At 33.6% G+C, this 72,089-nt stretch overlaps 1 pseudogene; it reads right to left on the bottom strand.

The window, feature by feature from the left end:
• Positions 1 to 18,511: 18,511 nt before the first annotated feature.
• On the bottom strand, positions 18,512 to 18,675 carry LOC145292610 (U2 spliceosomal RNA; annotated as a pseudogene).
• Positions 18,676 to 72,089: the final 53,414 nt, after the last annotated feature.

Here is a 72,089-nt window from a genome sequence, read left to right as displayed (position 1 = left end):
ACTTATATTCAAGCCATTATCACCGCACAACTAGTAATGCCAAATATATAAAACTAACAGTAGTTTTTTTGGTATGACAAAGATGCGTTCGAAATGAATGTTTCTGTTTAGAGCACAATTGAGGCATACTATTTTCTGTTGCATTTTAAACTTTAATGCAAGCCATTATATAAAAAATAATTTATAAAATCAGTAGTAGGTTCTCTACAGTGCAATGTAGACTACAATATATTGTGAACTTAGTCACTGCGAGAGGCATGTGAAGCATCCTACAGGTGCATCGCGATGGGTCCCCAATTACAGCAGGTAATCAATCGATTTGATTTTAAAAAATTGTAGATTTCATCTATTTTGATCACAACAAAAATAGGTCCTGGATATGACCTTAAACTATATCCGATGGCGAGGCTTTGAGGCGGGGGAGCCACCCTTTAATTTGCATTGCTCCAAGGTCAACTCTGACCCGGAGTGGTAATACCTGTTAGGGTCCCAATTATGGGTTGACTAGAAACCGACTTGAAAAAAAAAAAACAAATATATGCTATTAAAAACATTTTCTTCAAAATCACTGGATCGGCATTAAATAACCTGAAAAGGGTTGATATGCCGTAAAACAAAAACAACCAACAATAAAAATATGACTGTTTATCATCATGCAATCCCAGGCAACATCGGATCACTTTCCTAGTTCTAATAATAAAATTAATGAATTCATGAATAATTCTAATAAAACTTATTCCATTTTTTTAGGTTTGTCTTATGAAATATTTCTGAGTATTCGATCCATATATCTCTATATACATAAAGTTGCACGTGAATTAAAAATCCTAAAGGGAAGATCTCATAACATAACGTTTCGTTAGTTGTTTCGGTGACGTTTTTTTAAGGAGGAAAAAAGAAACAATTAAAAAATGTTGCAGGACCTTCTCAGCTTTTACCAGTTTTATCTGCTTACTTCGCTCTTGAATAAACCCATGAAATAATGAGCGAAACGTTGAGTTATTAGGTCTTCCTTTTCCATTTTTAATTTATACTGTCCGATTTATTTCATCCTTTTATTACCATAAAGGTACATATGCGTGCGTGTGTGTGTGTGTGTGCGTGTGTGTGTATATATATATATATATATATATATATATATATATATATATTTGTGTGGGTGTGTGTGTGCGTGTGCGCGTGTGCAATATAATCTTTTAATCTAATGAACAGATTATTATGAATCTTGGAATATATATTCTAGGTAACAGGGTTTACACATTATTTTTGGTAAATACTAATATTTACACATGTATATGTATATATTTATATAAGTGACTGTGTGTGTGCGGAGCGGTCTCTAGCAAACTACTCAGTCAATATTTGATCTACTGACTTGAAACTTGATATATAAGAATTCCGACTTTTAGAACAAATTCGATTTCTTTTTTAGCCGGTAGAAATAGCTGTAAAAAATCAAAATTGGAATATGACAAGCGTGAGTGAACTTAAACTACATTATCTACGCATGTGCAAATATACATTTATATGTTTGAGACGGTTAACTTGGAAAATGTTTATATGCATGTGGACTTCAGATGGTAGTGACTTACGCTGAATAAGTAATATTTTAGCCTCGACTGTAGTTGATAGCATTCAAATCACACTTTTGTTTTTAACCTTTGAAATCACTGCTATATATTTGGCACAATATAATAATCAATAGAAAATTGGCTCTATAATAATAAATATAAAATTTGCTTGAATTAAAATATCATATTTACGAGTATTTTAACATCGGGCAATGTCGAGCGACCTACTAGTATAGATATAACACACAGACACACACACAGACACACACACACACACATATATATACACACACACATCGTGATACAAGATAAACTCTAAATAAATTGAGAGTCATTATGAAATTTTAAATATATATTCTCAGGAACACAGAGAATAACAAGTCCACATTATTCTCTTTAAAAAACTTTATTATTTAGAGGTTGCGTCCACCTAAACTTGCACTCTTCTCTAAAAACATCTTAAAATAAATTAGATATAAAAAATGATAGTGAAAAAATTGCTCTACATCATATTTTGAGTTATATTTTTAAAAGATCGGTGCGCGTACATAAGCATTAATAGGTTTTCGTATGTGGTCATAAACTCTTGAAATAGCCATTACGATTATAGAATATGTATTCTAGTTAATAGGGTAAGTAACAGGGGTGTATCATTATTATTATTATTATTATCATTATTATTATTATTATTATTATTATTATTTTCAATTTTTCATTTGTGAATAAATTATCTTCTTCTTCTCTTCTTCTATATAAATAAAATGAACTCATTTTTTTCTTCTTCTTCTTCTTCTATATAAATAAAATGAACTCATTTTTTCGCGTCGGATTTTGACCTTAATAGGATTAAAAATCAAGATATTTCATGCAAATATAATATGCACAAACGGCAGAACAATATCTGAGGTGTGTTATAGGCTTATTATTTCTCAAATTCCTCGATAATCTTAGATTTCTATACTTTTTCTGCTGAGAAGTCACGGCCAAAATCGGTTAAGATCAATGGAAGTGGTAAAATATTTTCTCTCTAATAAATTCCTCCTTCCCCTGCCACCACTTAACACCGTTTGGGGATCGTTCACAAGGAACAGTTGAGAAGAGAACACCGGTTTGGCTTCGTAGTTCTTTCATGTGAAGTTATTTGCTCTGTGGCGTAGTGGTTAGCGTGCTGGACAATTCACATTATATTTTCACGTTCGCGCCGACCTACCGTAGTCGTTTTTTTTTGTTTTGTTTTTTCCTAAACAACAGGAATGGACTTTTCTTGGTGGCCGAACTGTTAACGTTGCAGATGTTTGTTTGTTTTTTTGTTTTTTTTTCACACTTTATTTTCCTACTTTTACTCATGACTCCGGGTTTGATCCTTACCTACCTACCATAACATTTTTTAAAACTCCCCCCCCGTCCCGGAAACAAACACTCGGGCAACGCCGGGTACCCCCGCTAGTTGGTTAAAATAAAATACAATTAAAAATGAAATAATTTTTTTCATAAATATTTTTTTTATTTAAGAAATTTATTAAATAGAAATTGCAATGTATTACAAATGAAAAACATGATATAAAATGGGAAATATTCAACGTCAATAACATTCCAGGAATCTAACAACAAATAATAGTTAACTAATAAAATGTCCGATTTCGAAATCAGTATGTAAATATCAGAAAGTTTTATCTGATGCCCTGCTGGCTTGGCCGACCGAGAGTAAACTCCAGACGTTTCCATAAAAATTAGCGATAAAGAGGCGCTTATGAAACCAAATAAATTCACGGTGATCTCCCATCATTAGCAGACCGAGACTGTTGAGGAAGTCTCGCGTAGCGGGACTTATCTCCACTCGTCTCCGCAGAGATCAACTGGAACTACATATGTCGAGAAAACTGGTATGTTTTGTGAAAAAAAGATTTAAATGCTTGAGATGTTTTTATCCATATGCAGTTTTCTCGGCTAACAATATTCTAAGAACAAGAAGGTTAGTGGGGCAGGGTATCTGAATATTCCATAAGAATCTTTCACTTAGTGATACAAGCACCAAATGAAAGATTGTTTCAGCAATCTGCCCCACTATGTTTCTACATTAATGAATCAGACGTTTAAGAAGTATGGCGTGGTTTGCTTGAAGCATTGTTAAAGAATAAAAGGTATTTTTGAAGGCATACAATGCACTAATCCTCCGTCTAGGCTGTAAATTGTTTACAATTTACAGCCTAGAGAGAGGAGTTGTTTCGCCACTGATGATGGGTTATTACCCGAAAGGACCTTTGGAATAAGTATCATCCACAGTTGAAAAAAAAAATCAGATAGATAAATAAATATGAATTTTAAAAAATAATGAAAAAAAATTATCATTCATTTATTTATTTGTTTATCTGCTCATAACGACTGTACATTCCTGCATTGTAAGCCGGAAAAACACCTTTTGAATCCAAAGTTTATAAAAACGAAAAAGGTTGACATGCATATACATATGTTACATAAAAAGAAAAATGTGAACAATAGAATAATCACAGTTTACATCTTTACGATATTTTTTAGATGCGGAAATTTTCTAATCTGTGTGGGGGTTTTGTTTGTTTTATTTTTGGAGGGGGGTGTTTTGTTTTTGTTTTGTTTTGTTTTTTTGTTTTTTCAAAGTTAGTTCAAAAGTTTTCATCGGCAGACAATAAAATTTCTTTACAAAAACCGTTCTTATTAAGTTTAAGTAAATACCAGGTTCATGCCTTTCTTCTATTTTTCCTCAAATACTAACTATCAAAATATTACTTATGACTCTAAAACCGAAATAATTATTATATCTTAACTTAATTACTAATAATATAAATATTTTAAATAATTTCTCCTTCTTTTCCTTCTGCAGACGTTCAAGTAAATTCTTTTTCTTATTCTTTGTCCATCTATCTATCGAATAACTGAATATAAAATTCAATAATATTTAATAAAAGTAATTAATCGTTTTGACTAAATAGAAAATATTAAGGACTAGCATGGGTGCCCGGCATTGCCCCGGTGTTTGGAGGTGTGTGTTGAGCAAAAAAAAAAAAAGTGGTAGTAGGAAGGCAGGCTCGAACTCGTACCGTGAAGGAGGAAAAGAACGGAAAAAACCCTGACGTCTTTGCTGTTACGACCACCGTCAAACCGGAGGTGACGTATGTTTAAATTAAAACTAGACCATCGAAAAGAGGGGATGACTTTCGAAAATATCGGCGTGAAAAGCGACCCCCCTGTAGAAAGGTGTCCAATTTTTCGGTATTTGTAGTCTGAAGGGTCGAACTTCCAAACGATACTGATCTTGTGAAAATCCGTCGCCTCTATCGAAAGTTTTAGGCAGACGTGCAAGCATAGATACATGCATACATACATTTATATATTGATAGCTCAAATTTTCGACCCAAACCGATTAAAAAGCTTGCCCTATCTCTGAATACCTTTACGTAAAATTTCAAATGTTTAGACCAGAAATAGTCTGAGTAATTTGGTAGAGACCGCAGAGGTCAATTTTTTTTAAAATTTGATCCCTATTATTACCCCTTAAAATGTATTGTTTTGGGCTAAAATTAAGTTATTAAGTTAGATCCATGTCCAAGGAACCTATATCTAAAATTTCAATTGTTTATACCCAAAATTGGTGGAGGAGTTTGGTAGAGTTCTCAAAGGACAAATCGTAGAACTTTGACCTCTTAACAGCCAAATTTCTGGTCGAAAATAGATTACAAAGATTTTCCCAAATCTCAGTACCCTGTATATATAAATTTCGAGTCTGTGGATTGAAAATTGACAGAGTTATTGCGTATGGAAATATACATACAGACACACAGACAGACAGACACGTTCACTTTTATAGCTATACTAGCATTTCAGCCCAGCGTTTCCCGGGTGTTTGGATGTGTGTGTTGAGCAAAAAAAAAAAATGGTAGTAGGAAGGCAGGCCCGAACCCGTACAGTGAAGGAGGAAAAGAACGGGGAAAACCTGACGTCTTTGCTATTACGACCACCGCCAAATCAGAATTTATGTTTTGATTAAGGCAAGACAATCGAAAGGAGAGGATGACTTTTAAAAATATCGTCGAAAAAGCGACCCCCTTGTAGAAAAGTGCCCAGTTGAAGGTGAGGATATTAATGTTTTTAGCCAATTTTTCGATATTTGTCGTCTGAAAGGTCGGACTTTAAAATGATACTAATCTTGTAAAAATCCGTCGCCTCTGCCGAAAGTTTTAGGCACACGTGCAAACATACATACATACATTTATATATTGGTAACTAAAAATTTTCGACCAAAACCGATTAAAAAAACTTGCCATATCTCTGAATACCCTTTATGTAAAATTTCAAATGTTTAAACCAGAAATTGTCTGAGTAATTTGTTAGAGACCGCAGAGATCAATTTTTTTTAAATTTGACCTCTATTATGACACCTTAACATTTATTGTTTTGGGCTCAAATCAAGTTATTAAGTTAGATCCATGTTCAACGAACCTATATCTAAAATTTCAAGTGTTTGGACCCAAAATTGGCAGAGGAGGTTGGTAGAGTTCTCAAATGTCAAATCATTGCACTTTGACCCCTTAACAGCAAAATTTCTGGCCGAAATCCGGTCCCAAATATTTTCCCAAATCTCAGTACCCTGTATGTCAAATTTCGAGTTTGTAGACTTAAAATTAAGAGAGTTATTGCGTAGGGAAATGTACACACACACACACACACACACACACACAGATACACAGAGACGTTCACTTTTATAGATATACTAGCATGGGTGCCCGGCGTTGCCCGGGTATTTGGAGGTGTATGTTGAGCAAAAAAAAAAAAGCGGTCAATTTTTTTAACTATGACCCCTATTATGACCCCTAAAGATTCATTGTTTTGGTCTCAAATCAAGTCATTAAGTTAGATTCATATCCAAGGAATCTATATCTAAAATTTTAAGTGTTTAGACCCAAAATTCTCGGAGGAGATTGGTAGAGTTCTCAAAGGTCAAATCGTTGAACTTTGACCCTTTAACAGCCAAATTTCTGGCCGACAACTGATCACATCGATTTTACCAAATCTTAGTACCCTGTATGTCAAATTTCGAGTCTGTAGACTAAAATTTGACAGAGTTATTGAGTAGGGAAATATACACAGACACGCGGACACACAGACATGTTCACTTTTATATATATATATAGATAGATAGATAGATAGATAGATAGATAGATAGATTGACAATGTGTATTATTTGGATTATTCGGACTATTGTTCTCATCCTGAGTGTTATTCTCATAACGTTTCGGCCTTGTTCAAGTGTATCTTGTCGAACTCGGGAATCTGTATAGAATTTCTAATGGAACCCTTTATTTTATTTATACGGATAACATGCTCGTATTCGGTTAGCCAGGCTCGGGTTGAAGTCTTACGTAATTTGCAACTGTATTTTTAGTATTGCCTGCACTGAGGATTGAACCTTTTACCTTCAAAAGCGTATCACTTAGAATTAAATTTCACCTAGTACTTTATCCATTATGCCACAGATCGATAAGAATGGAGAAGAGCGAACGTTATATCGACCGAAACATTTTGAGAATAACACTCAAGATGGCAACATTAGCCCAAAGAATTCAAATAATACATGACTAAACTATATAAAATTATACAGATTATCAGAATCATTTTAAAGAATTAAAAATTCTCTAACTTCAGTCTAATATCTATTTACAGACAATATTCCCTATAATATTATGTTTTAAATGAATTTTGTGTAAACTATTGAATAGCCTTGTTCCAGACTTGTTTGGTGTAAATGTCTAAATTTTGTTTGGAGGGAGTTAAATTAAACCTTGATGAGTTGAGGAACAAACAGCTGATTTTAACGTTAAGCAATATATCAGATGATATCATTAATCAGATATGGGAGCTCCTATTGACAATGTCTCCCCACGGGACAGAGTTACAGACACCAGGGTAGGTTTTAACGTAGAGAAAAGGAACAAAATGCGTGAAACGAACGGACGAATCTAGTGTGAATCATAATATAGTCAAAGCCTCTTAGCACTAATATCTTCTTCTCCGTCTTTATTCACGCGTTAATGACGACATCCAGTCGGTAAAAATGACGTGAAATATCATTTTATCATCGCTTTGTGGTGAAGTAAAGATATACTTGACACTCATAGGAAATGGGAGATCGACCATAGAGAAGTGGGAGGAGAAAAAGAACCAATGTTTTTTTTTATTTTTTAATGAATGAACCTATAGTATAGTAAAACGTCTTACTATAAACATAATTACAAGAAACCCTCTCTACCACCTATAGCAATGGCCAACGACTCTTTATCTGAAAGTACATCTTTCAAAGCCCTTGGCCTAACGTTCACAGGAAACATAAGTTGGAACAATTACAGTGAAGGCATTGCCAGGGCCGCTGCAAGAAAGGTGGGCTCTCTCTACCGTGCTAGACAACTACTAACACCGGAAAGTATCCTGTACCTCTATAAGGCCGCCATTCGCCCATGTATGGAGTATTGCTGTCACATTTGGGATGGTGCATCTGCTACTAGTCTCTCGCTCCTTGACTAGGTTCAAAAGAGAGTCGCAAACCTGATAGGCCCTGAACTGGTATCTAAGCTTCAGCCTCTGTCCCATCGACGAAATGTTGCATCCCTCAGCCTGTTCTACAAGTATTTTAGTGGTGAATGCTCTGACGAACTACAATCACTTGTGTCCCCACGACGTGAGCACCCTCGACAAACCCGATAGGCTGCTAAATCCCACCCCCACACTGTAGAGATCCCTAGATGTAAAAGATCTTTCTACTCCAATAGTTACTTGCCCAGAACCGCTAGACTTTGGAATTCCATTCCAGGTCCCTGCTTCCCCAACAGTACTTACGTATAGAAGCTCAAGTGTAACGTGAACCGACATCTTGCTGCCCAAATCCCTACATAGTACCCTAGTAGCTGTTGTCCCTGATAGTAGCCCCTTACACGAAAGTGGCAATTTGCCTTGTTTGGGGTGAAAATGTAATTAAAAAAAAGGTTCATTCATTAAAAAGTATGATACTTATGTTGTGTTTATTTCAAATATTTTACTCACAATCGTTCGTTTTCGTAAATCATTTTAAACTGAAGATTATTATAGGAGTTTTCTACTTTAAGTTTTAAAATTTGCAAAGAAATAACAATAAGAAGCTAGGGTGGCTACAGTGCATCCTGGACAACGCTGGGAGGCTTCGATAGTTAATAATAAAACAGAGACTTAGAACGAATCTCGATGACGTAGAATCCTCCTTTTTTTTACACACGTTCACCTCTAACAAGGCATATCGTCAGTTGGACGTAAGGAACTACTATTTGGGACCATGCCTAGGAAAGATTAAAAGATGTTAGTTTGCGTTACATTTGAACGCCTGCATATCAGTACAGCCAGGGAAGCAGGTAGCAGGAAGGAAATTCCAACATCTAGATGTTCGAGGAAAGAAGCTATTGGACTATAAAGCTTTCTTAGGGACCTCAACAGTGAAGGGGTAAGATTTTGTTGCTAAGCGGGTTTCTTAGGGATATGTACATCGAGGGGTAATAAATGCAACAAGTTCATCAGAGCATATTCCATTAAAATATTTGTAAAACAGGCACAGAAATGCAACATTGCGGTGATGGGACTGGGGTTGGACCCTATCCAAGAGGCAGAGGCTAGTGGTAGATTGCATCAGCCTAGATGTTGCAAGAATACTCCATGAATGTGCGAATGGTGGCTTTGTAAAGGTACAGGATACTTTCAGGGGTAAACAGTTTTCTAGCTCGATAGAGGGAACCCACCTTCTTTCCAGCAGATGTCGCAATGTCCTCAATGTATTTGTTCTAGTTCATATTGGCTGTGAATGTAAACTGAGGATTTTGAAGGAAGAATTCTCAGGTAGGGTGTTATTTGTCATAGATATCGGTGGTTAGAGAGGCGTGTTGTAATTATTAAAGGAGAGCATCTTAGTTTTACTAACATTTAATGTTACCATTCATTTGCGGTCCCATTCTACTACGGTTTAGAGGTCATTATCTAAGGATTCAGCCATTGTCTTGGATTTATGTACATCCGTTCTTCTCTCATGCATGTTATAGAGTGTTGTATCATCAGCAAATATATCCATCTCGGACACAATATTATCAGGGAAGTCATTTATGAGTATCACGAATAATAATGGTCCAAGGATCAGTCCCTAAGGCACTCCCGCATTAATGCTTGAATGTATGTTAATCAATGACAACCTTAATCGTCCTATTGTCTAAGAAGGGTTTTATTATGTTTAGTATACCTCCAGATATACCGTACGATTTCATATTTATTAGCAGTCCTTCGTGCTAGACTTTGTCAAAGGCCTTGGATATATCAAAGGCTATAACCCTGGCCCTGCCTGCCTAATCCAGTACATGGTATATGCGTTCAGAGATGACTGTTAAAATAATAGATACATTGAGAGCATTGCCAAGGCTGCTGCAAGGAAGGTTGTCTCCCTCTACCGTGCTAGAAAACTACTTACGCCTGACAGTATCCTGTACCTCTATAAGGCCACCATTCGCCCATGTATGGAGTACTATTGGCTGGTGCATCTGCTGCTTGTTTCTCGCTCCTGGACAGGGTTCAAAAGAGAGTCGCCAACCTGATAGGTCCTGAACTGTCATCTAGGCTTCAGCCTCCGTCCCATCGACGAGATGTTGCATCCCTCTGTCTGTTCTACAAATACTTTAATGGTGTATGCTCTGACGAACTGCAAACACTTGTACCTCCACTACGTAACTACCCCCCCCCCGACAAACCCGACAAGCTACTAAGTCTCATCCCTTTAGAGCAGAGATCCCTAGGTGCAAGAAAGCCTTTTACTCCAATAGTTTCTTCCCCAGAACTGCGGGTCTTTGGAACTCCCTTCCGGGATTCTGCTTTCCCAACTGTACTGATATGCAGAAGTTCAAGTGTAATGTTAACAAACATCTTTCTACTCATCTCCCTTCATAATGACCCTGCTAATTAAGTCCCTGATAGTAGCCTCCTGCTTCAAAGTGGCACTGTGCCTTGTTTGGGGTGAAAATTGAATAAAATAAAAATTTGCAGTAGAACGACATTGCCTAAATTAATATTGCTTGCCAGATAGAAGATTTGCTTTTGCGAGGTGGTGAACTATATTTTAGCGAAGATGGGGAGGAAACTGATAGGGCGATAATTGAGAGGGTCAGTCCTTTCACCAGAATTCTTGTACACTGGTACCACAGGGCGATTTTCCAGCTATTAAGGAAGCAATATTCAGCAATGAATTTATTCTAGAGTTTGGAAAGTATGGGAGCTAGCACAGCTGAGCATTTCTTAATTATTATAACAGGGATGAGATCAGGCCCATACGCCTTGGAAATATTTAAGTATTTTATGATATCGCGGACATGAGAAGATGTGATTTTTTACATAATCTAGTGTGGCTTCAGTCCACATAAGGAAATTTGGGAGGGAGTTGTTTCTTAACTCTAAAGAGGAGTTGGAGGCGAATCGCCGAGCAAACAGTTCCGCCATTTCGGTTGTATGCAACCTTCTGGTTGTTGGATAGTGGAGGAATTACTGATTTCCCTTTATTCACTACACTATTATAGATTTTCCAGAAATCATGTTCCTATCTTTTGCCATTCTATGCGTTCCTTTGTTATTTCAGCGTGTCTTTTTTTTTTTTTTTTACTTTGGCTATTTCTCTTTTACAATGATTTCTAGCATCTATAAATGTTTGCCTATTTGTATTTGAATTATGATGTAAAAATCGTCGGAATGTATGCTGTCTTTGTGCAATGGCAGCTGCACAATCTGTAGTGAACCATGAGGGTCAGTGAGGCTTGCTATTATACTTCCGTTTTGGGAACATGTGCTTCAATGCCCGCTTTGCCTCATTCAGTTGTCTCATTGGCACCCTCTTCAGCAGGAAGAGAGAAGATATCGATCTATGGGATTCTCTGGTGTGTTCTCTGATGGTTTCCCAGTCAGCCCTTTTGTAGTACCATGTTGCTTTGAGCAATTGCTCCTCACCTTAGGGTTGGGAATTAAGTGTGATGTCAACTAGGTGGTCTGCGTTTCCAAGTAGACTGTGGACATTAGTCACACAATCCTTGGGTACTGTGATGAGCAATAGGTCTAGAAGTGACGTCTGCTGGAGTTCACGGTCTGGTAGGCGGAGTGGGAACATTACTTTCTTAGGGAAGTATTTGTCTCCACGCGGAAATTCTATAGTAAACCCACTATCCACACTTCGACCTGTGTAATTGCTATTGTGCATATGCAGCATGTATTTCACCGATTCAACTGCTATAAGTCAGCTACAAATAGACAACAAATTGTAGCATCAAGAAACCATTGTATAACTGTGATAGCCATCTCCCTCTTTCTTTATTTCTTTCTTTCTGTGTGTGTATGTATGTATGTATGTGTATGTATGTATGTATGTATGTATGTATGTATGTATGTATGTATGTATGTATGTATGTATGTATGTATGTATGTGGTGTTCTGAGCCGGCAAAATCTATAATTTGAGATTTATTTTCTTTCTTGGTAATTGTTATGACGTCCAGTGTGGGTTTATCCATTTCCATGTCCAAAAGGATTGTGTGGTTTTCGTTTTTCCAGCATTGTATCCGGTTTGTGCCTGTACTATTTGGTTGCATGTTCGAAGTGCAGTCGTTCGCAGAGTTCCCCATGTATTGCTTTCTCCAAGCAGTTGTGTATGTTATTGTATTCTTTCCACGTACAGTCGTGACTGTCAACAGCTTATACATCCGGAGTCTTTTTTATTTTAATTTTTGTTTACGTTTTTCTATTTACTTTTCTAGCTATGCTGTTTTGTTATCAAATTAATTTCTTGATAGAATTTTAGCAGTTGAATTAAATTATTACGGCATCGTTTGCTCATTAAATTATTTCTTGAATCAAATTCTCATTAAACCATAGCATATGTTTGTTAGGATAACCTTGTTTTGATTATTATTTATAACATTACTGAACGTAATCAGCATCCAAAGCTTTAAATCTTTTAATGTGTGTGGATTTGCTAAGAATATTAAAGCCGAAGATGACGTTTTAACCGATAGTTTAAATTCTTTCAAATCCCTTTCCAATTCCAAATGCTGACGAAGTAATAGATTATTTTCTTTTCAATTATAAACAATAATAAGTGGTCTTGACTAGTCTACGAAGTCAAGTGTCACTTTGTGACTGGGTTCAAATCAGCAGTAATGGTCACGTCATACACAGATGATAGAATAAGCATTAAACACTAGCGTCTGTAGTTATTTTAAATATTTTTAAAGATTTTTTTGGATTATATTATAGTCATAAACACCCTTTAAGAAATTAAAGTTGACTGTTTATATGTCCGCTGGCATAGTATTTACAGACACTTAATTTCTCGCAATTGTTGTGTTAATTGTTGGTGGCTTAGAGGAAAAATACTAGGCTACGGATACAAGAGTGGCTAGGTCTGAATCTCCCAACCAGCAATACTTATCATTCCTACACTGTCTGTAAGAATCAAAATAATTAATATTTATATGAAAAATATCATACACACACACACACACAAATATATATATATATATATATATATATATATATATATATATATATATATATATATATATACTTGTACTTTTTTGTAGAAAAAGAAATCCCATACAGTGCTCTATTATTAGGGAAAAAACCTTTCTCGAAATAAGAGCAATATATTTTTTTTGTATAATATATATAGGAATTTACATTTATATCGGTAGTCGGTACCGACGGTTTCAAGCCCGGTAGTTGAGGACTGCTCTTAATGTCCGCCTCAGGCTCTCTTCATCCGACTCTCATCTGTCTTTAACCGGAACCGGAACTCTATATATGCACACCATAATTTTTATTTATTTATTTTATCCTTTTTTTTATTTATTAATTTTTTTTTGTATGCTACTTTAATAAGGTAATAAATTTGAAGCGTTAAATTAAAAAGTATGAGATGATGGCTTCTATATTATTATTTTTCTTTAAGCACCCCCCTATCATTCAGTTTAAGTCTCGTTTAAAAGCGTTTTAAAAATTCATTTTAAGTTATGTCTAATCTCGTTTAAAAATAGGGTAATAAAATTTAGAATGAAAAAGACCTAGGAAGTGCCCAGGGGATGGTATAAACTAATATTTAAGTATCGCTTTGCGTTTAAAAACGTTTAATATTTATTTTAAAAGAATCTCTAGTTTCGTTTTAATTACGGTAATAATATTTAGTTAAAATAGACTTAAAATGTGTAAACATTTGGCATATGTTTATATTTAAGTATCGTTTCACGTTTAAAATTATTTAAACGTTATTTTAAAATTATATGTACTTTCGTTTTAAAAACGGTAATAAATCTTAGATTGAAATAGGTCTAAACGGTGTCAAAAATTGGCGTTTTTCTATTTAAGTATATTAAGTATAACATGATCTCGCTCTATTCAAAAACACGTTTTAAAACATTTAAAATTTTAAACTTAAAAATTCTCTCTAGATTTCGTTTAAAATGGGTGATAAGATCTACAATAATATAAAATAAAATATTTTGACATGTGTCTATAACTAACCCCTTTTTTTATCTTCACGTTTTATCTTTTTTTCTATCCCAATTTATAAGAAGCGATCCTCTTCTATGTATACAGTCCTTCAAGCATTCATTTCTTACATTTAAGCATCCATCTTCTTGGGTTGCTTTTAAAATATAATATTTTTCGGCATTGCAGAGCGAGCATTGTTTTAACTCTGGGGAGTATGAAGGTTTTTGCTCGATTTTTTTTCCATTTCACTGTAAAAGGTGCACCTTCTTCTTTTAACTGCCAGATCTTGTTTGCTAAAGCCGTATTACTTCTCTCTTTTGCTCTAAAAGAGCTCATGTGCATATAATATCTCTGTTTAAACGGCCCCTTCGTCATTCCAATGTATTTATTAGTTACGTTTGTGGATGTATTCGTTACAGTTTCTTCATATACAAGTGACTCTGCTTTACAATTCCCTTCAAGCGGGCACTCATTTTGGGCTCTGCAAGAGCAGGTTGCATTTTCCCTCTCTATTGGTTGTCTAGAGATGATGGATTTTATTGACGGTATTGTTGAGTAGCTTATTTAAATTGTATTTCTATTGAATATTTTATGTAGCTTGTGCTTTTTAGGAAAATGTTTATCTAGTAGTTTCAAGAACAACCGTCCTACTTTAGTTTTTATATTTAATGAGAATGGAGGTAGAAACCAAATTACTTTCCGTCCTCTGTTTTTTTTTTTTTTTTTTGGTTTTTTGTTGGTTATGGGTTGGTTCGAATTTTATTTGTTCTTTAAATCCACTTTTATGGGGCGCGTCATTGTAATATGGAGCTGCATGTTCAAATACTTCTGCATTTGAAGATAATGTAGATATTCTTTTGCTCACATTTACTACCATATTTTTAAATATTGTCGGGGGTGGCATGAACCTTTGTTTATGTGTACTAATTTTTCATTTGGTTTATGAAAGGGTTTATATATTCTTTTTTGGAGATCTAAAGTTACGTCTAGGAAGTCCATTTTACGTAAATTTGTGGATATTATTATTTTAAATCCTAACTCCTTGAAATACTTTTCTATTTCTTTTCTAAACCTGTCTAATGCTTTTCCATTGTAATTTCGCGATAGACACAAACCATCATCTCTATATAGTCCGAATGAATGATCTGGGAATTTCTTTTCTAAGTTGGTCAGTATAAACAGTCCGACTAAATCGCATACGTCTGCACTGTCATAGGCCCCCATTGCGACGTCAAATTGGTCCTCATCGTTTGTTTTTTTAACACACGTTTTTCCTTCGAAAAACAAGAGAGTCTGTCTTGCTTGCATAATTGTTTCTATATCTAGGGTGCGTATCTTTCTATATTTTGATGCAAATTGTAATGTCTTTTCTAAGATTTCTTTATTAATGGAGGGATAAAAATCCACTATATCCATCTGGGTGAACCTGCAATTTTGCGGTTCTTCTATATTTTTAAACCAGTCCAGGACTGAGTTTGTATTTGCCCACAATTTAAGGTTCAAATTTCTTTTTACATCCTTAACTATCTCCTTGATAATGAATTTGCTAGCCAGGCCTATCTCACTTTTGGCGGGGTTAATTAGCCTACAGGTTGGTTTATTTTCGAAATTGTCTTTGTGGTCTTTTAAAGTAACAAATCCGTTTTTCTTTGCTAATCTATCGACTCTATACTCTATGCCTAATCTCGTGGCTATCTCTGTGGCTTCTTTATTTATTGATTCATAAGTTCCCTTTTCCGTTAGTTGGTATTTATCGGTTAAAGACAGATGAGAGTCGGCTGAAGAGAGCCTGAGGCAGATATTAAGAGCAGTCCTCAACTACCGGGCTTGAAACCGTCGGTACCGACTACCGATATAAATGTAAATTCCTATATATATTATACAAAAAAAATATATATATATATTTCTTTTTTTGTTGTTTTATTTTACTTCACTTTAAGTTCTCAGAAGTCAAGGGGCCCACAACCAGGGGCTAACACTTGAACTCTATATGAGATACATAGATATTCGAATGTTCCATTAAAGTTCTTTATCTCTCAAACATTGAGTTAATAAAGAAGTTGAGAACATAATTTTCCTCTCCCCAATTAACCATTTTTATACGTTGTATTATATCTTTTATTTTGGTCTCTTGGTCTTACTGAATTCCAGGACAAGAATTTTTCTAGTCTGGTGGAGTATCCAGTTTCGTGCTGTTACTTGAGGTAACATCACTTGGAGAAGGTGCACCATTCCTCGTAAAAGCTAATATGGGTTAGCGATAGTGAGGAGACCTTATTTGAGCAGCGAACACCATGTGATTTTGAATATTTGGTCAGGGTTTACTTCTATGGAAAAAGTATCCTCATGCCAGATTGTTCTGACAAACTACTTTACAGAGAGACCTTAGACACTCGAGGACAGTGTCTAGTAGGCATTCAAGTTGTGAGTAGTGAAAGGGAAATGGGGGACCATACATATATACATACATACATACATATAGATATATATAATAAATGGCAATAATCTATATTCCAAATTTCATGATGTTGACCACCTTACAATTTATTCCTTCAATTCAGTTGACATTTACACTTCTTGACAGTATCAACAGTAGCACAAGATCATTCACTTAATTATTATATCAACCAATGAAATTTGGAATATAGAGTTTTGTCATTTACGATTACGTATTCATTATATGCGCTGTAATTGAGCAATCTTAAATAAGGATTATAGTAATAAGTAAATATAAGTGAATAAGTGAATAAAGAATATTTCCACACACACACACACACATGCACACACACACACACACACACACACACACACATATATATATATATATATATATATATATATATATATATATATATATATATATATATATATATGATAATTTTGTAAACATCTAGCGCTCCATCCTTTCGGGAATCATAGTCAGTACAGGGAGTTACGATTATAGCCGGTTGAGAGATACTTGCTTGCGCTTGCTTGTGACGATAAAATTGTCCGGTTTTCGAGTTCTGGTTTCACATTTTCATCTTTTTACCGATTTCTTCTAATAAAAACGAAGAAGAAATTGTAAACGAAGAAAGAAAAACAGTCGATGCTAGGCATTGTTTCCAAATGAATTATTTGGGTCTAGATAGTGTTTTTGTTTAAATAGAAACAACTACTGGAAACATTTTACTAGTAATTAATTTCAGTCATTTTTTAACGTATATCGTTACAGTAATTTAAAAAATATGTCAGCTAGCGTCATTCTTTCACTTAAAAAACGGTGCTGTCATTGAAAAAGAAATTATAAAACTGTGTTCAGTCCAGATTCTGTAGAAGGAATTTAATTTTTATTGAAATCTTACATGTATGTGAAGAATACTTAAGAATGGTCGACAAAAAAATTAAACTTTTGTTTCGTATTCAAAAAATAAACAATATAGGAATAAAAATTTATAATCAAATTTAGTCAATATTTTAATGATTTATATAACACAAACAGAATGAGTTAACGCTTTTCTAGGCCAACAAGGCCGATAGCCATTAGTCGCGTGCTCTCGTGTAATGAATGAATGCGTGAATGTAGGATTGACATGAAATTCTTAAAGATAAACTAAAATGACCGAAAAATGGGCTGAAATGACTTAAATAAATAAAAAGTAAATGACTTAGAATTATTTTAATGAACTTAAGGATGAATTGAATGACCTTAAGAATGATTTGAATGCTTAAAAAATAACTGGAATCCTTCAGAAACAACTTGAATGATCTGGAGAATGACTTGAATGGCTTTGAGACTGACTGGTTGTAAAGTGGGTGATCATTTTAAATTAAATTAATACAGAAAAGTGATCCCCCACTTTATATCACAAAGTAACAAACATAAGTACAGCATGTAGTAAGAACAGATACTACACTTTGATCTTGGCCAAAGGCTCAAGAAAAAGGTATTTATTTGCTCCCCCAACGAGCAAATTAGGCACAAGGCCGATTTTTAAAGTGAGGAGTAAAAGGAAAATGGGGACCAACTCCCCGGGGAGTAGGGGAGCTGGATAGTGACAATAGGTATAAAGGGTTGCCCCTACATTAATCAAAGTCTTATATGTGGGGTTGGTATTTATTTGCTCCCACGCCGAGCAAATTAGGCACAAGGCCGATTTTTAATGTGAGGAGTGAAGGGGAAATGAGGACCAACTCCCCGGGTAGTAGGGCAGCTGCATAGTGACAATTGATATGAAGGGTTGCCCCTACATTGACTAAGGTCTTATGTTTGGGGTTTCCCCCACATATGGTCTTTGCTTGCAGTATCTGCCGGAACAGATGGTATTTATTTGCTCCCACACCGAGCAAATTAGGCACAAGGCCGATTTTTAATGTGAGGAGTGATGGGAGGGGGAAGGAAAAAAGGGGACCAGCTCCCGAGAGGTGGGAAATGGGAGCTGGTTAAAGGTCAGGCATGTGGTGTTACCCCCACATCTGGTCTTTGCTAGTCATAGCTAGTCATAGCTTGCAGTATCTGACGGAACAGATACTACACTTTGATCTTGGCCAAATGGCCAAGAAAAAGCGGCATTTATTTAGTCCCCCACTGAGCGATTTTTAATGTGAGGAGTGAAGGAGAAATGAGGACCAACTCCCCGGAAGTAGGGGAGCTGGATAGTGACAATTGGTATGAAGGGTTGCCCCTACATTGACCAAGGTCTTATATGTGAAGTTGCACCCACATGTTGCCTTTGCTTGCAGTATGGCCAAGAAAAGCTGTAAAAGCTCAGAACAGCATCTATTAACAACAGACCTTTGATCTTTACCAAAAAGGCCAAGCACAGAAGTTTTACGGACAAACCGACCTACCGACCGACAGAGTGACTTATAGTGTCGCTTGCACGCGACTAAAAACCACACAATTTTAATGATTAATGAGTTTATTTTGCTAAACATTTCAGACCTGTTTGCGCTTTACTTAGTTTTTGTTCCATCTTTTGAGAAAATAGTTTTTTTTTAGAGTTGGGGTTATATTGAAGTTTATAGATTTAATATAACCTAATTATTACAGTATTACACTTTATTTGTTAATTCAATTTATTAGAAAACCACATCATAAAACTGATCAAATTCTGTAGAAGAAGCCTGATTTTTATTGAATATGAAAAATCTCCTGTTTTATATAAAAAATTGACGTTATAATATAACATGACTCACCGCTTATCTGGGCCAAAAGCCACCCAAGGTTATAGGTTAAAGAGATTATTTTGCTAAACATTTGTAACTTATTTTTGTTTTATTTTTTAGTTAAATTATTTTTACAATAAAAAGCAGACAAAAACTGCTTCTTTTTGAAAGAGAAATACTTTTTATTTAACTATTTTAAGTTGAAAGCGTGTAGAGATAATCATACACACATTATATATATATATATATATATATATATATATATATATATATATATATATATATATATAAAATAAAAAGGAACAAACCGTATTATGTGTTCATCAACGTTTCGTCTTTATTTCGAGACTTCCTCTGGATGAATGAGATTAAGAAACCAAAAAATATACCAGTACAAAATATTTGAAAATCGTTAATTTAATTTTAAAACTATGAACGCAAGTTTATATTCTTATTGGGAAAAAGATATATCTGTTAAAATTCAAATATAAGTTTGTAACAGAAATGAAATGAGTGTTTTTTTATGTAATTTATTGATTGAGATTATGTGTTAATTATTACAGGGAGTGTTTGAATGGTGTGAGAAAGTTAACCTGTGTCCACAGTTAAATAATGTTCTTTTAATAACAGTGTACTTATTAATGGCGCTATGTTGTAGAAACCTCCACGTTGTTTAATAGTGTTTGAAATTGCGATAAGCGCAGATTCAAGAAGTCTCCGGCGCGGTTTATTTTAAATAAATTTAACTACTTTTGCTTGTTTAAAGTCAAAGGTGTGGTTATGTTGCAATGAATGAGAGAATAATGCACTTAGAGAATTGCTATTTTTTATATCTCTTTTGTGTTCATTGAGCCTTTTTTCCAATTTACGCTGAGTTTCACCAACGTATTTATGATGGCAATTATGGCAAGGAATAGTATATATACCTCCATCGGAAACTGGTTTGTTATAGAGATGTTTCGTGGTTTTTAATATATGTCTTATGGTTAGTGATGTGGTTTGTACGATAGGAATTTTTAGTTTGTTTAGTGTGTTATAGATTATTGTATTATTGGTGTGTGTATGTAAAAGAAGATGTCTGTTTATGAGAGAAAGGTCTGGTGTGTATGATTTTTTATTATTATTTATTCTGGAAAATATTTGTGTGGCTTTTCTCTTAGCATTCAATATGAAATATGTCGGATATTGCAAGGTTTTCAAAATGTTTGTAAGATATTTGAATTCTTCGTCCAGATATTCAGGACTGCAAATTCTGAAAGCGCGTAAGAAGAAACCAATTATCATCCCTGTTTTTATTTTATTGTTATGGTGTGAATAGAAATGTATGTAATCGTTTTTGTGTGTAGTTTTGCGGTGAACTTTGAAAGATAGTTTATTATTGGATTTTATTATAAGTATGTCAAGAAAAGGTAATGAGTTATTGTTTTCTGTTTCATAGGCAAACTTTATGGAAGGTTCGACTGAGTTTAATTTGTCTCTAATGATATTTATGCGCGTATTTTCAGGAAGAAAAATTAAGATGTCGTCAATGTATCTGAAATACTCTGTGTTTGGAGGTAATTTGAATTTAAAAGGACCAGATTCTAGGAATTCTAAGAAAAGGCAAGCTAATACTCCACTAAGAGGGTTACCCATAGGAAGACCAAAATTTTGTTTATAGAAATTGTTATTGAAATGAAAGTAAGTCATGTTAGTTATAAGTCTAATGATTTTTATAAGAGTGTCGGGAGGAAAAGGTAAGCTAATGTTAGATTTTTTTAAATGTTTAAGGAGTAGATTCAAGCATTTTTTAATGGGGACATTAGTATATAATGATGTTATATCTAAGCTGTGAATAGTTTTGTTTTGCACGTTAATGTTTTTTATTTTGTTCAGTAAATCTCCGGAGTTCTTTATGTGGGAGGTGCTGATAGTGCCCAGTAGTGGAGTCAAAACGTTGGATGTGGCACGTGCAATTTTGTGTGTGGCACTACCGATGCCGGATATTATAGGGCGCATAGGGATGTCTGGTTTGTGAATTTTGGCCAGGCCATATAGTGATGGAACATTGGGGTGGTATTCAATGTATGACATCCAAGTTTTATTGTATTTTATAAGTTTTTTATAAGATTGGTTGAAATTCTCAACACTTCGGTTTACTGTCTTTAAATCAGTTTTGGTGTAAGTGTTGTTGTCTGCCAACAATGTGGAAATTTTTTCCAGGTATCCATCTTTTTCCATTAATACTATACCACCACCTTTATCAGCTGGTGATATAATCAAGTTATTGTTATTCGCTAGGTGTTTCAAAGCCCTTAGTTTCGGACTAAAATTCGCAACTGGCATACATTCAAATATTACCACCGACGCAATTTTGAAGAATTACAAACATGAAGATACGGATTTTCAAAAAGGTTTCATACAGAGTGTTATTTCTGTTGCAGTTACTCATCAATACGATACTGTACTTCTTAAGAGATACATAGATGCTTTTTCTTGAAATGAAATTTCATTTAATTTTACTACATATTTTTATCGCCACATATTTACGTATAATTTTTATCGTATTTTTCAGTTGTTTTATGGTATCATCCTTGCCGTTTATTTTGTCTTTTGCTCTAAATAGATAACTATATAGTTTTTATGCGATATAGACAGCTTTTACACCATACCAGTCTCCGAAACGATAAAATGCACTTGATTTTGACTTACTTTGTTATTGTCGGGAATAATGCCCTTCTTTTTTTATTTTTTCTTTAGAATCGAGTTTTGACTTTTTATGTATTTTCCTTGTGTACGCCATATCAGATTCTTCAATGTTCTTTGGATCATTTTTGAGTTGTCAGTTTTCTGTTAACTTTTGCAGTGTTAGGTTCGGTTCACTTTATAATTTAGCTAAAACTTTGCGTCGAATTTCAGAGTCTTTTGCCGATACCAAGCCTCGTACAAATATTAGGCTATTGAAAACGTCACCACTAAGCTTAGCTAGTTTGAAATTGTCGCAATGTTTGCTACTTATTGGCGCGTTACTTTTCTTGGTTAAATTAAGGAATTTCCGCCTGTTGTGAAATAAAGACGTTTTCGGGCTGAAAGCTAAATTCAAATTTTCTATCCAGGGAATCATCACACTCTTCAGTTAGTTGTTGTAAGTCATACGTTGTAATCCACGAATTTGTTATGGGCTGTGAACCCCAGTTTTCGAAGCAATAAGAGAACCGTTTTACAGTCCGCCTAAGCGACACAATCAATGTTATACAGATCCTCAAACCTTCTAAAATACGAATCAAAAATTTCTTCTCATTTGAAACTAAATAAAATTATCAGTAACGATCCAAACTGCGTTTTGTGAGAATACTATGTTACTTTCCCTGGCTTTTATTTATTCAAGTTTGTAGTAATAAGTCTGTTTTCTTTTTTTTGTTCCACTAGCAGTTTTTAACATCTTTCTTCTATTTACTCTTCTTATTCAATGTGGTAGTTAATAGTGTTGGGACGATTATTCGGAATCCAAATCGGAAAAATCGAGACATTTGGGTGTATCGGACTCGGTATCGAAATCGAAAAAATTGGATTCTTTTGATTGCCTTTATTTGATTTGATTTAAAGCAAAATCTTACATTGCTAGTAATAATGATATAATAGTAAATATTTATTGATTTTTTTTAATACCAGTAAAGCTAAAATTGATAGATCATCCTCTACTAGTGTATTTCTACGTTTAGGAAAATATCTAAATATATTTAACATGTGTTTTTACGTAAATCGGGAAAAATAACAATTTTTTTCGTTATATATTTAGATATATATAAAGAATCGGAATCGGAACCAGTAATTGTATCGGAATCGGGAATTTAACACGGAATCGGTAATTGTATGTGAATCAGAAAAATATTGGAATCATCCCATCACTAGTATTTAATTAATTCGACCTGTCCTTCTACATTTTTTATTGCTGCTGTTCTATTTTGTATTTATACAGCTGTGCGATATGTGATTTAACATCCTCCATGGTTTTTTATTTTTATTTTTAAAGGAGAGGGGAAAATATAAATGACTTTATGTGCTTTAGACTAAACATGCAACATAACATTAGCTACTTTTATTTTCTTTACCGCTCTCCCTCTGGCTTCAAATTTTTACTGACACAGACGCAGCTAGTACCACAACACGTAACGTCTCTATATCTCATTCCCTATCACAGATAGTTACGTTTCCAACCCGTTTCCTAGACCAACAAGAACAACACGCATCACTTCTAGACCTGTTTCTGACCACAGTTCCCGATGACTGTGTAACGAATGCTCACATCTCTCTTGGGAACGCCAATCATGCAGTGGTAATGGTTGAAATCGTCCTAAACTCTAGAGCCAAAACTAAAGAGCCACTGCTAAAAACAACGAGATATTATAAAAAGGCTGACTGGGAAGCCATCAGGGACCTCATCAGGGACGCTCCATGGCAAAATATCTTTTCACTTCCTGCTGAACATTGCGTAAATGAGACCCCTGAATGGTTCAAAGCGGCAATTGAAGCACAGGTTTCCACACTCAAATTCTATAGCAAACCCCACTCTCCCCAATGGTTCACTTCAACTTGTGCAGCTGCCATAGCGCAACGACAGCATGCGTACTGCAAATTTAACCGACATAAGTCCAGTTCAAACAGACAGAAGTACATAGAAGCCAGAAATAATTGTAAGAAAGAAATAGCGACAGCTAAGAGATAATTTACTGAACCCCCCCCCCCAAAAAAAAAACGCATCGAAGCACAGAAATTAGGAACCCGAGAATTCTGGAAAATTTATAACAGTGTAGTAAATAATGGGCAATCAACAATTCCCCCACTATCCAACAATCATGAGGTTGTTTGCTCTGCAACTGAGAAGTCTAACATGCTTGCCAGACGGTTTGCCTCCAACACCACACTGGACTTTGCTAACCACCCCCTCCCTGACTTTCCTTTGCGGACTGACGCTACACGAGACGATCTGAAAATCACCCCTGCTCAGGTGCATGCTATCATAAGAAAGCTTGACACTGCAAATCATGTGGACCTGATCTTATCCCGGCTGTGCTATTAAAAGTAGCTCCAGTTCTCTCCAAAATTTACAACAAATGCCTTAATGAATCTTGCTTTCCTGCCTGCTGGAAAACTGCTTTTGTAGTGCCAGTTTTTTAAGAATTCTGGCGAAATAACTGACCCAGTAAATTATCGGCCCATTAACCTCCTCCCACTTTTCGCCAAAATATTTGAGACCATAATTAATCAAGCTCTAGTCCGTCAGCTTACAGATGCTAAACTTCTGACTGGCCAACAATATGGATTTATGCAATCCAGTTCCATCGCAGACATCCTAACTGTAATCTCAGAACGTATATACCAGTCACTTGACAAAGCGGAGGAGGGTAGAGTAGTAGCTCTAGATATATCTAAGGCTTTTGACAGGGTATGGCATGAGGGTCTTCTTAAGAAAATCTGATCATACAGCATCACTGGAAGAATACATAACATAATTAGATCCTTCTTAGATAAGAGAAAAATCCAGGTTGTCCTTGACGGTCGTACATCTAAACAATGTTATATAAATGCGGGAGTGCCTCAGGGGTCTATCCTTGGACCTCTGTTATTCCTAATATTCATAAATGACCTCCTTGACAAAATTTCTGTGAGATGAGTATGTATCCTGATGACGCCACGCTCTATAACAGACACGACAGGGAAACAAATGAACACATATCTAAAGAAATGGCAGAAACACTAGAGAAAGACCTCCGATCCGTAGTGGAATGGGGACATAAATGGATTGTCACATTCAATGCTACCAAGACTGAACTCGTTTCCTTCAATAATTACAAGAAGCATTCCCTACCGTCAATAGCAATGGCAAATGATTTTTTATCTGAAAATATATCTCATAAACTCCTCGGCCTAACGTTCACAGGAAACATGAGTTGGAACAATTACATTGAGAGCAATTTCAGGACCGCTGCGAAAAACGTAGGTTCTCTCTACCGTGCTAGAAAGCTACTAACGCCCGAAAGTATCATGTTCCTCTATAAGGCCCCCATTCGCCCATGTATGGAGTATTGTTGTTATATTTCGGCTGGTGCATCTGCCACTAGTCTCTCGCTCCTAGACAAGGTTCAAAAGAGAGTCGCTAATCTGATAGGTCCTGAACTGTCAGCTAAATTTCAGCCTCTGTCACATCGACGAAATGCTGCATCACTCTGCCTGTTCTACAAGTACTTTAACGGTGAATTCTCTGATGAACTACAAGCACTCGTGCCCCCTCGACGTAAATACCCCCGACAAACCCGACAAACAGCTAAATCCCACCCCTTTAGAGTAGAGATCCCTAGATGTAAGAGAGCCTTCTACTCCAGTAGTTTCTTCCCCAGAACAGCTAGACTTTGGAATTCCCTTCCGAGTCCCTGCTTCCCCAACTGTACTGACATGCAGAAGTTCAAGTGTAACGTGAACCGACATCTTGCTGCCCAACTTCCTACACAGTACCCCTAATGCTCATGTCCCTGATAGTAGCCCCCTACAACAAAGTGGCAATGTGCCTTGTTTGGGGTGAAAATGCAATAAAAAAAAAAACATGTAAAAAAATAATTTACGATTTTCCACGTAGAACCATCAACATCTTGAGGTCGAACTCAAGAAAAACAACACTCCCTTTCTCTTAATTAAAGTTGTTGTTTTTTCCTATGGCAGAAAAAAGTTTAAATCAAGTTCTTTTTGACAGAGCATTTAATTTTCTCTTTAAGAGAAACTCGAAGATAAACAAAAAACAAAAAAACGAAAAAATACGTTTTAGTTCAACAAAAAATCAACTTAAGGATTTTCATTGATAACTATTTTACCTGTTGAATAATATTTGTTTTTCTTTTTTAGAAGTTCTTAGAAAAAAAAACAGTTCAGAGTTTCTTCCTTCTTAAAACATTTAGTCGTCCGGTTCTACGGCACCGAGTCTCTGAATGATTCGTTGTTAGTATTTTTTAACACGATTTTCCCCGTTCGAATATTTCGTCGCAAGATCGATGTTCTTAAAGTGGATCCTTAGAATACCACGTTTTCAGGTCGAATACCAGTTGTTGTAGGAAAGGACTATAAAGACGATAACAACGAGGAAATAATATAACGTAAAAGAAAGTTAATCCAAAGAAATGTTGTTGATATTTTCCGACTGTAAATTTAGTCAGTCTTTATTCTCAGATTTAGGATTTATTCTCGGATTCTAGGATCGCGAGAGTTCCCCACGAGAGTATGACGCTCGGGGTGTTTATAATGGTTAGAAGAGTTCATAGCGAGCAAACGAGGAAGTCCCCATAACATATACTTGAAAACTTAATGGCTAAAGCAAAAATATAACTGATAAAAATATACTAATTGATAATAATTATAAACTGCACTTTTTGTTTAATTTTTGTAGAGAGGTGATAAGACGTGGCGCTATTAAGGTCATAAGGAGAAAACAATGTTGAATTTATTTACAACTTAAGTGTCTTTGGATATGCTGTTAAATTTCTGTGAGAAAGATGGAAATAGAGAGGCGAAATCTTTCTTATCCACTAGATTTCGAAACCGGTTTTGTATCCTGTTAAGGAGGAAAGGGTACATATTTCCTATTACTATTCTAATACTGTATACTTAATGTACTAATACAATATAATTAATATACTAATACTATATTATGATATAATAATCTCTATATTCCCTTTCCGTTTAATAAAAACTGGTTTTCTTTTTTTCTTTTTTTTTCTTTTTTTGAGGGGTGGGTGGGTTGCAGACCATTTACTAGTTGACCAGATGTGCACAAACCACAAGAGCAGTAGGAGCCTACTATCATGTCTGAAAATGACATAATGTTCAACGAGAGAGATCGGAGATGCACTGCTATAAAACACATGCTTTCTGTTGATCGAAGTTATGAAAATAGGACCATTATCAGCCCCCTCAAAATGCAAATCCGAACTTGAGGGCAAATCTCAATGAAATTTCCCGCCATGATTATGATTGATGTGATTTCAAGTTAATAACACATCATGCCATCTCACATTGTCGAAGTCGGCTTGTGTGATGATTCCCTGGTGCAATCAGGTGACAGAACCTGTGTGTGGCAGCAGGACTCAGCGCCGGTTTACATGTCCATAGAGACCTAGGCTTGGCTTCAGAAAGAATGCTACGACTTTGTACCTTTCTCTCACTGGCTCCCTCCTCTCCCGACCTAAAATCGCTGGACTAATTCATTTGGTCATACGTCATTACCAACATGACCTGGCACAACACCAAAGCCAGCCTGACCGCCGCCATCCGGCCGGCGCTTGTGGAAAGGCATGCTCCCAGTTCCGGACCCGTATCGAAATATTGAAAAGTTAAGGAGGAATGAAGAAAAAACTTCTTTAGGTTATGGCATTTCGAAGCTAAATACTTCTCATCGGAAGAGGATAAGGATCAGAATTATACAAAATGCAAATATAAAAGAAACTGTATTAATGACCTTTAAATGAGAATGAATAATAAAATTGTAAATAGTAATTAAAAGTAGGCACAACATAGAAGGATAACTCGGAAGGTATTACATATGTAGGTAATAGTAAAAACATATCAGCTACTCTGAAATAATGGGGATTATTAAAGAAGAGCGAATAATAAAAGAATAAATGAAAAATAGGGAAGATAGAAGAGAAAGTAGAGAAAGGAGAGGAGATAGAAACCGTAATTAAGGGAAACGGAGATACTTATATAAATAGATAAAAATTAAAATAAAACGACCTGAAAGTGAATAAAATGTTCAAAATATTTAAAAATAGAATAAAAATAACAAAGAAAATAAAATTCACTGGAACTTGTATCACGTTATCATTTTATTATTATTGCCTCACAAGTAGCTTTTACACAGGTCATCAGCCTGTAGTGTTCCCTGGAAGCTGAGTGACAAAAAGTCCCCCCCCCCAGATTTCCACTTCTTTCGATAACATTTGCAAATAGATTTGCATTATCGCAACAGCTGCTTGCCATTGATTTCTAGTTGGCAGAGGCCATTGGTGTTCACTGGCATTTGAGTGGCAATAAGCCTCTCCACGGTCCCAGTTCCTTCGCACTTATCCACTTATCCAGAGGAGGTCTGGTCAGTGCTCTCTCCTTGGTCTTTCCTTCCTCCTTAACTCTACTTGTCTATTGGGCCCAACTCTTTGGGGGGGGGGCAGTTGTGTGGTAATGGAAAATGGGAAGTTTAGAAAACTTAGAGATATGCGGCTTCAATGTTCTTGGTTCCATGTAACGTTTCCTGTTTTGTTTCTGCAGCAGTTCGTTTGGCCCGCGCTTATCGCTCATGTGTGTTAGTCTCCACATTCAAGGGGTTTCTGTAATAATAATAATAATAATAATAATAATAATAATAATAATAATAATAATAATAATAATGATAATAATAACAAAAATAATAATAGTAATAACAAAAATAATAATAATAATAATAATAATAATAATGATAACAATAACAATAATAATAATAATGATAATAATAATAATAATAATGATAATAATAATAATAACAATAATAATAATAATAATAATTTACAACAGTAATGAAGACAACTGAAAAATATTTCAAATAATATTAATTATAATAATAACAACAAAAACAATAATAATAATAACAATAATAATAATAATATTAATAATTTACAACAGTAATGAAAACAACTTAAAAATATTTCACATAATAATAATAATAATAATAATAATAATAATAATAATAATAATAATAATAATAATAATTTACAACAGTAATGAAAACAGCTGAAAAATATTTCAAATAATAATAATAATAATAATTTACAACAGTAATGAAAACAGCTGAAAAATATTTCAAATAATAGTAGTAATAATAATAATAATGATAATAATAATAATAATAATAACAATAACAATAATAATAAAAATAATAATAATAATAATAATAATAATAATAATAATAATAATAATAATAATTTACAACAGTAATGAAAACAGCTGAAAAATATTTCAAATATTTCAAATAATAATAATAATAATTTAAAACAATAATGAAAACAGCTGAAATATTTTGCAGCTGTTTTCATTATTGTTGTAAATTATTATTATTATTATTATTATTATTATTATTATTATTATTATTATTATTATTATTATTATTATTATTATTGGCTCAACTGGAGCTTTCACACAAGTCAACAAACGATCCGATTGGAAACCTGTGGTATCCTCTGGAAGCTGAGTGATAACAAGTCTCCCCAGACGTCCAGCCCTCTCCACCTCCTTCGATAGCATTTGCAAATGAATTTGCATCATCGCAACACCCGCTTACCATTGATTTCTCGCTGGTAGTGGCCATTGGTTTATACTGGAATTTGAGTGGCACTCAGCCTTATTATTATTATTATTATTATTATTATTATTATTATTATTATTATTATTATTATTATTATTGATAAACATTTTCATATCAACGGACAAGCTAATTTTTATCATATGACTCATTAGTGCGGATATATATAGATGGCGTATATGAAATCGATTCGAATTTATTCTGTTTTGAAATTACTTTTTTAAAATATATCTACATCGAATATACTTTCAATACATTGCGTGAGACGGGGATATCAACAAGCATTGAAATAAAACATATTTTCAAAAAGTGTTTCCATAGTTTTGGTCAAGTTTTGAAGGCGTGGTCAGTGTCTTTCAACTTGAAATGCGAAACGAATGAGGTGGAGCCTTCAGTTTTGTCGGCTGAATAGATCGTCGCTCGTTACCCACTTGAAATTATTCAATGTGGGCCTTCTTTATATTCAACCGTAACCATTCCTTTTTACAGTGATCACGCGGTCTCTCTCTCTCTCTCTCTCTCTCTCTCTCTCTATATATATATATATATATATATATATATATATATATACCTATCTCTCTCTCTCTCTCTCTCTCTCTATATATATATATATATATATATATAGAGAGAGAGAGAGAGATAGGTATAGATATATATATATATATATATATATATATATATATATATATATATATATATATATATCTTATTTATCACATATAACTGTCTGTTCAGTATCTTTTTCTATCTATCTATTCTTCTCCACTCTTCATTTCTACCCTTTCTTCCTCTCTATCTTTTCCTTCCTCTCTCTCTCTCTCTCTCTTTCTCGCACACACACACATACACACATACACACACATACACACACACGCATATATATATATATATATATATATATATATATGTACATACGCACGCATGCAAAGAACTCTTCCTTTTTCTCTCCTCTCATTTCTCCCATACCGATCACTATTTCAACATCTCTATACTTCTCTATCGATCTATCTATCTATCTATCTATCTACATATATATATATATATATATATATATATATATATATATATATATATATATATCTTCTTCTTTTCTATCTTTTTTGTTTCACTCAAGTTGATCTTAAAGATAGCATAGACTCAACAATTATATTCTCTTTACAGATCCCCTCCCCCCCCCTCCTGCTTTCCTTTTATCTTGCAATTACTTAAAACGTCACTAGCCGAAGTTTAGAATATGATCATGTTTTTTTTTAATGGAAAAAAAGTTCTTCGGAACGCTGATGTTTTTAAAGCTAATTTCCCTTCAACAGCTTGCATTTTTGGAGATGGAATTCTTTCGAGATATGTCCTTGCTATATTAATTTTAATTTTTACCTTTTTAGATTCAAATGTTAATAACTACATTTTATTTCAGTATTTAATTTATATTTTTATTTTTTGATTGTTTTATTTAATAATAGCTTTTCTCATGTTGTTTATTATATCTACCAAGTTGATTGCATAAGTAGCTTAGGCAATTGTATTTATTTTTCTTTGATTATTATATCGTTCATAGTTTCGTCTCTTTGCCCACATAGTCTGCATTTGCCGTTTTCTTGTGTCTTGTCGATTTTTGCTTTGCCATGGTTGGTTCTAATCGCGTTATTTTCTGCGGATGTTTTTAGGGATTCAGTTTCTCTGTTTAGATTTCGTTTTTGCAGTCAAAGTGTTTTCTTAGTCTCATCTTTTGTCATCCTTATGAATTGGCTGTGTGACTTTTTCTCTTCCCATTTTTCTTTTATTGTCTTATCCCTTGCCTATTTTCTGTCTTGTTCATTTCTCAATCCGATAGTTATCCTTTATGCGTTCTGCATTATGTATTTCTTTAATTCTTTTTTCGTGGCATTCACACCGTCTTCTATACTAACCAGTCCTCTTCACCCGTCTTTCATTTTCACTTCGAGTTGGTCAGACACATTTTTGGTATGTAGTACCTTGTTCATAGTCATAAGTTTCCTGGTTTTCTGGTCAAGATGCCTCAGTTCTTTTTTGGTCCAACCTATAAACGGTCCGGAATATCTTACTACGTGTTCATACATTTTATTAGATTTTTACTATATAGTTTAGTTTCTAAGAGTTTTCATGTTCTAAGGTATTCCTTTTTAGTTTTATCTTTCATTTCAGTTGCTTTGATGTATTATTATTATTATTATTATTATTATTATTATTATTATTATTATTATTATTATTATTATTATTATTATTATTATTGGCTCACATGGAGCTTTCACACAAGTCAACAAACGATTTGATTGGAAACCTGTGGTGTTCTCTGGAAGCTGAGTGACAACAAGTCTCCCCAGACGTCCAGCTCTCTCCACCTACTTCGATAGCATTTGCAAATGAATTTGCATCATCGCAACAGCCTCTTACCATTGATTTCTCGCTGGCAGTGACCATTGGTTTATACTGGAATTTGAGTGGCACTCAGCCACCCCAAGGTCCCAGTCCTCTTTGCGCTTGTCCAGCCGAGGTCTGGCTAGCGCTTTCTCCTCGGTCTTTCAGTCCTTCTTGACTCTTCTCGACTCTTTGCTATCACTTTTTTATTTGGGGGAGCGGTTATGAAACAATGGGGGGATGTATTCAAGGGTTTTCCTTAATATTTCCGTCGTTTTCATTATCGTTAGTCGTTGTACTTTTGCAGTTATTCCTCTGATTCACATTTCTGACATTCTTTTTTCGAAGGTTTTCGGAATTGTTCCTAGTGCTCCTACTATTATCGGTACTATTTTGATTTTCTTCATCATCCAAATCCCTTTTAACTCTCTGGCTAGCTCTGTGTATTTGCTTCGTTTCTCCTTTTCTTTCATACTCACCTTGTGGTCAGCTGGGACAGTAAAATCTACTATTTTACAGGATTTTTCTTTCTTGTTAATTATTACATCTGGTCTTCTTGCTTCGATGGGATTGTCCGTCTGTATGTCCATGTCCCACAGGATTTTGTGGTTCTCGGTTTATGCTTGTACCATTTGTCTGTACGCTCAAAATGCAGCCGTTTGCACAATTCCCAGTGCACCGCCCTCCCCACTTGGTCATGCCTGTTTTTGTATTCCTTTTGGGCCAGTTTGCTGCATTCACTTACTATATGGTTTATCGTTTCGTCTCTTTGTCCACATAGTCTGCATTTGTTGTTTTCTTGTGTTTTATCGATCCTTGCTTTGATATGGTTGGTTCTTATCGAGTTATCTTGTGCTGCAGTTATTAGAGATTCAGTTTCTCGGTTTATATGTCCTTTTCGCATCCATGTCCAGGTGTTTTCGTTATTCTCATCTTTTGTCATTCTTATGAATCTTCCGTGGAGTTATTTCTCTTCCCATTTCTCTTTTCTCTTTTTGTCTCTCTGTTTTCTGTTTTGTTGTTTCTTTCGGTGTCTCTCGCTGCCATAATTTTCCTTTCAGTGTTTTGCATTATTATTATTATTATTATTATTATTATTATTATTATTATTATTAAAAGATTTGTACAGATCTTGCAGGGATACCATATATAGTTCAATCTTTGCTCGATAACTTGCTGACAATTGGCAAGTCACCTTTCAGCGAGCTCTTGGATTACGAAAAACTGAAGTTAAGCAACTTTCTACCTGATGGAGTATAAACGGGTAACCATTTAAGGATATTTAGAAAATTACGGGAATCGGACTTTCCAGATTTTTTATTATCTTTTCTTTGTGCCGTATTACTTACCGTGTAAATTAGTGTCATGAATGTTGTGCTTGTTCTTCCCCTCCCCCTTCTCTTTTTTATATTTGCCCCAGGGACGAAGGTGCAACCTCCGCCCATCTTTTTTTTTCTGTCAGGGTAGCACAGATGGCTGCGTAGTTGCCATGGGCATAGTTAGTGTGGTTGATATGGCAACACAAATTAGATAACTAATTGATTTAGCGTCCTCTCTCTCTCTCTCTCTCTCTCTTCCTCTCTCTCTCTCTCTCTCTCACACACACATCAATCTATATGTATCTCTTTGCGCTTTTATTTATTTTTTCATGTTATTTCCTATCGCTTTCACTAATTCTTCCCCCTTCCCTCTCTTTTTTCTTGTAATTTACCTTCATGTGTTTATCTGTGCTTGTTTTTCATTAATCGTTTTGTCCCCTCTTTTTTTTTGTTCCATTTTACCTAATTAACTGTCTCTCTCCTCTTTCTCTCTCATTTTTTTCATCTCTGTCTGTCTGTCTGTCTGTCAGTCTCTCTCTCTCTCTCTCTCCCTCTCTCTCTTATCAGGATTGCTTTTGTCGCCGATATTTTTAAAAGTCATTCCCCTCTTCTGGATTGACTAGCCTTAAATTTAACCTACGACACTTTCGGTTTTGTGATGGAGACAATAGTCACGTTCTTTTTTTTTCACACGCACACACACACACACACACACACATATATATATATATATATATATATATATATATATATATATATATATATATATATATACGTATGTGTGTGCATGTATACGAGCGCGCATGTGTGTGCGTATAAGTAGTGAATACCGGGCTAGAGTTAAAAGTGATTTTATGACTGGATGCGTATCCTTTAAGTGGCAGTAATAATCACCTCCTACACTGATGATTGCATAGAACTAAACTCTAGTATATGTACGTAAAATGATTAATATTTATTGATAATAATATTGTCCTTTAGACAAGGATTAGGCTTCTTTAAGAGAGCTATAAATAAGCTGCCAAATTTAGCGCCATGCAATATTCAAACAACAGCTGTTAAACATTAGCTGATTAGTTTTCTGTGTTTGTCTTGTCATTATAAATAGAGTTTACTTTTCTGTGATTATTCTTGATTGCCTGGGGGGTAAAATACTGAACAGCAGAGTCAATGGTGACTTTGTGGTTGGGTTCGAATCTTTGGTTGGCCGTAATTATAACTTTCTGCACTGATGATTGCGTAAGCATAAAACACTAGCGTTTGTGTGTAATCAACATTTATTCATAAAATATTATTACTAGCATGTCCCGTTTCCGGACGTTGCATAAGGGAATTTTAAAAAATAAATGTCAACTAAAAAATATTATGTATATTTTTTTAATGAACATATGCTTAAAATTAATTTTTTTGCGTTTATATGTTCGAGCTTTTATTTCGTGCTAATTCTTATTTGAGTATCGTAAATGGATGAAATTGTATTCATTTGCATCAAGCGATCAACAGGAACTGCCAATGACGTCATCATTTAGTTCATATTTTATGCAACTCCTTATAGGCATTGTTACAGAAGTACGCGTCATGATTCTGGAACCATAAATGCCGCCAATAGCAATATTCACTTCCTTTCCAGGGTAAGCCTCCATGAAAAAGGAGCACTCTGGTCTATTAATAATTGCCTGGGTAGCTCTGTTAGTATTCTCTAGTCGGGGCACTTCAGGCAGTAAGTAATAACATTACTCCACCCAAAAAAAAAGAAGGAAAGGCTTTGGGAGGTGGACCTACTAAGATTACCTAGGACGAATTACTCAGCCCGATAGATAATTGCCACCGAAATGGCAACGTTTCTGCCGGACTGATTATCGAGAACGGATTGTCGACTAGCATGTACTCGTTATCGCCACTGGATGCCAAATGAATTACTTCAGTAACTAATACGACGTTTAGTCATAACTGTGTTCATTGTGTCTGTGTACGTCCATTTATTCCTGAAATAGGTAGATCAGTTCACAGCATGATACAAATACATAATTCTACTGAAATTTCTTTCTATATATTATATAACAATATATATATATATGCATATATATATGTGTGTGTGTGTGTGTGTGTGTGTAAACTCTTTTTCTATATATATAAAAGGCAAAATGTGTGTTTGTGTGTGTTTGTATATCTTGCAAGAACTTTCCAGACAAGCGACGGATTTTCACAAAATCAGTATCATTTTGAAGCACGAACCTTCGGACGACAAATATCGAAATATTGGCTAAAAACATTAATCCTCTCACGCTCAACGGGACACTTTCTACCGGGAGGGGTAGCAAAAGAAAATCGTTCCTTCCTGACAAAATAGCTTATACGCATGCGCAAAAAACGGTCTTTCTTGAGTCAGTTAAAATATTTTTTTAAAAAACGACCCTATTTGCCTGATGCTCTCTTAGCTCAATTAGTGCAAGTTCGAACGATGGTGCAAGATTTTTTTTTTCGATTTTTAAAGTTTCAATATTGAAACAGGGTTGTTGTTTTTTCATCACGTTCGCTTTTTTTATTTGTTTTTGTTTTTCCGATTTTTTAAGAAGTTTGAACATGGTTCGCTTACACGAGTTACAAGTTAAAACCAAAGGAATCGCGTTAATGGAAGATGGTTCAAAGTAATCCAAAAGGCAGAATTCCGTGGAATTCTTCAAGAAATCGGTGCAAGGAAAACAGGGAGTGGGTTCAAATAATATTATTAAGAGAAAGATAAATTGTGCGTAGAAATGGCGCCAAATTTAAAGCAAATAAAGGGGTCAACTGAAAAAGGCAAGCTATTACTTTAGAATTAAATTATCAGCAGGAGTCATTGAAAAAAACAAATTAATTCTGAGGAATGAAAAGTTAAATACATACATATATATACACATATCCACATGCATATATATATACACATACATACATATATATGAATATATGCAAATTAAACATATACATACATATATATATAACATACACACACATATACACACATATAAGTAAACAGACGAGTAAATAAATAAAGAGTTAAAGGGGAAAAATTTAAGGGGAGAAGATGGCCAGTATCTACAAGTTCCGGAATAAGGTAAGTAAGTGTGTATGTAAATGCCCATAGTAAAATATAAGTAAACATACATACAGAATATAAATGTGTAGGTAGATGGATATATTTAATTTATAGGAATACTTATACACTAAAACGGAGATCGCAGATGTAAAACCGGCCAAACAAAGAAGAAATAATGAATTATAATTAAAGTTACAAAGTTATAAAATGTTAAGGAAGTATGTGGAAAAAAAACTATATTATAGGAATATATATATATATAAATATATATATATATATATATATATATATATATATATATGGAGGGTTAATTTAATAGCTATGTAATTTCAAATTTACCATATTTAAATTTAGACTTATGTTTGCAATAGGAGATCAGTTCGTTTTTAGAGTTTATTATATTACTACTTTGAGAGGAAGTAATTATAGTTATAGCTTCGGTTGTACAGAGGTGACATGACTTAGAGCCTGAAGTATAAGACTTGACCTTTTTTAGGCTAGTCCATTTAATTGAGAATGGGGTATAGTTAGAATTAAGTTTTTTAATTAAAGTTGTTAGAGAAGTTCCTTGGTTATTATTATAATTTTGGTTGTTAAAAGAAGAAATGTGGTTTGATATTTTTTTCTTTATTAATGTTGAAGTAGCGCCGATATATGTATGTGCTTTATTAACAGCTCGAGTTCTAAAGTTAATATTAATTTGCTGATTTGTACTGGGGAAATAGTTTAAATCTTGTTCATTGTGATGAACAAAGGACGGGACAATGATTGTAGGAGGACTGTTTTGGAGGGGATTATAAGTGTTGTTAGTGTAAGGATGGCTGTTAGAAGAAATATTATTATTATTATTATTATTATTATTATTATTATTATTATTATTATTATTATTATTATTATTATTATTATTATTGCTAGTTGTATGATTGTAAGTAGACGGGATGCTTGAATGGTTTATTGGATTAGTAATTATATCAGAAAGAGGGTGGAAGTGTCTGTTATGGGAGAATTGCGTGGGAGCTCTGTAATTGTGCATGAATATATAACAGCTTTATGGATGAAATCATTATTTATTGTGCGAAGATTTTTGTTATGACAATTGCAATTACTTTTGGGTTTAATTGGGAAAGGGATTTTTGGGACCGATTTAATTTTTTTGTTATTAGATGTTAAGATTCTTTGTACTAAATTAGGCATAGTTGAATAATACATCCTTATTGAATTTCTATTAAAAACAGAACTATATCTGTGTGGGTATTTGAAAGAGTTTTGTACTGGTTTTAACATTAATGCTAAATGGAGGATTAAACCAAATATTTTTCTTTCTCTTGATGCGAGTGGGTGGGTTAAAAGTATTACGATTGCTATGTTGGTTCGGATTATATATGTACAGTGGTTCATTACTATTAATAGCGGAAGATCTTGTTATTTGAACTGTTTTTTGCGAGTCATATTGTGTGGGATTAGAGATTTACGACGGCCTACAGGAGGAGCAAATTGTTGTATTTAATCTTTTTATTGTATCCTGAATTCCTTAAGGCATTATTGAAGAAAGTAGCATTTTGAGTTAAGGTTTTTTTATCGGCAGAAAGAGTAGAAATTCTTCTAGAGACGGATGGTTCTGTAGATTTTATAATTGAGTTGGGGTGGTTAGAAGATTTATGGACGGATAAAAGCGTAAGGTTGGGTTTATGATCTTTGTGTTAAGATTACGTGTAATGTCTAGAAAATGTCTAGAAAAGTTCTTTTGTTTGGTTTGATAATTATAGAAAGGCCAAAATTATTAAAAAATGTATGTAATTGTTTAATTGTTTGTTGTACTCTCTGGGCCTGGCTTTTTAAGTGAATAGGGCATCGTCTTTATAAAGGCCCTCTTGGATATGTTTAAACTGGTATTTAAGTTCTTTCAGTAAGAAGAGCCCACTAAATCCGTAACTTCTGCAGAGTCAGACGCACCCATTATTTTAAGCTCTATTTCGTATTTGGTTTTATTGAGCTTTTACATCTGGATGAGATTACTTTATAAATATTAACTCTTTAATATTTATAATATACATTCGGTTTGCCATCTTGGATTATCTTGGTAAACTTAATTGTAATTCTTATTTCATTTATATATATATATATATATATATATATATATATATATATATATATATATATATATGATGAACCAATGGAAAAAGGGATAAATAATTCACCAATTTTAACCAATGGAGAAAAAAGGATAAATAGTTAACAGATGAAAAAAAAAACTTTATAAATTGTTCAAAACCAGTTAGATTAATTTATCTCTTACGATGAATCCTCAACGATTGGAAAGTACTTGGACTTATGATAAGCATAGCAATTACCTCAGCCCGTCCCCGCCAGAAGTGAAGACTTATTCGGGAGTTGGAAAGGATCGAAAATAAAATTAATAGACAAAAAACGTCTATTCTATTTAATGAAATATGCCATATGCGACATATATATATATATATATATATATATATATATATATATATATATCGTACTCTTTATTCCCTTTAACTATCGCTATTTCTCTTTCTCTATTTCCCTCTCTCTCTCTCTCTCTCACTCTCTCTCTCTCTTGTCTTATAATATCTATATATTTATCATTCTTTCTCGTTTTCTTTTCCTTCTCTGTATCTTTATCTATTTAGATCTCTCGCTCTTCCTTTCCCTCTTTCTCCCTTCTTGTTTGTTTTTATAAAATTTCTTCAATATAATTCAATCTATTTAGTTATGTATCTCTTGTATTTCTTTTAATAATTTAACTTTATTCACTTTCACTTTGGCTTTCATTTATTTAACTCTATTAACTTTATTTCCTACTCACCCCCCTCTCCCTCTCTCTCTCCCTTTCTATCTCTCTCTCTATCTCTATCTCTCTCTCTCTCTCTCTTCCTATCGATCGTTCATCTTTAGTTGATTTTGTCAAACGTATTTATCTCTCAATCTCAATTTTCAATCTCTATTTCCCCATCTTTCTCTATTTATCTTATTCTGCCTATGTCTATCTTTCTCAACTGTCAGCGATCTTCCCCTTACATCAGCCCTTCTCCTCTATCTTTCTGTCCATCTATCTATCTATCAATTTTATCAATGGTGTTTCTTACTTACTTTCTCTCTCTCCCTCTCTCTCTTAGTCTCTATCTCTTTCCTCCACCATGTTCCTATGCATATCTTTCCCAACTTAGTCACTCTTTATGCTCTTTACTTCCTCCTTCTCTTTCCCCTCTCTATCTATCCAGCTTTTTCTTAATTCCATTGTAAATCTGCTCTTTACTACCTTTTCTCTCCCCCACTTTTCTTTCTTTCTTCTTATCCAGTTAACCTATGCAAATATTTTCATTTGAACATTGTATGAAAGGGCTTTTCTAATCCAAATGTATGTAACATGGCGGATTAAGTTACTATCACTCTGGTTTCAGATGCAGGATATACAGCGTTATTTGATATTTTCTGCTCCTTAAAAGTCAACCCCAATACGGGTTTGGACTAAACCATGCTTTTTTTTTTTTTTTTTGAGTGACATAACTCTGATCGTTATCTTGGCCAAATCTTGCAGACAGTTGGACGGGCAGCGTATTGATGTGTTCCTTGCACGTTCTTGTAGAAATATGGGTTTCACAAAAGTAATTACCTAATATGAACTGAAACAAACAAAAAGATAATACAAAGAAAATATTTTAGTTGGATAAAATTTTAGATGAGATAAAAAAAAAAAGAGTGTAGCGGCGTAAGAGAGGGGGGGAAGAGAGAGAGAAGTTGCACATGAATAGCCTGTGTATGCGCTTTTATATCACAGTATTATTTAAACTTAAAAAGCAAAGCTACATAATTATAATAGATTACTACATTAATATACACTAATAATAATTTAATCCCATTTATAAAACTCACTATGTCTTTCTGTCTGTCTGTCTGTCTCCATTTTTACACACTGTATAACTTCCGATACTGAAGGTCGCAGAGCGGCGCCAGCTGAGTCAAATGATTGCATTTTTTGCGAGCCGTTTTTATGGGCATTTACCCGGTCAAAATAGTTGATAAAGGGTCAAAATTGAAAGAAATTACAATTTGGCAAGCGTAAGTCGACTTAAACTGCTCTTCTACGCATGCGAATATATATATATATATTAATACATTAATATTAATTTATTTGCAGCTATGTTTTCAGACTGACGATGGTTCACGCAGTAACGTCTCAGGAACACTACAAATTTGGCTTAGTGTTTCGGTTTCGATTCTAGCTGATGGCACCCTCGTTAGTTTGATATAAAAACAATTATACAGACGGTATAAATGGCACCGCCGCTATTCTACGTCTGTAAGGCAACATTCACGGAAACAACACTTCATAAAGTATATCGAGTTATTTCTATTGTCATGTACTGTACAGTACAGTACAGCATATTATTTAGACAGATCGCTGCAAGTATTGGTTTACAGAAAAATCTAGAACTAATCAGAGCCCTTCAGATCTACATAAACTTACAGAGATGAGGAACCCGGAAGGAAAGATGGCGTAAATAACGGAACGAAAATAGAAGAATCGCTGATACCACTAACAGGAGAAGGTTAACACCGTTCGCATAACGACTGTTTTCGCAAAATTTTTCATCAATATTTAATACGCTTAACCAACTAAACGATTTACTAACTCAGTGATTGGGCAATTTGATGATTAGCTAATTTATTTGCACAGCTAGCATCGTAATTACTTTACAAAGACTAGTAAGTATTATTTGTCTAGGTATTCACTTTCAGGCATGATTTGTTTCTGACCTCGCTCATTTTGAGAAGGCCACTGTTCCTTTTACTACTGCAGACACAATGTATAAGAGCGACGATGTTTCGCTCAGCGAGGAATTCATTTTGTCTATCAGTTTCATTATCGTATGTTTCGGACAATAATGAAATAAATGTCAAACATAGGAAGCAAGACCAACTTCCATTATCTCTTCTCTCTTCTCTTCTCTTCTCTCTATATAAATAAAATGAACTCATTTTTTCCCGTATGATTTTGACATTAATAGGATTAAAAATCAAGATATTTCATGCAAATATAATAGGCACAAACGGCAGAACAATATCTGAGGTGTGTTATAGGCTTATTATTTCTCAAATTCCTCGATAATCTTAGATTTCTATACTTTTTCTGCTGAGAAGTCACGGCCAAAATCGGTTAAGATCAATGGAAGTGGTAAAATATTTTCTCTCTAATAAATTCCTCCTCCCCCTGCCACTACTTAACACCGTTTGGGGATCGTTCACAAGGAACAGTTGAGAAGAGAACACCGGTTTGGCTTCGTAGTTCTTTCATGTGAAGTTATTTAAAATCACTGAACTAAGCTGCAGTGCTCTGTGGCGTAGTGGTTAGCGTGCTGGACAATTCACATTATATTTTCACGTTCGCGCCGACCTACCGTAGTCGTTTTTTTTTTCCTAAACAACTGGAATGGACTTTTCTTGGTGGCCGAACTGTTAACGTTGCAGATTTTTTTTTTTTTTCACACTTTATTTTCCTACTTTTACTCATGACTCCGGGTTTGATCCTTCCTACTTACCTACCATAACATTTTTTAAAACTCCCCCCCCCGTCCCGGAAACAAACACTCAGGCAACGCCGGGTACCCCATCTAGTATATGATAATGCATTACTTATGCTATACAGAGCATTGATTCATAGTTATTGATGTTCCTATTTACTTGCCTCCCCACGCGGTCAGAATTAGGCACAAAGTCGATTTTTAATGTGGGGAAAACGCAGCTCTCAAAACGAGCACTCTGGATAGGAAACAAAATAATAATTTCCTCAATCTAGAAGGATTTCTCCTCTGCTGATCGAGTTCAGAAAAGGTGAAGTGTAGTATTAGAACAGATACTACACTTTGCTCCTAGCCAAAAGGCCAAGATCCGACAGATGTCGAAAATCAACTCATGGTAAGAACGGAAAAACGACGTAAGCCGAAAAATGTCTGTTCATGAGCATATACAAATAAAAAGCAACATAAACGAAAAAAAAAATATGGTTCTCTCGTTGATTGCCTTAATATACAATAGTGATGCGATGCGTTTGTTATCGACTACATAAAATGCGTTTTGTAGTTTCCTGTTTTGATGGATACATAATTATGGCCAGGACATGAAAAGCACAAACAATAGGGGATTAGAAGGATTTAAAAGAGATTAGGCAAGGGATCATTTCTTTTTCTTCCGGATATCCGGAAATTTCTTAAAGAAAGAAAGAGATTATATTTACTGATTTAATGAGGAGAGAAAAAGAATGAAAAATATATATTAATATCTGCCTTATCTTTAATTTGAAAGGTAAAGTAAAGGTATAATGAGCGAGTGTTCAATATAATGGAGATATAAAATCAGCTTAATGTTAGAAGAAATTTTTGTTATATATATATATGTGTGTGTGTGTGTGTGTGTGTGTGTGTGTGTGTGTGTGTGTGTGTGTGTGTGTGTGTGTAATAGGATTTATCGAACAGTCATTTAGGTTGGATCCAACAATTCAACATCAGCAACTAATCTGTGTACGATCGTTTCTGAGAAGATATAGACTTTTATTTATATAAAGTATCTTAATCAGTACAAGGATTAGACACCAAATAAAAAATTGAAATATATGATCATGACTTAAGTGAGGATAACCAATGTTTCTACAGTAAATCATGAAGTGTATTGTCTAAAGAAAGGTAATTGCAATTTACATAGAAAAACTGTGTAAGGGTTATATCAAAGTACACATAGGTACAATATATATATATATATATATATATATATATATATATATATATATATCATTGCACAACAGTATAATATATATGTGTGTATATATTTCCGTATATATGTATGTATATATATGTATTATGTATGTATATATGTATGTATATATATGTATGTATATGTGTGTATATATATGTATGTATATATATGTATGTATATATATGGATATATATATTTATGTGTATGTATGTATGTAGATATATATTAGTGATGAGACGATTCCAATATTTTTCCTAATTCCGATGCAATTACCGATTTCGATTCCGATTCTTTGTAAATCTCTAAATATTTAACTATTTTCCCCAAGCTTCGTAAATACACACACACACACACACACACATACACACACACATGTTAAATATGCAGATAATTTCCTAAACGTAAAATTATGGTTGTGGAGGATGAGCTATAGATTTAAGCTTAACTGGTATTTTAAAATCGATAAATATTTATTATTTCATTATTTTTACAAGCAATGGAAATTTTGTCTTTAAACAAAATCAAATAAAAATCAAATCAAAAGAATCGTTTTGGCATCGGAAAATAGGCACCAATTTTTCCGATTCCGATACCCCTAAATTTCTGATTTTTCCGATTCCCGATTCCGATTTAATTAATACTTTTCAGACATGCGTATTTTTATTTCTAGATTTATAACCAAATATTTTACCTCTTCAATTGATGCTTACATTCAACGTCTCAGTACCGTAGGCAAGTTTTAAGAATTGCGATTACTTTTATAATTCAATTTCAAGTTGCCAATATTAGAATCAATGAGTCTAATTTCAATATTATAGTTTAATTAAATCAATGAGCATACAGGTTATTTTCAGTCAATGTTTAGATAGTATACACAGTTTTTGAATTAAAATACTGTTTTTGTTTACATTTTATGATAATGGTTGTTTTACTTACTGTAAAAATTTACATGAGTTTATACAATTCAATTTTACAACTACCAGCGTCCTATTCCATTAATCGAATTTTTCAACATAATTACTTAGTCAATAGATATGTGTGATACTTTTAGATCCTAGTAGTTTCTTTGTATTTATAAGCATACATATTCAACGTGGTAACGGTTTGTTAATATGTACGATAATTTCAACTTCCGGTTTTTCTATTGCAGCATTTATGTAATTGAAGCTTGATTCACAATGCTTGCATTCTGAATTTATTAATAGTTATTTATTTTGAAAAATGTATTTATGCTTTTTGTTTATTATTAGTAAAAGTTAATAATGACTTAAGTTGTAACGAACTTATGATATACGTTGCTTATCTTGATTATTAGTTTAATCATATGTAATTATTATTATTAGATTTAAGTTAGCGGTAGCTCTAGATATATCTAAGGCTTTTGACAGGGTATGGCACGAAGGTCTTCTCAGGAAAATCAGACTATACGGTATCACCGGAAGAATACTTAACATAATTAAATCCTTCTTAGATAAGAGAAAAATCCAGGTTGTTCTCGATGGTTGCACATCTAAACAATATTATATACATGCGGAAGTGCGTCAAGGGTCTATCCTTGGACCTCTATTATTCCTAATATTGACCTCCCTGACAAAATTGTCTCTGAGATGGATATATATGCTGATGACACCACGCTCTATAACAGACACGACAGGAAAACAAATGAACACATATCTAAAGAAATAGCAGAAACACTAGAGGACGACATCCAATCTGTAGTGGAATGGGGACAAAAATAGATGGTCACATTCAATGCTGCCAAGACTAAACTTGTTTCATTCAATAATTACAGAAAACATTCTCTACCACAAATAACAATGGCCAATGACTCTTTATCTGAAAGTACATCTTTTAAACTCCTTGGCCTAACGTTTACAGGAAACATGAGTTGGAACAATTACATTGAGAGCATTGCCAGGACCGCTGCGAGGAAGGTGGGCTCTCTCTACCTTGCTAGAAAGCTACTAACGTCCGAAAGTATCCTTACCTCTATAAGGCTACCATTCGCCCATGTACGGAGTATTGGTGTTATATTTGGGCCGGTGCATCTGCTACTAGTCTCTCACTCCTAGACAAGGTTCAAAAGAGAGGCGCCAACCTAATAGGTCCTGAACTGTCATCTCAGCTCCAGCCTCTGTCCCATCGAGGAAATGTAGCATCCCTCTGCCTGTTCTACAAGTACTTTAACGGTGAATGCTCTGACGAACTGCAAGCACTTGTACCACCTTGACATAAATACCCAGACAAACCCGACAAGCCGCAAAATCCCACCCCTTCACAGTAGAGATCCCTAGATGTAAGAGAGCCTTCTACTCCAGTAGTTTCTTCCCCAGAACCGTTAGACTTTGGAATTCCCTTCCAGGTTCCTGCTTCCCCAACTATACTGACATGCAGAAGTTCAAGTGTAACGTGAACCGACATCTCGCTGCCCAACTCCCCACGTAGTACCCCTGTAGCTTATGTCCCTGATAGTAGCCCCCTACATCAAAGTGGTAATGTTCCTTGTTTGGGGTGAAAATATAATTAAAAAAACAACAACAAACACTACTAACTAATACTATTGCTTATATTAATTTTGTATAGACTTTTCGGTTTATGACTCGTATAGTGTAGGGCTATAGATGATATCAATAACGTACCGCTACTACCCCTTTTTTTTTTTTTGCTTTTATATATGTTACGACAGAACCTTTCTAATCAGACCCTAAACTTTTTACACCTACATTGATAATCATATAATATTGTGCTATGTTTAAATATTATCCTATATCACTGTTTAAGCAAAGTGGTATTCCTATGTGCATTTTATCGTAATTTTTATTCTTCAGTTATACTAACCGTAATAATGGTGACCAGCTTTTCTTTTAACGTTTGACTATTGCAGTAGACCTTTAGTTTTACCGTTTATTTACTAACAAGAATGGGTGCCCGGCGTTGCCCGGGTGTTTGTAGGTGTGTGTGTTGAGCAAAGAAAAAAGTGGTAGTAGGCAGGCAGTCTCGAACCCGTACCGCAAAGGAGGAAAAGAAAGTGAAAAAAAACGTGACATCTTTGCTGTTACGTCCATCGCCAAACCGGAAATGATGAATGTTTAAATTAAGGCTAGTCAATCGAAAAGAGGGGATGACTTTCTAAAATATCGGCGAAAAAAGCAACACTTCCCTGTAGAAAAGTGCCCAGTTGAGGGTAAAAGAATTAATATTTTTTGTCAATTTTTTCGATATTTGTCGTCCGAAAGGTCATGCTTCAAAACGGTACAGATCTCGTGACAATCCGTCGACTCTGTCGAAAGTTTTAGACAGACTTACATACATACATACATGATGATGATGATGATTGCAACGTCTTGTCAGACGAGTGCCACTCCCTCAGACACTTAAAGTCCATGAGCCCTAACATGACTTTTTATTTTCTTTTTTTATTTATTTATTTTTTATTTTATTTTTTTAGTGGTACTGACGAATTCACACACTCAAACAGACATGACACTGAAGACGGTCATTACTATATATATATATATATATATATATATATATATATATATATAAACGTACACGCATACATACACATACACACACATATCCATAAACATACACACATATATATACATATATATATACATACACGATACATAATACATATACATACACACATGCATGCATACTCAAATACATACGCATATATACACACACATATACAAATACAAACACACATATACATACATATACACATACAAATACATACACATATGTGCACATATACATACACATACATTTAAATACATATACATATGCATACATATATATGCATTTATACACAAACATAGACATATGCATAGATACACATACATACACAAACAAACATATATATATACATAGAAACATATATACATATGTACATACATATACACATAGATATATAAACATATACATACACAAGTACATATATAAACATACGTACACATATATGTACATACACGGATACATATAATGATGGCAGATCAATTATTACATGCTTCCAGGATTTTCAAGCCTACACGCGTCACAACTTTTCCATTGTTATAGGACTATTTTATAGACAGATGCCTGAGGGAGTATCTATACAAAGATGATATTACAGAGATTTAGCTTTGTACGACAGCTAAATCTCTCTCTTGGTTTAAAATGTTGAAGTCCAGCAAAAGCAAGAGCAAGATAGCCAGCAACAAGTTAAACTGCAGACCAGCTTAATGCGGGGAATGGTCTCCCGCTTTATGGTTTTTTAAATCAGAGATTTGCTTCTCCTAGAGGAGTTGCTTTTTCACCACAGCTTACGGTAGCCTACTCCGCCCCACATACACATGGAAATAAACACATGCATGCACACATGCATACATACACACAAAATGCGCGCAAACATACATATGCATGTACACACACATGCAAACATACACACATAGAGGCACATATTATAAGCATGTACTTACATTTGAATACACACACATACACATGCACATACATGTAAAATACACATGAAGGAGCATTCCAAAAGTCATATATTCTCAATGATCAGGATTAAGGTGATGGGTACAATTCAATGAGTTTGACAAAAAAAATCCAAAACAAACTAAATATACATAGAATCAGACGAAAAATCCAAATGAATAGAACAGCGTTTCAAACGGCTGGACTTTTTTTTTTTTTCCTTCCCTGTTTTTTTTTTTTTTTAATAACATGTCTGTACACAAAAACTCACGTCCCGATGGCAGACAATTATGGCGAACTTCACATATTATTTACAACTAGATTACATAGAATCAGACGAAAAATCCAAATAAACAGAGCCGCGTTTCAAACGATTGGAGTTGTTTGTTTGTTTGTTTGTTTGTTTGTTTGTTTATTTGCTTGTTTATTTTTAATAAAATGTTGTACACAAAAACTCACGTCCCGAAAGCAGAGAATGATGACGAACTTCACACATTATTTACAACTAAATATACAATATTTACAAATAAATATGCGAATCAGGTGAAAAATCCAAATAAACAGAACCGCGTTTCAAAAGCTGGAGTTTTTTTTTTACATACATGCATACATAGATTTAAACAGACAGGTGAGCTTTATATTATAAAGTAATACCTAATCATAGTAATTCCACCACCTTAATTAACAGGTAATTCTTGTTTTTAGTATTTTTTAGATGTATTTATGTTATCTGTCACGTTATATCCTTCACGATCATATATATTCATATCTCTTTATTATAAATATTCTCCAATTATTTTCAATAGTATAATTACAGTGTATACAATTACCAGAGTTACATTTTATTTCACGGTAAGATAGTATTCTTATATTAATCCATTGTGGCATAGTAGTAATCATTACTTAATTGTTATATTTTTTCTTTCCATCCTTTGTGTCTTGTAATTGCAAAATGTGTTTCCATTATTTTGTCCAACCCTCATATATATATATATATATAGGCGGCAAAAAGAATGTCCGCACATGTAATTTTTCAGTCTGCAAATTTAAGCTAAACGTAATGCAACTGTTTAAACAAGCTATACCTCATTTGATTACCTGTTCATATTTGACTTTTAATTGAAATATTCTAGTGTTCACGTCAATTTAAAAAAATAACTTCAAATTGAGGAGGCAAAAAGCAAGTCCGCACAATAGAAGATTGTAATTTAAATGTATCTTAAGGGCATTAATGAAACCCAAATACAACAGGAACACAATGAACTGGTTAATATTTGGTAGCATAGCCCTTCTGCAATTTGACAGCCTGTAATCTTTTGGGAATTCCTTGAATTAGACTGCAGCAATACTCCGGAGAAAGGGCATCCCACTTTTCTTTAATTTTTGTCCAAAGTTCTTCTAAATTTGAAATTTTATCATTGCTTAGCTGTTGCTTGATGTAATGCCATACGTTTTCGATAGTATTGAGGTCCGGAGATTGTGCAGGCAAATCCAAACACGGAATATTATGCTCTTCAAGGAATCTCTTGACATTGCCAGCTGTATGAATGGGAGCATTATCCTGCATGAAGATGGGATTATCATCCAAATTCCGACCAAAGTAGGGTAGAAAATGATCAGTCAACATATTAATGTACTTGATCGAATTAATTCGACCTTGCAAGCGAACTATACGCCCTGGACCATTGGTACTAATTATGCGTCACACCAAAACTGAACCTCCACCACCTTGTAGCGTTGAAACTGAGAAGCTAGGATTAAATTCTTCGTCTTTCCTCCGATGGACGTACTACTTACCATGACTGCTTAGCCTATTGGACTTGCTTTTGTCGCTAAAAAGCACTTTTGACCAATATGAAGAGTCATGATCTTCATTGTATCTACCGAAGTCCAGACGGTGCTTTCTGTTCTTTACAGAAATCATTGGCTTGCGTCTTGCAAGATATCCTCGCAAATTAGATTCCTTTAATCTGTTCTGGACAGTAAAAAGAGAGCAGTTTTTAAAAAGATTGCACTGTTGTTGGATTTGGATGGCCATTTTTAATCTGTTTCTTAGGCTGCAGATCTTGATAGCATTGTCTTCCCTGTTAGAAATAACTCTAGTACGACCAGATTTAGGGGCATCAGAAACACTGCTGGTATTTTGGTGCTTTTCCATAGTCTTTCGTACCGTTTTCTCATCACATTTCGATCTGCAGCCGATTTCTCGATTGGATAACACAGAAAGGTGAAGATTAATGAGATCCTGACGATCCCTAAGAGAAAATCGTTGCATATGAACTAAATGTTACGTTGTATAACCTGGAACAACAATAAATATGATTAGAGATGATTTGTTGCCTGTTAGTGGATATTTTAAACTGATTTAGAGACGATGATTTAAGCTAATTTTAAACGAATTTGTTGCTGCGGACTTTCTTTTTGCCTCCTCAATTTGAAGTTATTTTTTAATTAACGTGAACAGTAGAATATTTTAATTGAAAGTGAAATATGAACAGATAAAATTATAGAGGAGTAAAAGGCCAATCAAATAAGGTATAGGTTGTTTAAACAGTTACATTAAATTTAGCTTAAATTTGCAGTCTTTGAAAAAGTTACAAGTGCGGACTTTCTTTTCGCTGGCACTATAATATATATGTGTGTGTGTGTGTGTGTGTGTGTGTGTGTGTGTGTGTGTGTGTGTGTGTGTGTGTGTGTGTGTGTGTGTGTGTGTGTTAGTGTGTGTGTGTGTGTGTGTTAGTATGTGTGTATATATATATATGCATATATATTAGTGATGGGACGATGCCAAAATTTTTCCCGATTCCGATTCCGTTCAAAATTTCCGATTCCGATCCGATTCCCGATTCCGATTCCGATTCTTGTAAAATTTATACATATTTAATTAGAGATTTTTTTTTGTTTGTTTTTTCGTAAATTTTCAAATTATTACATAAACCCCTGGTTAATGTCCGCGTATATTTTATCTCAAATGTTTGCCTTGTAATTGATTAAAAATTGTAACACAACAAAACATTTATTTTGATTTTAAAACAAAGCTATATTGTACCAGTTCGTATTTACTGTATAACATGCTACTTACATGAATAGTGGAAAATATTCGAAGATTGGTAGGCAAAATAAGAAAACGATGTAAGAACAATATATTTAACAACGCCACTTAGCAAAGCCACATCTCATTGTTACGAACGAATTTCTAAATAATAATATTACTATTATGAAAACCATTTTTAACGTGAGATTGCGTGAGCTTTCTGTGCTTTCTCTCGCAGCTAAATCCCTATTCCAAAATGAAATATTACTTTTATAGATTACGTGTTAGAACATTTTTTTAATTGGCGGAAAGAAAAGCGATCATGTAGAATTTAGAGTGTAAGATCAGTTTCGAATATAAATTTAACGTAAAATGATCATCATTTCTGGCCATCCTAATTCTTTATGGATATTAACTAAAGTGTTTCCCACTAAATTAAGTTCGGTTTGCAACGTTGTAAAACCATGTGTAATCGCTTAAAAAGTAGACACCCTATCCCCAATAAGCGCACATAATTTAAAATTGGTAACACACTACAGCTCATGTTACGTTATATTTATTTGTGAAACTGACCGTCTATTTTAAATTCCTAATCGTTTTATATTAGTGTTGTGTCGATTAATCGGAATCGGGAATCGGATAAATCGGTAATTTTGGGGGGTATCGGAATCGGTATTGGAATCGGAAAAATTTGTGCCTAATTTCCGATTCCCAAATCGATTCTTTTAATATTTTTAAAAAGTTCATTTTCAATTGTTTGTACCGATTATAAATATTTCTTTCTTTTAAACTATTAGTAAGACTAAAGAAGATCTAAACTTATTTTATATGCGTAAAATAAACAAAACAAAAATTGAAACTTTGCGAAAATTCGCTAGGTAACCTTTAGAAGAATGCAGTTTATTTTCAAAGTAGCGAAAGAATTGTCTAAAATTAAAGAAATATTTTGCCCAGAAAAATAATATCAAACATTATTGCTAATTAAATGAAAAGTAGAATATAAAAATGTTGGGTTTTGTCGGTATGTTTTATATATATATATATATATATATATATATATATATATATATATATATATATATATATATATTATATATATATATATATATATATATATCTGGGGTTTCGGAAAAGTTAAAAATATACATGAATATCTCACAATGAATTTATCAAAGTCTGGATAAAATAGATAAAGAGAAAACATTTAGAAAGTTTTCAGATTGAAAAAGAAATTATATTTACATTTAAAAGTCCCCCCTCATTGAAATTCTACTTTTGGACGATATTTGTAAACCCACTAAAAATCAAATTATTTTTAGATCTAGGATGAAGCTCTAAACTGTCTTCACGTATTAAAAAAGGGTGCTTGTGCAGTTTACACTATGTTAAAAAACGAAAAATAAAAAAATATATATATATTCCACGTACTCGTTATGGAATGAAGTGCTCATAAAAAAATCACGTAATTTCATCAAATAGTTTTTATTTTATGCCGTAAAAACGATTTGGGAAATTCGGAATCTTCCTAAAAAAACTGCGATAATTAGTCAAGGGAGCGTAAAACAAAAACTATTTAATGAAATTACGTGATTTTGTTATGAGAACTTCATTCTATAACGAGTACGTAGATCTATAGAGTTTAGTTTTACTAATAGTTTAAAAGAAATAAATATTTATAATCGGTACAAGCAATTGAAAATTAACTTTTGAAAAATATTCAAAGAATCGATTTTGGAATCGGAAATTATACACAAATTTTTCCGATTCCGATGCCGATTCCGATTCCCCGAAAATTACCGATTTAACCGATTCCCGATTCCGATTCCGATTCATCGGCACAACACTAATATATATACACACGCATGTACTACGATATATATGTAGAGAGACACCAGATAAAGATATATATATATATATATATATATATATATATATATATATATATATATATATATATATATATTCTTATTTGTAGTATTCCGAATTTTACTGGGTTTATATAATTCAGTAATCGTTAATATACCAACAAATTTTAAACCAAAAAGAAATGACTTAAACTACAAAATAATCATATTTCTTAATTGAGCATTCACATATTGTTTTAACAAAAACCAAGACATCAGATTGGGTTGAAAGCAACAATTAGTGTATTTCATCGTTAGTTACAATGGTTTCAAGACTATTCGAACAAATTCAAACATTATGTCGTTTGAAAATTTTCGCAAGAACAGCCTTTCTTCAGACTTATTGCATAAAAAACTGAATGATTAAAATCTAGCAAGCAAATCTGAACTTTAATATTCTACACTAGAAACACATTTTTAGAAATAAAGGCAATGGATTATTAGATTAGAAATTTAGATCTATAAAAAGGATTAACAAAGATTAGCAATATTGTCTCAAAACTGGGAACACAATTTTAGTCATATTGATGGTGAAATAGTTGATACCGTTTCTAGATCAATAAAATAGCTTAACAAAAATTACCAATATGAATTTAACAAAAAAAAAATACAATATTAATAATTAAAGAATGGGGATTAATTAATACTGTTTTTCGATCAGTAAAACATGATAAATCCTAACTTATTAAATAATACTGTTGTTCTGAACGATTAAATCCAAAAATCCAAGGCAAACCCTCACTCTCATTGTAGTAAAACGTACATGGAGCTAAATAATATATTTATTAATAGAATACTTATTATTATTATTATTATTATTATTATTATTATTATTATTATTATTGTTATTGTCGTCGTCGTCATCATCATCATTATTATTATTATTATTATTATTATTATTATAATAATAATAATAATAATAATAATAATAATAATAATAATAATAATAATAATAATAATAAAAATAATATAGGTATTTAAGAACTTAATTCCCAAATTGATAATCTTGTATTAAAGCCACGCATAACCTCAGAAAATTATGGTTGGATGGCAAACATATGTTAAATCTTTGGTAATAAAATCAGTACCATGGTTAAGATATGTATTACAAACTTATATTTTGAATAGGTTAGCCTATTTTTAATTGGATTTGTTTAATTAATAAATAAATCATATATGCATATTGTTAGAATTATTTGTACTCAAACTTTGTAAGGTAATTTGCATAAAGCCACTTATGCAAATTACCCACTATTACTTGAAGTTGCTTGCAACAATAAAAAAGAAAAAAAGATTAACAGCAAGCACTTCTCAGAAATTACTCTCTTTTTCTGCAACACACAGAAACTCCTCCAGAACAACTGTTTTGGAAACTTTAACCTTTACTTGTAAATAAACGTTATTTTAAATACAAGAATTTTATTGTGTTATTCTTTCTCAAAATTAACCAAGTTGTTCGGATAATAAGGAACCAAGAGAAGAGAGGCGCGTTAGAAATAAAAAAAATTTCTAACATATTTCCAAAACAGTTTACATCGTGGTATTCGCGTCCATAACATTTAATATGGATAACCAACGAGGAATGAACCTTCTCCAAGTGATGTTACCTCAAGTTACCTCAAGGATGGATACTCCACGAGAGAAATTATTATTCTGGATCCAAACTAACGGTATACTATGACATATTCAAAAAACTTTTATGGAACATACTTACTCGAGTTTTATAAAACGTGAATTTGGGACGCTCAAAACGTACAAAAACTCTACCCGCGTGGATTAAAAAAGTTATTTCATTGCACTTATATAAAAAAAGTGTTTTGACGAAACTCTACCCGCGTAGATATTAAAATTATTTGATTGCACTTGTATTCAAATTTCGGTACTTATTCATACCTACTAAAATAAATGGCTATTAAGGAAGACGTCACCATGGAGGGAACTCTTAAAAACCTTCTGGGAGAAGAAAAACCCGAGGATATGAATATTGAAATGATACGAGAAAAATTACTGTCTTTTAAACGAAACCGGGCTACACATAAAAGAAAAGTAACAATCTACTTTAATAGCCTGGAGACCATGTATGACAATTCTACCCTGAATACTTCCCTGTGTAAAAAAAAACAGTTAAAAGCCATTGATGATGAAGTGTCCAAAATCAATTATTGGAATGAGGTAATTAATACCTTTTCACAAAAGGTTGATTATAGTATTAAAGACGAAGAAGCCTGGAATAATGAATTAGATAGTCAAGCCGAATATGTTTTTATCTTAGTGAGTACAGACAAATACGAGGACTATTTAACCAGTAAAGATGACAAGACTCCTTCAACGTTGTCTATTCAAGAAACTTTAAGTGAGGGAAAACCTCCTCCTTTGAATTGCAGCACTTTTTCGGGAAATGAAAAGGACAAGTTCGCCTTTCACAATTTTTTAATTCAATTTAACAATGTGATTGATTCTAGAAGGAAATTGTCAGACTCAGCTAAATTGTCTTATTTGGTCGGTTACTTGAAGGATTATGCCTTAAAACAAGACATTTGTCAATAACCGATATGAATTATAAAATTGCTTTAGATTTATTGAAAGAAGAGTTTTTAGATAAAGCATATATTATCGACGAAACATTAAAAAACATATTAAAAGCTAAACCTGGTGACGAATATAGTCCAGAATATTTGAATGTTAAATATTATATATCAGAAATAAGGGGTTACTTATGAGCTAAAACAATATGAAATTGATTTTTGGAAGAGGGATCTTCTGGAAATAGTCTAATTAGTCACATTATTATGACTAAACTTCCCAAAGTAGTTGTTAAAGAATTAATTAATAAAGTTAATAATAATTATCCCAACTTAAAGCAAATATTTGATAACTATAGGGATATTTTAAAAACTCTAACTCGGACTTTAACTGTAAAAAATATTGCTAAGGATAAAAAAAAATTCAGTAGCTATGACTTTAAACGTAGTTTTAAAATAAACCCAAAAGAAAAAGTACCAACGGTACAAAATTTCAAAGTACAAGCTATAAAAAAAATCCGTGTGTAAGCTATGTTCCTCGGAAGGACACTACTTCGGAAAGTGTGAAATTTATCCTAATTATGAGGCTAAAGTAGCAAGAATCTTAGAACTGTCCTTGTGCACCAGATGTGCTGGTTCAGGTCACAATGAATCAGAATGCTATGGAAAAAAAAGGTTCTTAAAGTTTCCGTGTCTCACATGTAAAAAAAAGAACATGTAACTTCTTTGTCCTACTCAAAAGGCTGTTCAAACAAACTTGTGTTACGCCTTGAAAAATACGGACACTTGTAATATGTTACCTACTATGACCCTAAATTTAAAATGTGGTCATAAGCAAAGACAAGTTAGGTGCTTAATAGATTGTAGCAGCCAAAGATCTTTTATAACAAAAGCTGCTCTAGCATTATCCCCAAATTATAATGAGTTGTTCTCATCAGAGCATGAGATACATAGTTATTTAGGACGGCAAGTTAAGAAATTTAAACAAATGTCTACTGGTGTAAAATTAAAGAATAGAATGTTTTTGTTCCGCTATTGGTAGACGAAAGCATGAATATAAATTACACGATGCACGGAATGAAAGATGTAATTAATAAATTAAAATTACAGGGTGTAATTCTGCTTGATGAGTCCTTTTACTTAAATAAAGAACACGACACTATTGAAATAGATATGCTCATGGGGATAGACATAATTCAATATCTTTCCTTTTCCATAAAAAAGATAGGGGGTGGTTATAACTTTATCATAGATGATAGGGTAGCTCCTATTGGAAACATTTTCAATTTTATCAGTTCAGCCGAGAGAAATGACTTGCTTAACACTCAATTAAAACCAATAAAAAATAATAAAACAGTAATTAACCTAATAATGGATCCTCTTAAATCGTATTTCAATCCCTTAGAGAATATTTTATCTGACAGTGAAGTAGACAACGGCTTAGAAAATCTCTTTAGTCTTGAATCTATGGGAATAAGGCCCAATGATCAAGAATCTATTTCCTTTGACAACAAGCAAATAAGTAAATTTAGGGAAGGAATAAAACAGATCGATGGGCATTATTATATAGAATTGCCCTGGTATCCTGATAGGATCGAAAAAGTTCCATCAAACCATTTCATAGCTCTCAAGGTGTTAGACCGAACAATGAACTTTTTTAAATAAAAGAGGATTAACTAAAAAATACGATGCAATCTTCAGCAAACAACTAGAAGATGGAATCATCGAACAAATAGAAGTTAATCTTTCAAATTACTATAAATATACGTGGATTCCCTACAGACCCGTTTCAAAAACTGCGGAACAAGTGACAACGAAAATAAGGCCCGTCTTTAATTGTTCGTTAAAGACAAACAAGGAATTACCTTCAATTAATGAAGCAGCCTATACGGGTATAGATTTAATGGGTTCTTTATTGAAGTTGTTGCTTTACTTCAGAAGCAACAAATATGTGATGTTAGGAGATTAAACAGGCCTTAATGATAAAACTAAGTAGTGAATACGACAAAAATAGGGTTTTTTTTTTTTTTTGGAGAAGAGAAAACAAACTTATTTGTTATAGATATAAAACGATAGTATTTGGCTATACATCATCGCCTTTTATACTCCATTATGTAATGAACCATCATGTTAAGTCTTACCCTCAGGATAAATGCAGCAAAATATTGGGCAATAACTTTTATGTGGACAACTTAGTAGTAACTGTCAACAATGTAAATGAAATGCAAGATTTGTATAAAATATGTTTTGTTAGAATGCAGGAAGGAGGTTTCACCTTACGATCTTGGAATTCCAATTTTGATGAATTAAGAAACCTAATGAAGGCTGAAGGTAGATTGGTAGAACATGGCTGTCAGGATGAAAAAGTGTTGGGATACAGATACAACACTGAAAAGGATAGTTTAAGCTTAGCACCTTTTACGTTAAAGGAAGCTTACACAAAGCGTCTAGTACTTTCACAGATTTCCAAAGTGTATGACCCCCTAAATTTTACCTTGCCTGTAAGCATAAGAGGCAGGGTATTAATGAGAAAAATTTGGAAATTAAATATAAATTGGGATGAAAAGGTGCCTAAAGAAATAAGTGATGAAATGAAAATAATAACTAGAGATTTCGAAATGTTGCCAGAGTTGTCTTTTCCAAGAGCTGCAATTAATGATAATGAACCTTATGGCTTACATATATTCTGTGATAGTTCAACAGAAGCTTATGGGTTCGTAATATATGCCTGCTCAAATGAAAAAACAAGTTCGTTTTTATTTGCTAAATCTAAATTGTCCCCGTTAAGGAAAGGTAATGAACTTAGTGTCCCTACTTTGGAACTAATGGGAGTAATACTGGCATTAAAATGTCTTCCAACATTAATTGAAACTTATGAAAATATTCAGTTTCAATTTATTAATATATGCGTGGATGCTCAAGTAGTTTTAAATTGGTTAATCACAAAAGAAAGTAAAGTAAAATCTAAATTTGTTAAAAATAGAATATCCGAAGTAAATGGATTAATAAAAGCTCTTGAGGATGAATTTAAACTACCAATAATGTTTCACTATGTTCATACAGATCAAAATCCGGCTGATATGTTAACTAGGGGAATATCTTACGATAAATATTTAAGAAATAGAAAATTATGGTTGGAAGGACCAAGTTGGCTTACCAACGAATTTAAAAATTGGCCTAAATACCCTTTAATGAGTATTTCACCTGACCATAAGGGAACAGTAAATGTTAATTGTAATCAAATAATTAAAACAAAAACTGCCATTTTGGACATTGAAAAATATTCTGATTACAATAAATTATTGAGAATAACAAGTTTATTGTTCAAACCGTTTTGTAAGAAAAAAAATGGTGTTAATCCATTGTAGAAAGCAAAAATGCACTGGATAAGGTTAATATAGAATGAGCATTTCTTCAAGGAGATTGATTTTTTTTTTTAAATCACAGGACAAAAGTAATAAAAATGTCCCCACTTTGGTTTCAAATTTAAATTTATTCATAGACTCTGATGGAATTTTGAGATCTCAAGGGAGGATAAGCAAATGCCTATATTTCAACTATGAAGTATATAACCCTGTGTTATTGCCTAAAAGGAATAAATTTACGTCCTTATTCATTAATGCTAAGGTGCAACACATGGAAATAGGTACCACATTAAATTATTTGCGAGAGCAAGGTGTGTGGATTCCCCAAGGTTTGACTGTTGTAAAGGCAGAAATAAATAATTGTTCAACCTGCAAAAAGTATAATGCTTTGGCTTATAAATATCCTAAAGTTGTGGATATGCCTAGGCATCATGTCAATTTAGTGAAGCCTTTCAATCATGTGGGAATCGACTACACAGGTCATTTGTGGGTAAAGAATGAAGTGGGTGGAAGTACAGTAAAAATGTTTGTTTTAATATTTACTTGTTGAACATAAGGGCAGTCCATTTTGAACTGTTACCCTATATGTCCACCCGAAATTTTATGCTGGCCTTTCAGAGATTTTGCAACATGTATTCTGTACCTCAATTTTTATACAGTGATAACGCTAAAACCTTTAAAAAGGAAGCTTGTATTCTTGAAAGTTCTCTACAGTCAAAGACGTTTCAAGAAGAACTAGAGAAATTAGATATTCAACATATCAAAATCCCTTTATATTCTGCGTGGGTTGGTTCGGCTTGTGAGAGATTGATAAGAGTTCTTAAGGGTTGTCTATTCAAGGTCATAGGAAGATCTAGACTTAGCTATTTTGAACTTTTAACAACATTGTCAAATATTAAGTTGGCTATAAATTCTAGACCTTTAACTTATAGATTAAGCTCTCCTAATCTTGAAATTATAACTCCTAATTCCTTTTTGAGAATATATGGGAATTCCTCTTTAGTTCTAAAATCTGAAGAGGAAGAGGTTTGGCAGGAAGAACCTGACTCAAACTCATTAAATAAAACTTTAAATTTTCAAGAAGAAATAATATTAAAATTTAAATTATTATGGTATGAAAGCTATTTGCTAAGTTTAAGAGAACATGGCAGGAATATTTACCAAAATAAATGGGTAAATAGAATAAAAGTAGGGGATGTCGTATTGATCAAATCCACAACTAAATCGAGACCCTTCTGGATGCTGGGCAAGGTTTTAAAAAATGTAATAGGGTTTGACAATAAAATACGAGCTGTTAAACTGAAGCAAGGTAATGGGGCAATAGAGTATCACTCCATTTCTAACCTATACCCTATGGAAATATCATGTCCCCAAGGTAATACTCGAATGGAAGAACCTATCAGTAAGCCTTTCCAAAATGATTTTAGTGAAAGACTTAATGATAAAACACTGCAATTAGGCAATAGTAATAGTAATGAAGAGGTGTCCAATCAACTCAGGACTAGACCCAAACGCAAAGCCTCTGCCAAATTCTATCAAATGATGAAAGATAATATTGATTATCTGTAATAATTAAACAAATTCAACTTTCCTATTTAAAATAAATAAATTGATAAAATATTAAAAAATTATATATATATATATATATATATATATATATATATATATATATTCCGAGTTTAAAATAAAATTTCAGCTTAAAATTTTTTTTAAATAAATAAAAAATCTAATACATATATATTCATTCCCAGTTTAAAATATTTTTCAGTCAAAAAAAGCAAAAAAATAAAAAATAAATAAATAAAAAAAGTACCAAAAAAAATTTTCTTGCCATTGAATGACCTAAAAAGGTTGATACCAAAACAAAATCAACCATCCAACAATTTTAAAAAAAAATGAAAAACGAAGATATAGAAAAATAAAACGGCAAATTATTTTTTTATAAATTCTTTATATATATTTCAGAGACATCTCTCCTGTTTTTATTGCAATAAACGTATTGCAATCTTCTTGGAGGGAGTGTGTTAGAATTATTTGTACTCAAACTTTGTAAGGTAATTTGCATAAAGCCACTTATGCAAATTACCCACTATTACTTGGAGTTGCTTGCAACAATAAAAAAGATTAACAGCGAGCACTTCTCAGAAATTACTCTCTTTTTCTGCAACACACAGAAACTCCTCCAGAACAACTGTTTTGGAAACTTTAACCTTTACTTGTAAATATACGTTATTTTAAATACAAGAATTTTATTGTTATTCTTTCTCAAAATTAACCAAGATGTTCGGATAACAAGGAACCAAGAGAAGAGAGGCGCGTTAGAAATAAAAAAAAATTCTAACAATATTAGGAATTTACCAAACCTAGAAACCTGAATAAACATTAAAACATTGATCAGCTTGATACTTCCCTTTCAACATTTTTGATACGTATTAGATTTTTGGTAACTTATAATTCAACTAAACCTTTAAAATTTCGAACTTACAGAGTAACCTCCCTTTCTACATCTAAAATATCCGATAATCGTGAATCTTAATAGGTAGGAACGAAAGAAAATAAAAGTAAATTGAGATCCTTAATTTTAAATGAAGAATGAGAATAAACTAAGTATAAAGTTATGTTAAACTTTCTATATTGAATAAGTTTTAAACAAAAACTTTTTTTTAAATCACATAAATAGGTTACCCGATATTTTTGTAAATAAACAAAGCAATTCCTAGATACGAAACTAATATAAAATCGCAACACTGTACCTTAGTTGATTAATCCGGATTAGAAAAAAATAATTTAAATTAAATAAAGAAATAAAGCAATTCAAAAAATCAATGAATAGTATTAATAAAACATATTAAATGGACATAGGTAATTAGTGGAAACATTGTATGATAATTTGTTTGAAAATTTTTAAAATGGAGATATGAAAATAGGTAAATATATAAATCTTAAAAAAAAATACTATATGTTGCAAGGATGAGATATAGGTAAAATATTTTCGCTTGTTTTCTTTTCCTTATAAGGGAAATGGTTTCCATAATGTTTTATTGTTAAAGTGTTTTTTATTCAATAAGTCTGAAGAAAGGCGGTATTTGTGAAAATTTTCAAACATAATGTTTGAATTTGTTCGAATAGTCTTGAAGCAATTGTAACTAGCGATGAAATACACTAATTCAACAAATTCTTTGGTGTCTTAGTTTTTGTTAAAACAATGTACATATATATATATATATATATATATATATATATATATATATATATATATATATATAGGCAGAAAATAAAAGTATTTAAAGCAGTATTAGCGAAACTATGACAGAAGATAGGAATATCTGTTGATTTCAGTGTGTCAAGTTATTAACGAGGTTGAGAAAAAAAAAACACAATATATCCATAACTTGTTTATTGAAATAATTTTCAAACATTAAATAAACTGGGAAAAATGTTTAGAACACAATAACTACATAGCAATTTCTACGTTTACATAATTAGTAGGGGATATGCGATCCTTTTTATGAATGATTTGTAAAAGACGTTGGTCCACAGAGTAAGTCAAATTTGTGATTTCGTCAATAGTTATTCCTCGCGATACCTCTTAAAGAGCATCCCACAACTCATCTTTGCTCTTAAATTGGCATCCACTTGCATAGAGGCGTCGCTTCATGATACTCCAATGGTTTTCAATTGGATTAAAATCTAGTAAATTCGCTGGCCACTCCATCTTTTATAGCCCAGAGACCCCCAGTTGTTGCAAATATTCTTTGCTTTTGTTTGCTACATGCGAGAAAGCCTTATCATGCATAAATGTAATGGTTCTTCTGAATGTCAAACTGTGCTTCTTTAGCCATGGTTCAAAATGCTCCTTCATAAAAGCTATGTAAGCATTTGACGTCATTTTTATGCCTTCTGGGACTCTCCATAAGCCAACTAAAGTAGTTCCGATAATTCCAGCCCAAATCATTATCCCACCACCACCTTGTTGGCGCCTTAAACGCTGATGACGATGTCGTCCATCAAGGACCCATCCCTTGTTCCAGCCATCTGGGCCATCAAGAGTGATGTGCACTTCATCCGGGAACAAAACTTTGGAATAAATCGTTTTCATGTTGTCCTCTGCACATTTCAATGGGTTTTATATGTGATGTTGCTTTAATGGAGGTTTGTCACGGGTTTATTATGTTATCTCTTTAATAATTTGACACACAGTGCACATATATATATACACTTGTGCCCGATATTATTCATACCCCTCGGATCTTTGAGATTTCTATAAGAATATTGCTCAAACCAGAAGGTAGACAATATAAAAGGGATTTCAAACAATAAATCAAGCATAAGCATTTAATTTAAACTCAACAAATAAATAAATTATGCAAGTTTGAAACATTATACAAAGAAAAACAATAATGGCACTAGTTCAAAATTATTCATACCTCTCTTACTAATAGTCAATAGCATGCCCTTTATTCTTAATAACTGCCTGTAACCGTTTTGGATATTTATCAACAAGGTTTTTACAAACATCAACACTGATTTTTGACCATTATTCAATGCAGTAGTTCTCCAACCCCCTCAAATTTCTAGGTTTCCGCTTTTTAACCTCAGTTTTCAATATGTGCCAGAGGTTTTCGATAGGGTTCAGGTCGGGACTCTGGCTAGGCCATTCCAAAACATTAATTTGATTATCCTCAAACCATTTCTTGACTATTTTGGCAGTATGTTTTGGATCATTATCCTGCTGAAGGACCCAGTTTGGTCCTAAATGGAGCTTCTCCGCATCCTGTCTAATGTTTTTCTGGAGTATCTCGAAATATTGCTCCTTCTTCATGGTTCCATCTATCTTGACCAAACTACCTGGACCACTAGCCGAAAAGGAGCCCCAAAACATTAGGCTACCACCACCATGTTTTACCGTGGGTACGGTGTTCTTTGGGTTGTAAACTTCTCCTTTCTTCCTCCAAACGTAAGAAGCATCCATATGGTCAAACAATTCAATTTTTGTTTCGTCAGTCCACAAAATACTTGAGAAAACGGACTCTGGAGAATTCACATGGGTCCTAGCAAACTTTAGACGTGCTGCAAGGTGTTTTCCGGTGTGCAATGGGGTCCTTCTTGGTCTTCTTCCTTTCAGACCATTTTCATGCAGAGTCCTTTGCAATGTTTGCCTTGATATTTTTATGCCAGAATACTCCAGATTTTCTAAAATGTCCTTAGTAGTGGTGGTTGGATTTGCATTAACACTTCTTACAATATTCCTGGTGGCTCTAGCAGACAGTTTCCTTTTCCTTCCTCTACCAATCAAGTTGTTGTGTGGTGGCTCTGGAATTTTTTGATGATGCTCTGTACTGTTGCTGTAGGGACCTCAAATTTCTTGGAAATTGACTTGTAACCTAAACCATCCTTATGTGAATTCACAATTTTAGTCCTAAGATCATTGCTAAGCTCTTTTTTCTTCCCCATTCTAATAATTTCTATTCTTTTATTTGTTTTCAGTTGATATCATTTTAATTTCTGAAAAATGCAAAAAACGAAATGAAATTAATCAAAGGCTGTATAAAAGCATTCAAAATAAGAATCAAACAGGAAACAAACAGTCAGAAACTGGATTGATACTGAAAAAATAAGGGGGTATGATTATTTTTGAACATTGCAGATTTTATAAATAGCTGTATATTTTTTTTATTACAAGTATCCCGAGATTTTAAAATGACGAAAATGATCAGAAGAGGTTTATTAAGAATATGTATCAATATGGACGTAAACAATAAATTTTTACAAAGTTACACCTAATAAACTCAATTTTCAAGGGGGGGTATGAATAATATCGGGCACAAGTGTATATATATATATATATATATATATATATATATATATATATATATGTATATATATATAGGGTAGCCTACTAGTGTGTGTATATATATGTATATGTATATACTAGTAGGCTACCCGGCGTTGCCCAGTAAATTTTTCATTTTTACCTCCACACATGATATCAGTTTCTGTAATGTTATGTATGACGTCATAGCATATCGCTTTCTCTCTCTCTCTCTCTCTATATATATATATATATATAAATATATATATATATATATATATATATAATGATATGACGTCATCCATGGCGTCATTTTATGGATATATATATATATATATATATATATAGAGAGAGAGAGAGAGAGAGAGAGAGAAACTGACGGACAGACAGTCAGACAGAGATAGCGACAGAGACAGACGGAGAGAGAGAGAGAGAGATTTATAGATACATAAAAACAGAACAATTAATTGACAGAAATATAAAGCATCATACATTAGAGACTACCATGAAGTGATGATTAATAAGCTAATTTCACCTATCATTTGTAATGCTGAATGAATCCGAGCTTGACTGGGTTGCTGATATTGGAGGTTCAATCTGAAACTAAATGGTGTTTAATAAATAATTGATTCTTAACCCACAGGTACATTAATGGCTGCCGAGTCTAATGTTGATTAGAAAGCCTCGTATTTTTGTTTGTTTTTTTGTTTGTTTTTTGTTTGTTTTGTTTTGTTTATAAATCAATTCACTGGTATGGAGCATTTATTCTCGTCGCACGTCAATCATTATTGTTCTTCAACACTAGCCATCAGTTAAACTTCTTAAACATTATATTTAATACTGATTAGCTATTGTGTAGTAAATTACATTAGTATTATTTTGATTCTTCGGATTGTTACATGATAAAAGGGCTCTCCCCCTTTTCATGTAATTAAAAAGATAGGGAATTAGTTAAATATAAATATGAAATAGGATAGTCAAGGATTCGAACTTGCAAAGCTAGATTTGGAATTTAAAATTCCAATCATAAGTTAAAATAAATACAGAATGTTATTGAAATAAGGAATTGCTATTGTTTAGCTTACGTATCTGTATATGGAAAAGGAATGTAATAATGAAATTTGCTTCTGTGAAAATTAAAATAAGGAATTTAATCGTCAATTGAAATTGTAAACATATTTTGTAAAAATATTTGAAAAATAGGTTACTGAACTCGGGGTCATGTCAAGTTTGGCAACGTGACACATGTCATCCAACGTGCTTCATGAGCACATGTTTAATCATGCGATGGCGTGACGAGTTCTCAATATAGGTAGAGTTTTTAGATGCAGTCGGGAAAGAGAGGAGAAGAGTCGGGAGGAAAGAGACGAGAGAGAGCGGTCAGAAACGGCTGCTGACGTCAAACCTTGGAAGCGAAAGGTTAGAGAAGAAATAGCCATGTAAAGAAACTTTGAATTCCTCAAGCGAAATCATGGACCGGTCATGAAATAAGGGACGTCATCATCTTTGTGTATCTGCGTCTTTGTGTTGTGATTCAACAGAAAAGGTATTATCCATTTATATTATAAGAACTTTGTGAAAATCATCATCCCAAAAATAGGTAAGAAATATATGTATCAATATTTATAGAAACACTCCCGTTCATACAGAACTGTCTCTCTCTTTATAGATATATCTGTTTGTCTCCAATATGAATCTCTAAGACACTATCTCTTACAACATGAACATTTTAAGACATATGAACACTCAACACATGAACACTCACTAAGACTCTAATCTCTCACTAAGACTCTCCTAAGACTGTCTCTATCACTCCAAGACTCTCACAAATAAAGACTCTCACAAATATGAACAAAAATAACATCAGTCCTCTTCTAATAAGAAGTACGTAACATATACGAATATTTTGTGCCGTATTTGGTAATTCGAAAAATAACACTCCTGTGCAACAGGATTATTTTCTTATCTTTAGTGTTATTTTCACATCTTTCGGTTGATGGTACCTACGATCTTTTCTGAGTGTGCTTTGAAGAGCTTGGGAATCTTTCTGATCAATTCTGGAACTTGCACAAAATTTCGAACTGAATCGCTTATTCATGTTCTTGTTCCGTCAGCCATGAAGTCTTAAGTAATTCGCAATTATATTCTTTGTATCATCCACTCTAAAGATTGAACCTTCAAGAAGAAATCTGAACGAAAGACGAAAGAAGTGAACGAGAGAAAGGACAACTAAATGGAAAGAAATGAAAAATTTAAGAATGACGTAATGAACAAATGAGAAAATGAAGAAAAAAATAATGAAAAGGATGAATCAAAGAAAGGAAATAGTTTGACAGAAAGAAATAAAGAAAAAAGAAGGAATCGTCTGAATGAAAGAACACAAATTGCATGTAAGGCATACATCAAAACTGAAATGGATAAAGTAAAAAGAAAAAGAAACAAGATTGAATAAATAAAAAATAATCAAAAGATAGTAAATACTGAACGAAAAATAAGAACGACGGAAGAGGAAGAAAGAAAGAATGTAAGAAGGAAGTAAAGGAAGGAAGAAACGATGAGAGAAAGAACGAAAGAAAAAGAAAAAATAGAAACAGACTGGACAAACGTAGAACAAAAACTGGACGAAAGAAAGAAGAAAACTTTACAAAATGAAGAAAAAAATCAGAAGAAAGAAAGTAAAAAAGAAAGAAAACGAAAAACAACAATAAAAAGGTCGAATGATAAAACCACAGCATGAAAGAATTACTAATAGGGAAAATTTTACGGAGTAAAAAACGAAGGAAAAAGAAAGAGGAAAAACAAGAACAATTAAATGAAAAACAATCAGAAATAAAAAAAAAAATAAAAGTTTAACAAAAAACGAAAAACTGTGCAAAAGAAAAAAAAGAAGTAAAGAGTGATTGAAATAAAAAAAATGCCACAATGTGTGAGACGGACCGACGAACGGATCGAACGGATGATATCAATAGTCAATATCCCTTATCCCTTATATCATCGTGCGTCTCATGTCCTGCAACTCCGTCTCATGGTTAATATATACACGGCGATGTGTTCATCTTTATTAAAGCCACCTGTTGTTTGCGCTTATTTTCCTGATACAATCAGCAAATTCGTCCCATCATCCACCCGTTCGATTGCCTTATTGGCTCATCATAATTCACCAATGGAGACAAAACGGTCTCGAACGATGAATATTAAACTCAAATGACGCGTCCTGCGTTTCACAGCGGGAGGACCTCATAAAAGCCTCTGATTCCAGAAATGACACATCACTGATATTCATGAATTTATACAGATTTATATCTAAGACTAAAGAAACATATTAACGAAATGAAATAAATAAACGATCTAAACAAAATGGTAGATGCAGTGTCGCCTAACCTGGAGTCACCGTTAGATATTAGCAAGTTCTTAGCTCATTTAGAATGTACAAACAGCACAGCGATTGTTTAGTTTAGTTAGTAAAGCGAAAATTAACGCCAGGTCAACGAAGTGGAGGAAGTGCTGAAAGCCAAGTATCCAGATAACATAAGTATGCTAAAGGTTTATGATTTCAGCGAATAAGGTAGAAACCATGGATCAACATTAGCTTAGTATGGTAATACTAATCGCCTAGTAAGGTCAGAGGAGTGAGAACGAGACTAAATTTTAACTGTTAATCTTAGCTTAGTATGTACATTGACTTTTCGTCTGCGAAAGATGCTACAGATCAACGACCAACATTATTATACCCCCTCTCTTTCCCTTTCTCTCTCTCTCTCTCTCTCTCTCACACACACACACACACACCATTGCTGACATATACACAATCTCTCTTTTTCTCTTTCTCTCACACACACTCTTTCTTACACACACATAAACACACACACACACACACACACACACACCCTCTTTCTCTTTCTCAAACATTGTCTAAGATAAAGCAGTAAAAAAAATAACAACATCGTTTGGATAAAAATGTCTTCGCGTTATTTAGTTATTAAAACCCAAAGAAAATACAGCCTCATTTCAGAAGATGTATTCATACAACCACCATCGTTTACACATAAGCCAAGAAAATAACGTAATGTTATACAACACCCAGGACTATTGGCAAGTGTAGATCACGAAATCCGGATCAAAAACTGCAACTAAGGACCAAACTTAACATGGGCAGAATCATCAGACGATAAGCAAAGTGAAGGTGACATGTACAATCATAGGAAAATGCGTTTCTTAATATAACAAGGTTATTTGTAAGTGATGTCAGCGAAGATCAAGCGTTTTTATGCGTGAAGTTACTTGATGTAAGGAGCTTACAAACACGAAATATATAAGGCTATAGATAGGGCGGAAACAGTCAGTAGGAAAAGAGTTCCACAAGTCTGTAGGTCTTGTAAAGAAGCTACTGGAATAGGAAACTGTTTTACAATGATGTATCAAAACAGCGAAAATAATGAAGTCCACTGGACCAATTAGTCAAACAAGCTGCAACAAAGGATACAGGAAATAAATGGGGTAATACTGGAAAAAAAACACGTCATAATAATATTTATAGGAAAAATTGAGACTAGCAACATCACGTTTGTGAGAGAGAAATTGTAAAGAACAAAGAGTGCGATCAATCAAATTACAGGGAAGTTTCAACACCTTATCAAGAGTCCATCTAATGAGACAGAGATCTACTAGTTCAAGTGTAACAGTAATACTCCGTACATGGTCTGAGAGTAGATCTGTAAAGATAGGGAATAGCTTTAGGTGCGAAAAGGTGTTTAGAACAATGTAGAGAACTGACTTTACGGATAGTAGAAAGAGCAATGCTTCTAAGATGTGAATTCCAAGAAAGATTTGATGAGAAGTACCATGAAATTTCAGAGTCGACTTCATAACTAGAGCTACCCATGAAAATCAAATGATGATAAAGGGGCACGCCTACAACTGAAAGACATGAGTTTCATTTAATATGTCGAGATCTATCGACGAGTGAAATTAATGAAATCGGATAAATCTGCTAACCAAAGACGGAACTGAGATTAGTATGATGAGTACTGACAAATGAAATCAGCGGTATTGAAGGAACTATAATATAAATACCAAATTCAACTTAGTGTGACCATAGCCATTTATAGAGAGAGCCAGGGAAATCCGGATATTATGTTCAGGGAAGATAGCTATTTAAGTCAAAGAATACGCTGATGACAGCAGAATGCGGATCATCAACAGTTGAGATTGACGAAGACGTCGAACTGAGAGTGCAGAACTAAGCTTAGCTTAGAATATTCACAGGTGTAGTCCGGAAAGTCGAGCACGCCAATAATTCAAATTACCTTAATATGGTCATAAACATCGGCGCTGTAGCTCAGCGACGGTTGTCTGAACGTTAAACTTACCGGGGGGGGGGGTCGACAGATGAAGTTGGAAAAGTGCTATAACCTAATGAACAAGCTTAGTTCGGAATAAGAGGTTTGATTTATGGGAGAGTTTTTTCGGTGATGACACCTGAACGTGTCTTGAATCTCAGCATCAACAAAGCTTAATCTAGAAATAGATGACTAAAGCTTCTATTTAAAGGTTTAAAATAAAGAGTGCGAAGTGTGATACGAGTCGGCATTGGGGAATGCATTTAAAAGTAATAACTAGTTAGAAATAATCAATACCAGGTATAATCCGAACTAACAATGCTTGTATCAGCAAGTTGTAAAATGTACCGAATGTAAAAGTTTCAAATTTTTTTATCGACAATAGATACTTTTCTACCGAAGTTTAATACGCATAATATGCGATAAAATAAACTATTCGATCTATCTATATATTATATAAAATGAACTTTGTCTGCGTGTGAGTTCGTTCCCTATGGACTCCGATACGACTGGATCGATTTTTATGAAATTTCACACAAATGTACTTTATGTATCTGGTAGTGTTCTTAGATAGGTTTTGTATCGGAATGTCTTCGATAAGTATCGAGAATCGAGAAAAAATCGATGAAACAAAGAACAACCGATTTTGACTAAAGTTAACGGCTTATGTGGCCTAACATCACGTGCATTTGAGAAATTTTATTACCACACAAGCAGAAAGACCCGAATAGAATATTTCTTCTTAAAGCACAACTGAACAACGATACTTGACTTTTTCATTTTAAATCTAATTTCAAGCTATTGTAACAATACAAGCAGGAAGACAGGGGATATAAAATCAACATCAGGTTATTTTATATGACAGGTGTGCGTACGAAATGAATGTTACTGTTTAGAGCACAATTGAAGCATTATTTTTTTTCATTCCCTGTATGGCGTGATATTTGACCTCATTAAGTTCACGCACTTGTCAATTTAATCCTTAAATTCAAATTTTTTCATGTTGCTCGCCTTTGCTAGCCGAGCGGTAACGTGTCAGTTTTTTTTTTGTTGTTTTTTTTTTGTTTTTTTTTCACACTTTATTTTCCACCTTTGCCTCAAGTTTGCTTCTGGTTCGATCCTACCTTCCTACCAAAACTTTTGTTTGTTTGATTTTTTTTCCCGCTTTTATAAAGAAGTTTAAAATCGTTTTTTTTTTTTTATTATTTATCATATTTGTTTTGATCTCCCCTACTCCAACCCCCAACACATACACACTTCCAAACACTCGGGCAACGCCGGGCAACGCCGGGCAACGCCAGGCACCCCTGCTAATTATGTATAAAATAATTAATGGAATCAACACTATGTTCTCTACAATGCAATTTAGACTATAATGCATTGCGGATCACGTCACTATCGGAGGGGAGATAATGTGAAGCTTTCTCTCGGTGCACTGCGATGTGTCCCTAACTAGAGCAGGCAATCAATAGATTTGATTGAAAAACGGGCGATTTTATCAACTTCGATAACAATGAAACACACACACACATATATATATCAACCTAACACACACACACACACATATATATATATATCTGTGTGTGTGTGAGTGTGTGTATGTATGTGTGTGTGTGTTAGGTTCGTTCAAAAGTAATGTCGTTTTCAAAAGATCATAACTCTTTTCATAATAAACTTTATTAATCGAAATAAGAACTATTAGAATCGATACATTTTTGCCAACGAGGAACAACTTTATTTATCCCATTAGCATAGAATTCCGGAGTTCTGGTAATGATGAAGTGATTGAAGGCCGATTCAGCATCATCTCGGCTTTCAAAGCATTTTTCGCGCAGGAAGTTGTCGAGATGCTTGAAAAAGTGATACTCGGCAGGCAAGAGGTTCGGTGAATATGGCGGATGAGGATGACTGTGTGTGTGTGTGTGTGTGTGTGTGTGTGTGTGTGTGTGTGTGTGTGTGTGTGTGTGTGTGTGTGTGTGTGTGTGTGTGCGTGCGCGCGCGCAATTTCGGCTTCGGGAAGAGTTGTGGAGCTTCTCCGACATCCAACCATTGTCCGAACGTCGTTGTCGTAGATGATCCACTTCTCATCACACATAACAATCCTCTCGTGAAATGTGTCGTTTTTGTTGCTCAGAAAAAGCGTAGAAGACACCTCAAAACGACAATTTTTTTATTATCGGTCCATTCATGCGGCACTCATTTATCCAATCATTTTACTTTGCAATTTTCTTTAAATGGCGAACAACTGTTGAGTGGTCGACCTCGAGTTGAACAGCAACTTCTCGCGTGGTTTTGCGAGGATCGGTTTCAATTAAGGCTTTCAAATGTTCGTTATTAACCGCAGTGGGCCGGCCACGACCGTCTTCATCTTTGAGACTCTCGTCTCCATTGCGAAATTTCTTAACTACTGTTCTGCAACACGTTCTTTAGTAGTTCCTGGGACAAACGCATCATTGACGAGCTGTTTC

This window comes from Euprymna scolopes, chromosome 13 (genome assembly GCF_053919585.1).
Source record: "Euprymna scolopes isolate OS-2025 chromosome 13, ASM5391958v1, whole genome shotgun sequence".
NCBI classification, from domain to species: domain Eukaryota; kingdom Metazoa; phylum Mollusca; class Cephalopoda; order Sepiida; family Sepiolidae; genus Euprymna; species Euprymna scolopes.
The sequence above is the reverse complement of the archived record's forward strand: the minus strand, read 5'-3'. Positions and strand labels throughout refer to the sequence as shown.